At 42.2% G+C, this 72,089-nt stretch overlaps 1 protein-coding gene and 1 long non-coding RNA gene across 2 annotated transcripts; both read right to left on the bottom strand.

Moving 5' to 3' along the window:
- Nucleotides 1-3,096: 3,096 nt before the first annotated feature.
- Nucleotides 3,097-24,614, bottom strand: cdhr5a (cadherin-related family member 5a). The gene is made up of 15 exons (XM_079554907.1): nucleotides 24,473-24,614; nucleotides 22,067-22,245; nucleotides 21,634-21,690; nucleotides 21,461-21,550; nucleotides 21,111-21,197; nucleotides 20,933-21,037; nucleotides 19,523-19,708; nucleotides 16,952-17,042; nucleotides 16,790-16,887; nucleotides 13,656-13,862; nucleotides 12,179-12,292; nucleotides 12,038-12,104; nucleotides 10,843-10,997; nucleotides 9,693-9,922; nucleotides 3,097-3,583 (listed from the first exon to the last, which is right to left on the bottom strand). The coding sequence occupies exons 1-15, from the start codon at nucleotides 24,549-24,551 to the stop codon at nucleotides 3,343-3,345; spliced, it is 1,986 nt and encodes a 661-aa protein (XP_079411033.1). The 5' UTR covers nucleotides 24,552-24,614; the 3' UTR covers nucleotides 3,097-3,342.
- Nucleotides 24,615-64,990: 40,376 nt separating this feature from the next.
- Nucleotides 64,991-66,526, bottom strand: LOC306962596. The gene is made up of 3 exons (XR_013792830.1): nucleotides 66,221-66,526; nucleotides 65,748-65,914; nucleotides 64,991-65,045 (listed from the first exon to the last, which is right to left on the bottom strand). It is a non-coding gene; the product is annotated as an uncharacterized lncRNA (long non-coding RNA).
- Between the last annotated feature and the right edge of the window lie 5,563 nt (nucleotides 66,527-72,089).

Consider the following 72,089-nt stretch of genomic DNA (forward strand, 5'->3'; position numbering starts at 1 on the left):
CACATTTAAACAACAAACATTTCCAAAGTGCTGCACTTAAGATCATGAAAACAATAAACAGATGCAAAACCAATTATCAGAATAAAAATAAAAACAAAACAAAAGAGACTACACTAAAACCTGCGTAAAACAACAAATAGTACGTATAAACCGAATAGAAAAAAAAAAAAAGATAAAACAAAATTCTAAATAAAAAAAGTAGATAAAACAATAAAACTAACTAGATAAAATAAAAGACACAGGGGAGTCCACAACTCACACGAGCTGGAACTGACCCTCAGACATCAGAGCGTGCGCTGGAGAAATGTATTCCTTTTACATTTTTGCCCTGTGACAAAATGGCCCGTTTAGCTACACCCGTCCTTCCCCCCAGGTCTGAATGGGGATCCTGGTCAGACGTCGCTGGAGCATTATTGTAACTGTCTGGTGTTTACGCGTGCCAGTTCAGTCACGTAAACAGAGCGAGAAGCAAAAGCCCCTCCTCCTCCTCTCCTCTATGGGGCCAAACGGGAGTGAAGTTAGAAGCGACCAAGCTCTTCCACGTTTTCCCTATTTAAATACGGTTACATGAGCGTTTACACCATCAAATATAGTTACACAAAGTATTTGTGTAACTATATTGTGAGGCGCAACAACACCATAGGATCATGTAACCGGGAAAACGTGGAAGAGCTTGGTCACTTCTAACTTTACTCCCGTTTGGCCCCATAGAGAGGAGGAGGATGAATGTAACAACATGTTCAGTGTTTTGACTGAGCGCACGTGTAAAGACCAGACAGGTACGCATCAACTCGTCTAAGCTCAGGTAAGAACATATCTCAGTGGGCAAAAACGGTGGCCTGTTCCTTTAAACACGAGACCATCTTGCTGTGAAGTAAAAGAACTCATCCCTTATCACATCGGAAAATCATTTATTGCAGAAACAGTTTTGAAAAAAGGTAATAATGTCATTTATATTTGTAGTTCAAAATCCTTTGAACACTAAGCACATTTGGACAAAAACAAGTTACAAAACACTGAGGACACATTCGTTTGACAATCACAAACAGGGAACAAATCAGACATTCTCACCTAAAGGCCGGTATCACACTAAATCCACCGTTTCTCCATATTCTAAAGTGGTTCCCTCCACACCATCCGACCTGAAATTGTTGAAAATCGTACATTTCTTACACAGCAAACGTCAAACAAACTGAATCTGGTTTGTGAAAAGTCCAGTGACCACTGATCGTCCTCTTTAAAACAAGTAAACAATGGAGAAACCACATAAATTGTCACCACTGGGCGACAGTGGCGCAGATGGTAGAGCGGGACTTCTCATGATCGGAAGGTCGAGGGTTCGAATCCCAGCTCCTGAAAGTGTACACTGTTGTTGTGTCCTTGGGCAAGACACTTCATCACATTGCCCCCAGTGTCTGTGTACATTGGTGTGTGAATGAGAGTATGAATGGGTGAGTGGATCCTTGCTGTAAAGCGCTTTCAGTGCTTAATGTAGGTGGAAAAGCGCTATATAAGTTGAGACCATTTACCATTTACCATAAATGAAACATATAGGGACTGACTTCATTTGTCTGGGCAGAGAATCCAGACCTAAATAATGGACAAGCTTGGCTCAGATATAGGGGTACCAGACGTCCGTATTGACCCGGGATAGTCCCAGTTTTAGCCCTTTGTCCCGTGTCTACATGGATTTGAAACAGCAGCCAAACCCGCTCCCTAACTCGTAATGTTTATCAAGAAACAAGAGCCTATTTTACACGAAACAGCAGGGCCTAAACACACAGACAACTTTTTCACTTGCTGCAAAGCACAAAAGGTTCCGCAGTTTTACTGTGGGCTTGGCGGCTCCATCCCAGGTGTCCAATTTTTTTATCAATGCAATGCTGAGAGAGTTTAAACAGATTAGAGGTCTATTGATATGGGTTTCTCTAACGCCAATGCCGATTTTGGGGGATTTTTATTGGCCGATGCCGATATGCTCTGCCGATATTTCCACATGTCTGGTCTATAATCCTGTGAAAACATAAATGCTGAAAATTGACTTGAAGTGATTATATAAAGGCATTTGCCTCCTCCCATAACGTTAGTGCCAGAGGATAAAGGAGGAGAGAGGAGTTAAATCAAACAGGAGTGTTTCATAAAACACACATTATCTCCGAATCTGTGATTTTGATCCAAACTAGCCCCTGAATAGCTTAGATTTCTCAGGAACCGATGCACGTGGAATTAAACTGTTTTCACCTACGAAGAGCTTAGAGTCTCTTCTTTTAAACGAGCCATATCGTGTGCCCATAGCTGCAACATAGAATATGCTGTGGTGCTACAAATATCATGAAAAACGGTCTGGATTGTTGGCACTCAACATCTAAATCCCAAAAGCAGAGCGGCACTTGTTTATTGTCGAAATAAAAATGTGTTACTCAAAGATTTACTGACAGTGGCATTTGTTACTTTTGTTTTTACTCTAGTAAGAGTACAAACACCTCATTGTAATATTACTCAAATAGCAGTTTTTATGTATTACCTTTTGACATATTGAAGATTGTCCCTCAACCCCTTACGTACGCCAGTGCCGGTAGTTCAGTGTTGTAATGCAAAGAAGCTAACACACAATGCTCGAAGTTGCTCCGGTCTCTCGCCTCTTTATTAAAATTATATATGCACGTATATAACAGAAGTAAAACTGTATGAAAAAACTACTTGCAAAAGTACAATTACTTCAAACAGTTACTCAAGTACACTGTACATGTAGTTGTTCAAAATCGCCCCAAAATGTCACAGTGTCAGCCCAGCTTTAGTCCAGGAGCATGTTCCAAACACTGCACGTTCCAGAGCCACAAATGTCCCGGGTTTTTAATTCAATCGTGAACAGCGAAACATGTTCCTGAACTGCACGAGGACGTCTTTTCAAATGTTACAGAGGACGATCGATTAGGAAATGTTGAAATAAACCTCTATGTGAAACAAAACTCACCCTGGAAACTCCTGGAAACCAAAGGCTGAGAGCGACTTCCACAATCTCATGGTTTCAACAGGAGCCGCCCCAGGAATGAGGTGGACATGAATGTAAAGCTAAAATGAAGAACAATGATGTCTGGCCTCAACACTACAGTCATTTCATAAAGACTTTTCATTTTCCCTGATTCAATACAAAGAAATGTACAGATATTAACTTTTCACACCAACCTCTTTTTACAGTTAGTTACATTTGGAAGTAAAAAGTAATTTCAATCAATAAATAAACCATACAAACAAAACATTATCAAAAATACATTTACAGTAATTATGTAATAAATAACCGTGTTAAAACTCTTTGTATTTTGGAAGGTAAAGTCACTTTCATCATTCCTCCGACTTCTTCTCTGTCTCTGAGTCGTCTCTTTGCGGGGCTTTGGGGTCCCGCACCGGCTCCTCTTCCTGTTTAGGCTCCTCCGCCTCCGGCGTCTCCTCCGGCTCGTCCAGGATGGAGGTGTCCGGGATGATCTCCACCTCGATTTCGGACGAGTCCTCGCTCTCTTTGAACCACACGGACTTCTGGCCCTCCTTCCTCTTGGGGCGGGTCAGGCCGGGGTCAGAGCCGTTCCTACAAACAGCATTTTATCATTTAGGGGGTTATTTTATATCCACATCTGCTTATTAGAGGCACAGGTTAGACTCTAGTTTCACTGGGACATTACTCCTTCCTCTCAGGAGATTTATACACAACCCTCCATCTTTCCCACGCATATTCATTCACAAACACTGTCATGTTTGGTATCCACGTGTAGCACGGAAGGCAGTGACCGAGATATGACTGCTACTTTTTACAAGCTTTGAACCCAGCGGCTTATATAATGGTGAGCCTAAGTTATTCATTTTTATGGTCATATTGAACAATCCAAACATAAAGTTGTGGCGTGGAGACGATGGAGAGCTCATGCGGTATGTAATGTGTCCGACTGAGTGAAGCAGACATCATAACTCCATCATAACTCTATAATAACTCATTCCAAAGCTTCAGTTTTAATTTCTGGATATTTGAGAGCCGAGCCAGAACGGATTGAAGAGGTGCAATTGCTTGACGTTACCTACAAGCCCCGCCTCCCCCGCTCGCTGAATGATAGATTGAAATTCAACCGATGTATCGCGGCCACTGAGATCAGACCCAGACTTACATGATTTTTTTTCCCCAAAGCTTAATAAATGAGGCTGGGAATAAGATATAAAAAAATCCCTTTGAAAAAAGTCCAAGACTGTAAAGCAGGGGTCGATCATCACTCTATCATAACTCTATCAAAACTCTATCAAAACTCTATCATAGCTCGATCATAGCTCAGTCATAACTCTGTCATAGCTCTATCATAACTCTATCATAACTCTGTCATAGCTCTATCATAACTCTATCATAACTCTATCATAACTCTGTCATAGTTCTATCATAACTCTGTCATTGCTCTATCATAACTATCATAACTCTGTCATAGCTCGATCATAGCTCAGTCATAACTCTGTCATAGCTCTATCATAACTCTATCATAACTCCGTCATAACTATCAAAACTCGATCATAGCTCGATCATAGCTCAGTCATAACTCTGTCATAACTCTATCATAACTCTATCATAACTCTATCATAACTCTGTCATAGCTCTATCATAACTCTATCATAACTCTGTCATAGCTCTATCATAGCTCAGTCATAACTCTGTCATAACTCTATCATAACTCTATCATAACTCTATCATAACTCTATCATAACTCTATCATAACTCTGTCATAGCTCTATCATAACTCTATCATAACTCTGTCATAACTATATCATAGCTCGATCATAGCTCTATCATAACTCTATCATAACTCTATCAAAACTCGATCATAGCTCGATCATAGCTCAGTCATAACTCTATCATAACTCTATCATAACTCTGTCATAGTTCTATCATAACTCTGTCATTGCTCTATCATAACTATCATAACTCTGTCATAGCTCTATCAAAACTCTATCATAACTATATCATAGCTCGATCATAGCTCCATCATAACTCTGTCACAACTCCGTTAAAACTCTATCATTACTCTGTCATAGCTCTAACAAAACTCTATCAGAGCTCGATCATAACTGTATCATAATTCTATCATAACTCTATCATAACTCTGTCATAACTCTATCATAACTATCATAACTCTGTCATAACTCTATCACAGCTCTATCACAACTCTATCAAAACTCTATCATAACTCTATCATAGCTCGATCATAACTCTATCATAACTCCGTCATAACTCTATCATAACTCTATCATAGCTCGATCATAACTCTATCATAACTCCGTCATAACTCTATCATAACTCCGTCATAGCTCGATCATAGCTCAGTCATAACTCTGTCATAGCTCTATCATAACTCTGTCATAGCTCTATCATAACTCTATCATAACTCTGTCATAACTCTATCATAACTCCGTCATAGCTCGATCATAGCTCAGTCATAACTCTGTCATAGCTCGATCATAACTCTATCATAACTCTATCATAGCTCTATCATAACTCTATCATAACTCTATCATAACTCCGTCATAACTCTATCATAACTCTATCATAGCTCGATCATAACTCTATCATAACTCCGTCATAACTCTATCATAACTCCGTCATAGCTCGATCATAGCTCAGTCATAACTCTGTCATAGCTCTATCATAACTCTGTCATAGCTCTATCATAACTCTATCATAACTCTGTCATAACTCTATCATAACTCCGTCATAGCTCGATCATAGCTCAGTCATAACTCTGTCATAGCTCGATCATAACTCGATCATAACTCTATCATAGCTCTATCATAACTCTATCATAGCTCTGTCATAACTCTATCATAACTCTGTCATAGCTCTATCATAACTCTATCATAACTCTATCATAACTCCGTCATAACTCTATCATAACTCCGTCATAGCTCGATCATAACTCTATCATAACTCTGTCATAGCTCTATCATAACTCTATCATAGCTCTATCATAACTCCATCATAGCTCTGTCATAACTCTATCATAACTCTATCATAGCTCTATCATAACTCTATCATAGCTCTATCATAACTCTATCATAACTCTATCATAACTCTATCATAGCTCGATCATAGCTCGATCATAGCTCAGTCATAACTCTGTCACAGCTCTATCATAACTCTATCATAACTCTATCATAGCTCTGTCATTGCTCTATCATAACTGTCATAACTCTGTCATAACCCTATCATAGCTCCATCATAGCTCTATCAAAACTCTATCATAACTATATCATAGCTCGATCATAACTCTATCATAACTCTATCATAACTCTGTCATAGCTCCATCATAACTCTATCATAACTCTATCATAACTCTGTCATAGCTCTATCAAAACTCTATCATAGCTCGATCATAGCTCGATCATAACTCTATCAAAACTCTATCATAACTCCATCATAGCTCCATCATAACTCTGTCACAACTCCGTTAAAACTCTATCATAACTCTGTCATAGCTTGATCATAACTCTATCATAACTCTATCATAACTCTGTCATAACTCTATCATAGCTCTGTCATAACTCTATCATAACTATCAAAACTCGATCATAGCTCGATCATAGCTCAGTCATAACTCTGTCATAGCTCGATCATAGCTCGATCATAACTCTGTCATAGCTCCGTCATAGCTCTATCATAACTCTGTCATAACCCTATCATAGCTCTATCATAGCTCGATCATAGCTCAGTCATAACTCTGTCACAGCTCTATCATAACTCTATCATAACTCTATCATAACTCTGTCATAGCTCTATCATCACTCTCATATAACTCTATCATAGCTCTATCATAACTCTATCATAGCTCGATCATAGCTCGATCATAACTCTGTCATAACTCTGTCATAACTCTGTCATAGCTCTATCATAACTCTGTCATAGCTCTATCATAACTCTATCATAGCTCTATCATCACTCTCATATAACTCTATCATAGCTCTATCATAACTCTATCATAGCTCGATCATAGCTCGATCATAGCTCGATCATAGCTCAGTCATAACTGTCACAGCTCTATCATAACTATCATAACTCTATCATAACTCTATCATAGCTCTATCATCACTCTCATATAACTCTATCATAACTCTATCATAACTCTATCATAGCTCGATCATAGCTTGGTCATAACTCTGTCATAACTCTGTCATAACTCTATCATAACTCTATCATAACTCTGTCATAACTCTGTCATAACTCTGTCATAACTCTATCATAACTCTGTCATAACTCTGTCATAACTCTGTCATAACTCTATCATAACTCTGTCATAACTCTGTCATAACTCTATCATAACTCTGTCATAACTCTGTCATAGCTCTATCATAACTCTGTCATAGCTCTATCATAACTCTATCATAACTCTATCATAACTCTATCATAACTCTATCATAACTCTATCATAACTCTGTCATAGCTCTATCATAGCTCTATCATAACTCTATCATAACTCTATCATAACTCTGTCATAACTCTATCATCACTCTATCATAACTCTGTCATAACTCTATCATAACTCTGTCATAACTCTGTCATAGCTCTATCATAACTCTGTCATAGCTCTATCATAACTCTATCATAACTCTATCATAACTCTATCATAACTCTGTCATAACTCTGTCATAGCTCTATCATAACTCTATCATAACTCTATCATAACTCTATCATAACTCTATCATAACTCTGTCATAACTCTATCATAACTCTGTCATAACTCTGTCATAGCTCTATCATAACTCTGTCATAGCTCTATCATAACTCTATCATAACTCTATCATAACTCTGTCATAACTCTATCATAACACTGTCATAACTCTGTCATAACTCTATCATAACTCTATCATAACTCTGTCATAACTCTGTCATAACTCCATCATAACTCTGTCATAACTCTGTCATAGCTCTATCATAACTCTGTCATAGCTCTATCATAACTCTATCATAACTCTGTCATAGCTCTATCATAACTCTGTCATAGCTCTATCATAACTCTATCATAACTCTGTCATAACTCTGTCATAACTCTGTCATAACTCTGTCATGACTCTATCATAACTCTATCATAACTCTGTCATAACTCTGTCATAGCTCGGTCATAACTCTATCATAACTCTATCATAACTCTATCATAACTCTGTCATAACTCTGTCATAACTCTGTCATAACTCTATCATAACACTGTCATAACTCTGTCATCACTCTATCATAACTCTATCATAACTCTGTCATAACTCTATCATAACTCTGTCATAACTCTGTCATAACTCTATCATAACTCCGTCATAACTCTATCATAACCCTATCATAACTCTATCATAACACTATCATAACTCTATCATAGCTCTATCAAAACTCTATCATAGCTCTATCATAGTTGTATCATAACTCTATCATAACCCTGTCATAACTCTATCATAACTCTATCATAGCTCTATCAAAACTCTATCATAACTCTATCATAGCTCGATCATAGCTCGATCATAGCTCGATCATAGCTCCGTCATAACTCTGTCATAACTCCGTTATAACTCTATCATAACTCTATCATAACTCTATCATAGCTCTATCATAACTCTATCATAACTCTATCATAACTCGATCATAGCTCTATCATAACTCGATCATAGCTCGATCATAGCTCGATCATAGCTCCGTCAAAACTCTGGATGGATGGATGGATGGAATTTGCTGTAATTATTTGCAGTATTTTTTATACATTTCCATATTCTCTATTTTTAATTTATCATGTGGTCGCACATGTGTCCTTAATAAAGCTAAAATGATTTAACATGATGTGCTTCTCAGAGCACACAATGTTTCTCCGAGAGAGAGATGGAGAGAAAAGGCTCCTCACTTTACTGTTGTGACGCTTTTAAACACAGTACAAAAAGTGTTCACTTTGCAAAGTCATAAAGGTAAATATGGTAAAAGTGCTTTTTGTCATGCTGCTTCTGTAACTTTTCTTGCACATGTTAATTGAACAACTAAAGTTTCTCCCTCGCGTTCTGACAGTCTCCCACCTGTTTCAGAAGCTCCTCTCTCTCAGTCCGCTGCTTTTAGTCCGTTTCTTTGTGCTATGCTAGTCCTTGGAGTGAAGAGCGGCATTGGCGCTACCGCGCGGTGTCTCATGGGAAATGTAGTTCTAATGTGTTCAATGCAATTTACCGGCGGGCCGCACATAACATAAATAAGAAATCTTCTCGCGGGCCACAAAAAAATACCTCGCGGGCCGCATTTGGCTCCAGGGCCGCATGTCTGAGACGCCTGCTGTAAAGGATAGCATCTGTAAGAGCGACTAAAGTGGAGATGTAGTAAACATTTCTCCTCTCTTTCACAATGGGTGTCGCGCAAAAAATATATATTTCAGCGTCATCTTGAGCACCTTGCGCAGGACACGTGTGTTATTACGAGCGACAAAACGTGAGGTTTGTCTTTTTAAATACTCTGACATGAAAACTAAAATGTCACTCTGCACATCGACCACTGCCAATACACCTGCCGTGTCTTGCCTAAAGTCTCATTTGAAAACACACTTTTACGTGTAAGAGAGTGCTCCTCTTTATCTGATTGTTTCTTTGTTTTCATCATCAGTGTATGTTGTTGTTTTGATTGCCATGGAGACTTGTCCAAAAGAGAGTGGACTGACCTGTGCTCCCGGCAGCGCCGCGACATGGGGCTGGTACGGCTGATGTGGTTACTAAAGGTCCCACAGGTGGAGCAGGGCTTGGGGCTGCGCCTGCCCAGTGGGAGCACCTTGCCCCGGGGGAACACGCCCGCCCAGCGCCCCTTGGAGTCCGCCTCGGTCTGGAAGCCATCGTTGGTGAACTGAAGGGAGTCTCTGTGGGAGTGGGAACGGGGGCCCGAGAAACAGGGGCACTGGACGCACACAGAACAGGGACACGGAAACATAGAGACCGCATCAGCATCAGCATAAACGATTACCAGTCTGGCATCGAAAATAAAGTTTAGGTACTACTGGTTTCAAAATTATTCATTATTAACTATCAAAAGCAAGTACAGAAATAAAAAATCCATTGGTCCAAGGAGATTTGCCCAATGCCCCATCCTCGTTTTTATCGCTATTTTGATGCTTCTTTCAAGAAATTTTAGATTTGGTTAAAGCCGAACAGGAGAAAATGTGCTCGGTTCAGGTGAGGGTTTAAGAAGTTAAATCCAAATCTAAACCTAGACTGAACCAGTGTTAAATGGGGGCGGGAACCTCTGGGTACCTCACGATTCAGTATGCAATACATGGATCACGATAACGATAACCGATAACTGCCAAAATCGTGACATATTTCACAAAAATATATCACAATTTTTGAAGAAACATACTATTTTTAATCTTTTTTTAAACATACTACATATTATTCAGGATTTATGATGAATAATTTGTAAATAAGTGAATGAATTAGCCCTAACTTACTGAAAATGGGTCATTGATCTGTCAACGGCATGTTGTCATTTACATTCAAATAAAAAAGAAACCACGGGCCTGTTTCAAAAGGAATAAATCACCCACAAATTAATCTTATTTCTAATTATAAAAACTATCATTAAAAGTCATGTATATGTGTCACAGTGTTCGGACCAAATGCTTAACTGTAGTGCTGCCCTCTGACTGAATTCTGGATCATTATTGATTATTGTCCTCTATTGACTGAAAACTGTGCAGCACTGCAGCCTCATTAATATGCATCACGTCATCAAAAGTGTCGATATTGGAATAAAAACAATCGCATTGTCCCGCAATATATCGGAAAATCATTATATTGTCACACCGCTCGTGCTCTGACCTGGCAGAACTGCAGCTCTTTGCCCGTCAGGAGTCTGGAGAGGAGGAACCCGATGACAATGAGGCACAGCAGAAGAAGAGCCGCCATCACCAAACCCAGCAGGGCCATGTCCCCGGGACGGTACCCCCCACTGGTCGGAGAGGGGATTGCCACCGCTAAAATGACAACAGGAAGTGTTTCAGTCACTGAAAGAGGAGGAGCAGAGCTTGTCGAGGGCTGTCACTGTGACGGCAGCAGGAGCTGGTTCACAGAATACTGCAATTGTCATTGTCAATGAAAAGTACATTCACAAAGTAGTGCTCATCACGAGCCGTTCACCCACCAATGGGGAACGTGAGCTGAGTTTAGACCGTCGTGAGACTGGTTGGTTTTAGTCTACTGATGATGGTAAAAGTAATAGTAAATGAGTCTTTATTCTTGTCTGGGGCATTGACCACATGGTGACAGAGGAAGTGAGGTGACAAGATAGTTTCCCTTGGAGATCAATCAAATCTGGGGCTGGACTCAGGGCTGCACTTTGTCACCAGTTCTATTCGTTACTTCTAGGCACTGGATTTCCAGGTGCAGTCAGTGGCCAGAGGGGTCAGATTCCGGGACCAAGGGATCTCATCTCGGTTGTTCCCAAATTGTCAGAGTCCTTGCGTAATTGCCTAAAGCCTGGTTCACACGGCAGAATAATGTTTTTGCCCTGATTCTCCCTGTCCGACAATCTTAAGGACACTCTGATTAAGGTAATAGCTATTCAACATGTTGGATTGTTTTGGCTCGATATCCCCTGGTGTGGTGATCCCCGAGGAGAAGCGAGCCCCAGCCTGTTGACTGAGACAATCAGAAAGCGGTGAGGAAGCACAGTTGGGAATCCAAAATGAAAACGGTTGTCATTGTGCACGAGAATGTTTTTTCACGGTAAAAACAAATTACAAACTTTCGCCACTGCCTCTTCTTCAACCACCATGTTTGTTTACTCTGAAGTCATGTTTGATCTCAAAAGGTTTTGTGAGATTTTCCGTCTGACTTGGAATGTTCGTGAGTGAACATTCTCAATTTGACCATAACTGAGGGAGGCAATTATTCTACCAGGGTGACAAAGTGGTCATGACCAAAAGGTGCAAAATCCCAACACAATCCTTCCCATTTTCACATTCAATGAATGGATTTGATCTGCTCTGACTCTGAGATGAGCTTAGCGTTTTACCTGGAATCACCTGCACTGACAGAGCTGCCGTCCCGAACTCCCCAGTGCTGCTGTCCACCGCTCGCAGCTGCAGAACAAGGCAACAGGTTTCCATTAAAGGTAAATCATGCATTATTGTTATTATCTAATGTGGTTCCCAACCTGGAGCGCGAAGGACTCGGTTTTGACCACTCTCTTCAGAATCACAAACCCGTCAGTGGTCACGTTCACATAACTGCTGTACTGCACCTCGTACTTCACGTCTGGGTTTATGCCCTGAAAACCAGAGAATATTCAGCTTTCATTGGAGCGCATGTGTACGAACTGGAGGAACAATTAAACAAGGCTTAAAATGAGAAACATACGTAAGATACGAAGATGAAACGTTTGATGTAGATTACTGCCATAAATATGCAGGTGAAATGGCCAAATTTGCCTACATTTTCAGCGATAATTAATGGATAGAACCAGGTTTGAATGTTTTTTTTGTGCCATATTAGATACAAATATTTGCCCAGAGGAATTTTGAACCTCAGCTTTTCAATAAACTAGTTATTAGTTATTAATCTGCTTAAATGTCCTATATTATAAAAAAAAAAATCAACTTTTTTATTTATACTGTAGTGCCTTTCAAAGACATAGTCAAAAAGTAGCCTCCTACGAAGCCTAATTCTTAAAAGGACAAAAAGGTGGGAGGGCGGGTGGACCGGCTACGAGCCTCCACAGAGCTCCAGAGCAATCACAGATTTTGGCTTCCACTTTTTATTTCTAATGTACAAACACCAGTGGTTAAAATGTGATGCCTAACCCAGGGTTGTCACATGGGTCATAGCATTTTTAAAAAAAAGAAAAGCTTTTTGGAGCCAGGCTTTTTAGCAGTTTGCGTTTTTTTCCTATTAATTGTCCGTGAAAGTAAATACTACGCTGACAGAAAAGACAAAGGGACATTGGGATACTGTACATTCAATTACACAATGGAGATTATTTTTTCCACTCAAAATTGGCTGTAAATACTGTTTAAGTGGTGCGAGCCCGCAGTTAGCTTTGCCCGTCAGCCTGCTAGCTTCCTCTTTGTGATTCCATTAGTGTGCATTGGTGGCTCCGACCCAGAGGCGGGGAAGTTGCAATTGTGGTTTTCTGGCCAGAGATACCAGGGGGAGATTAAAGACCCCCTCAATCATCCCATCAACACTTGTATTATCCCCAGAGGGGCTACGGAAAGGATTTATTGAGGTAAACAAGTCACTTAGGCCTTGGGTCTCTATAGCCTGTCCGTCCATGGGAGTGGATCTCTCCTTCTATGGTTCTTCCCAAGGTATCTCTTTTCTCCCTCTGGGTTTTTGAGGTTTTCCTTGCCATGCTGGAGAGTCTAAGGACGGGGGACTCCCACGCCGCCACCTGCTGCCGACGCTTATTGGACTTTATGTCTGGATACTTAATTCGCCTGAACTTTACATTGTCTTATTTACTGCTCTGTTTTATTGCCTTATTGTTCGGTGCAGCCCTATGAAGCAACTCCTGTTGTGATATTAGGCAATACAAAACCATTGGTTGATTGATTGACTTAGCTCTTCTTTAAGTACCGTCTGAATAAGGTCGAAGACTAACAGGTAGCCTGGTCTAACCCCGTTCTCATTACCGTGCCGAAGTCCTCGTCCCGCGCCCGGACCCTGAACGGCCGGTTGGAGCCGCGGTCCCTCAGCACCAGGCTCTCCGGGACAGAGTTGCTGTAGATGAAGCCTTCAAACCGTTCCCTCTCGAAGCGCGGCGGACTGCGGCTCTTCTTCATCACCTCGAACACCACCTGCGCCACCGCGAACTGGTCCCTGTTCAGCACCTGGGACGCCTGACGAAGACACAAGCCTTTACTGTTGATGATGACTCACAAAAATGAGAAGATGTTGTAGTTTTCTTTCTAATGTTTTCATGTAGAAACTGTCAATATTTGAAGCGACAAAATCTGAGACGTGGACATAGACAGGTGAAATGTGTTTAGTTAAAAATCTGTGTGTGCGTCCACATGAAGCCAGTCATGTGTGTAAAACCGCTGCGGTTCTTCCACCAGGCCTGAGTGAGGCACTGTGACGCTACCACAGCCACAGCAAGACTGTAGATAGCACATGCGCAGTGAATGTTTTGGAAAATAAGCAGTAACACTGCAGAGGTGAATTTACTATGTTCTTCAGACTGCACGGGACTAAAGCAGAAAAACTGTCAGTGACTGGACTTTCACTGTCAGTCCGACAGAATGGAGGCTAACTCTGCTGTGTTTTGTTTTCTCCTTGTGGACTGTGGCTCGCGGTGTAGCAGAGGAGCATGCAGTCAAAATCATAAGGTTCGTAGACTGTGGAAACATACACAACTCTGGTGAGGTGATGTAATGTATTTAGGAAAAGTTACAGAGATGCTGTAACGATGGAGCCACGGAAAGGTTTAGTTTAGAATGACACGCTGGATTGATTAAATTGTAACACTCCCACTCAGTGCAAGTGCAAAATTTGGGGATGTTGTGATTGTTTTACAATGTTATTATTAAAGTTGTGCGTAAACCAGGACTAAATCGGACAAAATAGAAATAAAAATAGGACATAGACAGTATTTTGTGATTGCACAAATCATACACAGCCCTCAAAAATCAGGTACCGCCCCTTTAATGTTCGTCAAGAGTTGATTAATCCGTGGCGTGCACACTTTAAGAGCCTTTTTAGCACCTCCCGGCGTTGGGGTTGGTATCCAACTTGTATCCAAGGTAGGTCCCTCTTTATACTGTCTCTTGGTCCCCAAAAAAGAAAACCCGGTCCTGTTGAGCAGTGTCCAGAAACTCGAAGTCCTTCAGAGTTGGGTCACAGCTTCAAACCTGGGCTTTAGTCCTTGCAGTGAGGCCTGATCCCCTCGATCGTCCGTCTAGTGAGCACCTTTCACTGTGCCGTGTGACTGGGAGCGAGGGCGCGCACACATATGCATGAGGATATACATTTAGCGCGCCTGCCACAGCTGCCGGGGCAATCAGCTGGGCAGGTAAATAAAAACAGAAAATACACACAGGATTAATTTATAATAAAAATAATATCAAACATAAACCTTATGTTGTCTGTGCTACATACACCCCTCTCCAGCTGGAGGCTATAGGAGTCAAAACCCATAATACTTCTTTAGGTAAACAACGTTAATTGTGTCCTGTTGACTAGGTGTATTTACCTACCTCAGTGCATAGTTGAGGGGCCCTAGTTTCCTTACAATCGTTGCTGGCCAGTGCAAGTTCAGCTGGAGTTATCCCTGTGGTCTCCTGTTGTGCCGTATTTATGGCGAACCTGAACTTCAGTTGAATCGCTCGGTGAGGTTTGTTTGTGGATGATAGCTGGTCGTGAGCTTTTGGACCACGCCTCATGTCTTAAAGGAATAGGCCACCGTTTTTACATACTAAGATATGTTCTTAGCTCACTTTAGTCGAGTTAATATATCCCCGTCTGGTCTTTGTCCGTGCGCTCTGTCACGCAAACGGAGCACATACGCAGCCTCTCCCACATGTCACATAGCTCCAAAAAAGCTCACGATAGAAGCTACCAAGCTCTTCCACGTGTTCCCTATTTAAATAAAGTTACGTGAAGTGTTTTCATGCGAAGTATATTTACCCAGAAATGTAGCATGTCGATTTTATAAGCAAATAAAAAGGGGGACTATATTGTGAGGCGTAATGATACGAGGAGCACAGCGTCCGCGTAGTAACTCCTAAAGACTTCCCCCGCTCACTTCCGTCAATAACCTTTAGGAGTTACTGCGCGGACGTTTTACTCCTCGTATCATTACGCCTCACAATATAGTCCCCCTTTTTATTTGCTTATAAAATTGACATGCTACATTTCTGGGTAAATATACTTCGCATGAAAACACTTCACATAACTTTATTTAAATAGGGAACACGTGGAAGAGCTTGGTAGCTTCTATCGTGAGCTTTTTTGGAGCTATAGGACATGTGGGAGAGGCTGCGTATGTGCTCCGTTTGCCTGGCAGAGCGCACGGACAAAGACCAGACGGGTATATATTAACACGTCTAAAGTGAGGTAAGAACATATCTTTGTATGTAAAAACGGTGGCCTATTCCTTTAAACAGCTCCATCAACAACGCGGCAGTGAACTGTGGGCCCCTGTCTGAGACCAGGTACTGAGGTGCTCCCCAACAAGTGAAGACCTCAATATCTTCACGATCTTCTGAGTCTTACTATCTCTCAAGGGAAACAGTTCCACCCACTTGGAGAAATAGTCTACTACTACCGCCAGATAGACATGTCCTGTCTTGCTTTTGGGGAAAGGCCCCATCAGGTCGATTCCCAGGATTTCACCTGGCCCTTGAACCTCGGTGGCCTGCATGAAACCAGATGGTCTGGTGCTGTCAGCCTTGTATTGCTGGCAAACTTTACATCGTTCTGTATGTCCCCATACATCCCTCCGAACATTAGGCCACCATGCCACCTCAAGAATCCACAGCTTCGTTTTGAGCTAAATATTTTTGTGTTTAGTCCTGAGCTCAACTCAGACAATGCAATTTAAGAAAATGGGCTTTGAAGTTACATTTCCCCAAAAAATCTGTGGAGAAATATCAAATCAGTGCAATATTTAAACGCCTTATTTGTGGACATATATATATATATATATATATATATATATATATATATATATATATATATATATATATATATATATATATATATATATATATCTCTTCTAAAATTGAACAGAATCCGGTGGTGTGTTTGTGTTCTAGGATGGACTCACGATGACTGTGAGCGTGATGGGTCCCAGGACGTCAGCTGCTTTAGTCATGGTGATGTTCCCTGTGTCCTCGTCCATCTGGAACAGGTTCCCCTCGTTCCCTGGACAAGAACAGTGTCGGTATGTGCCTGCTCTGACGCTCACAGTGAGACTCCGAACACAGACCTTTGAGGATCCTGTAGCTGATCTGCTCGCTGCGGTTCCTGTCCCCGTCTTTGGCAAACACTGGCCCAGGCTCCAGGACCAGAGGCCCCTCCTGTGGGGTCAACAGACACTTTGTCATCATCACAAAACATTGTCTCTTTTCTTTGAAAGAGAATATGTGACACTGTGGTTAGCGCTCTCCCTAGTGACGGGCAGATGACACTGTGTCAGGGCGAGTTTATTTGTAGAGCACAGTTCATACACAAGGCGATTCAAAGTGCTTCACACTTACCTAGTAGAAGCAGATCAAATCAATCAATAAAACATCATTATACAGTGGGAGGAAAAAGTATGTGAACCCTTTGGAATTTCTTACATTTCTGCCAAAATTGGTCATAAAATGTGATCTGATCTTCTTTAAAATCATAAGAATGAGTGAACAGTTTCTCCTTAAACTAATACCACCCAAACCATTACATTCACTTTTTCCTCCCTGTCCTGACAATTTTTACATGTTATGGCCAATAAAAATATGATAAAATGTAGATGTTTGGCTGGTATTAGTTTAAAGGGGCTAGATGCAAGTTAGCCATTTTATACTCACTACTGTCACCTCAGGTCATACGTGTAAGTGCACCTTTTATATTAAAGGAATAGGCCTATTCCTTTAAGCTCGTGCATGACGGCAATTCGGACCAGAATTAACAACTTTTCGAGTGACAGTGCAGGATTTTAGAGGCAGTTGTGGTGAACAGGTCTGGGCTCATTCAACACCTTAGGACACTGTTGAACATGTAGGGGGAGGAAAATAGGTAATTTTGACCTTTTTAAACTCCGTACTCCCTTTAAGCAGACACTGTTCACTCATTCTTATGATTTTAATAAAGATCAGACCACATTTATGACCAGTTTAGGCAGAAATGTGAGACATTCCAAAAGTTGCACTCACTTTTTCCTACCACTGTAATCATCAATTAATTACAATAAAAGCAAAGTGCAGATAAAGTGCTTTCAGTGTCATATTCACAGCTAAAAAAAGCCTGTCTCACATCTTCCGGAAGATTTTAGCTGCATAAAACTGAATCACCGTGTTTAATCCTGACTCTGGGACCAGCAGGAGGCCCCTCCCTGAGGTTCCCAGAACTGAGACGGTTCAAACGGCTCTAACATGTCAGAGATATACTTTGGTGCTAAACTTTGAAGAGCACTGCAGAGCTATTTTAAATTTTATTCTCTGAGCGACCGGAAGCCAGTGCAGAGACCGGAGCACTGGACTAATATGATCGGCCCCTCCGACCACCACCAACCACTCACTCACTCACTACATTCGCTAGGCTTCCTGATGTTACTAAACGGTCTCCCATCCAAGTACCGACCAGGCCCTTCCCTGCTTAGCTTCCAAGGTCTGACGGGATTGGGCATCGCAAAGGCGGTATGACCACTACATAAACTAACGTGGTGGTATACACCTGTCCGTCAGGTGTCCGTCCCGTTTACGGCTATACGGCAAGAATACGCATCGATTCTATTTTTGACGGACGGCGGAGCGTCATCAATAGCTTTTTTCTACTGTGCAGTAGTTAGTTTATGCTGCATAATGAGCCATGTGCTCGACAAAAGGGCAAAACACCGGATAATGGCCTAGTTTTAACAGTGACGTCAAGGCAGAACTGCTTCTCCATGTTTCGGTGGGACGATAAACAGCGTAACACCACTTCAGAACAGCATAACAACATCTCCTGGAAAAGTTTAGCCCGCGACCCGAGTCTCTTCTGAAGAGACTCAGAAGATAGTTAGCCAAAATAAGCTAAAGCCGTGTCTCTCCACCGTGACTGCGCCGAGACCCACCGCACGGCCCGCCTTTCTTTTTCTCTCACATGGACTCGCTACGTTCTGAAAGTCCGGGGAAACTCCGGGGAAACTCCGGGGGGCCAAGGGCACGTTTGCTTCAGACGTTGGATATGAGGATGGGGATGATCGGAGGACAGAGGACAACAGACAAGCAGACGACCGAGGACGAGAGGAGTACCTGAGCGGATGAGAGGAGGAAGAGGGCACAGACAGACCAACGGCAGCTCCGTCATGTTTCTTGAGACGCAGGTAAACCCGTTAACACTAAGCATTGCCTAAAAAATGAAGTTATAATCTAGGAAATGTATATAAACTCCTATACTGCATGTTAAACTCGGAAAATAAACCTGGCATTACTGATTTACATGTGATTAAAAGGCTGCATTACATGACGGATTAAAGACTGATGGACACGGTGTAAACTAGAATGCTTGATTTGACGTACGTAAAACGGACCGTGGACCAAACATACCCGGTGTAAATGAGGCGTTCATGAGCAGGCCGTGTGTAGATCTCCATGGAAACATGCCCTTAGCTTTAACCTGCTCTGGACCAGGTTTAGTTCCCAGTTTAGATAAGATAAATCAGATTAGAGGATCTACCCAAACTCTGAGGTGCACATACAGAGGGAAGGAATATTATCTTAAGGATTACATGACTTTCTCCGATATGGCAGCAGGAGGTGTTTTTGTCACGCTAACACTGAGGCCATATGTGAGTGGAGTGCCGTGGTGCAGTTACCTCCTTCTCCGTGAGGTTGACGCGGCCCTTGTAGCCGGAGCTCACACACAGTTTGCTGAGGCCCAGCGTGGTGCGGACACACGGCTGGAACCACGGCGGCCGGTTGTCCACGTCGCGGATGTTCACGGTGATGGTCGCCACTGACGTGAAGAACGGCTTGTTGGAGGCCGAGCCGTTAAACGTGTCCTGAAGGGTCACACATGGGAAACACATGGGAAACACATGGGAAACACATGGGAAACACATGGGAAACACATGGGAAACACATGGGAAACACATGGGAAACACATGGGAAACACATGGGAAACACATGGGAAACACATGGGAAACACATGGGAAACACAGGCTTTAGGTTCATTTCAGAAGACACACAGTTTATGAAAACCTCGCCTGGCCTGATTTTCCCAACTGACCTGGGCTCCCCCCTCACCTGGCCTCCGCCCTCACCTGGCTTTCCCCCCTCATCCAAGCCCCTCACAAGCGCTGCTCTGATGATGGATTCTTGTGTGCAATACACATTTATCTATAGAATAAATAAAATATGTAGCAGATTGTAATGCTTATATTAATTTGCTAAGCTGCAGCTAAGCTTTCATAGAAGTCTATGTTTTTGACATAATACTTCCATGTACAATTAAGTTTACAGTGCAGATGTTTTATTTCTTGCAACCCTTGAACGCCTCACACTGTTCCTGGTGCATGTAACAGAAGGAGGTAAAAGACCTGGCAGCTGCTTCTAGATATTGGATTATTTGACAAACAGACATTTGACAAGGATTTCAGCTGCATCAGAGCACGGTGGTCAGATGTTTTGTAAACTTCTGTCATAATGCTAAACTTTGACTGTGTTAGCCGCTAACTGTTGCACTTCTGCCTCTTCAAACATTAGTGATCTCTGCACATGTTTGTGTTTACATGGTGAGGGGGGTGTTGAGCTCGCTATTTCAAAGGTGGTGCATCTAGCAAGGCAATGTGGGAATGCAACCATTCCGGTCAACTGAAATCATAAAAAAGGAAAGAATTCCAGTAGAGGGCACTGACATAATAAGAATAAGAAATCAGGATATAAACCGCACATTACAGCCATGTGGTAAATGTCTGCCCCAGGGCGGCTGTGGCTACAATAGCAGTTTACCACCACAGAGTGTGGAGTGAATGACACTGGCTTGTAAAGTGTAAGCTGTTATTATTATTTATTACAGTCCTGTCGGGCTTTTATTTTAAAATCACAGCTCATTATTATTCATTTATTAGAAAATGTTTTTCCACATTATATTTGGGCCACGACCTGCCGAGGAACCCAAATGAGTTCGACAACCCTGGTCTCGAGTGAGATGAACATTTACACGGTGTCCAAACGTTATACCATGGCCCAGCCCTATGAGCCAAGCCTTGCAGAAGTGGTTTTACCTGCACGTGGAGCACCAGTGAGACCTTCTGGACCGTGTCGTAGTCGATGACACTTTTGACCACGATCTTTGGGCTGGTCATGTTCTCCAGGCGGAAGTATTTGTCCTGAACGCAGCACGGGGGGAGGGAGTTAGTTTTATGGTGTTACGCTGTTTACTGGAGCAGTGTGTTTTTTTACCGTGGCCGGCTCCAGTCGATAGAAGAGCGGCTCAGAGTCCACATCCGTGGCTTCAATCAGACCCACGCTGGAGTTCACCGTGGAGAGCTGAGGAAACACCACGTGAGTCACATCAACTCTTTCAATGGATGAACAGACTCATAGCAAGGTGAGTTATACATTTATGAGCCTCTGCCCCAGAATAATAGTAAAGTAATAAGTTCTCAGTACAAATAATACTCAAGTCAACGCCACAACTACAGGTTAGTGACCACATCTCCACAATGATCAGTAGGAGATGGACGAATGGATATACAGATGTGGTTTTTGGCTGCCATCTTTTCTCCTTGACCTTTTCTTTTGTCACTGACCTCGTTCACGTCCAGGTTGTAGTGCGTCTGGGCGAAGTTCGGAGGGTTGTCATTAATGTTCTCCACCAACACCTCCACCGACTCACTCAGCTGAAAAACATCACACAGACTGAACCAGGACTAAAGACCAAAGTCAGAGAATATTTAAACATGGTCTCTCAAAGTTTACTCACCGTGTAGTTGTCGGTTTTACACTGGACCCACACGGTCAGCGTGGGACTGGACAGAGCCTGTATCAGAACACACACATCTGTAAATGCCCAGGCTTTGAAAACATGATTGTTTGTAGTTGTGGTGTTAAGCACGTTCTAACTTGGCAAGAGCCAGATTGATATTACAGTGCCAATAACATTTACACTGGTATCAATCTGGGCCTGTGCTGGCTTGACTGGTTTAGGAAGAGGACGCACTTTTGGATCAAGGACGCTGAAAGTCCATTCAATATTTAGTTTTGATAAATGTTGTTTGTTTGTGTGATGTAGCAGCAAACCTCATGTTTTTTCGCTGTGTTCTAAATTAGTGTGTATTTGGCCCAAACCAGTCTTGGTAGGATGTTGTGTCATCTAGTCTTGTAATAATGATAAGTTTGTGATATCTTGCGCTCACCTCAAAGTCCAGTCCGCGCTTGGCCATCAGGGCGTTGCCCTGGAGATAGAAGAGGTCATCCGGGTTCACGAGGAGGTCCAGGACCAGGTCCGGACTGGGACTCGTGTCGATCTGCACCACCTCCACATCCGCCGTGTTGTTCTCAGACACCAGGACTGGACCAGGAGGAACTATACAGACTAAGACAGAACAGAGCCAGGACTGAACCAGGACCCTGACAGGTACAGGTACACCTACTCATGTGGCACTACGAGTGGTGGTGGTAATTAAATAAAAAAAAAACAGAGCCAAGACAATGCCACAGTATACTGGTTCAACCAATATGTTTCTTTAACACTGATTTATTTCTACAGTATGTTGAACCCTAACCCCACCACACCCAGAACACAACCCACCGAGCGTGGAGCAATGGAGCCATGGAGTGGTGTGTGTGAAGGCTCTCATCCACTCTTGACTCTAAGATTAAACCTGTGTTAGTGGCTAAACCAATGAGGGAACAAACAAGTGATAACTACCTGGACCTGCGGAACACAACGCACGCCCTAGGCTCAGCCCAACCTTGTTGGAATTAAATGTGAATTCTCTGTGTCTCTGAACTAACACACTGTTCAAATAAAACTTTTTTTTTGCTGATTACAATTTTAATGTTAGTTTATTCACAACTACATAAGCATTTGACATGATTGAATAGTGGTTTATCTTTACACTTGTACGTCTGGACATCTCTGTTGAGACTGCTGCCCCCGCGACCCGGCCCCGGATGAAGCGGAAGAAAATGGATGGATGGATGGTTTACACTTGTTTTGGTTCTCAAGACGATAATCCAATAGTAAGCCCCACTCTTCAAATGATGAAAAGCATCTTCCCAAGTACTGACACTTGGCACACACATCTTCAACACCTCAAGCAGCATCACGTTAGATTTATGTAGTTGAAAATAAAATATACACCGCCTGAAGTCCACCTGGATTTAACTTAGCAAATAGGTACGAGCTTCTTGGATAATTGCTGCTTGGGTGACTCCTTTCAGCTGGAACGCGGTATTAAAAAGCATCTGATGCAGTGAGTGATTGCTAAAAGCTGAAAATTGGAGAGTGAGGAACCATCGTCTTCAAGGAAGACTTGTGGACATTTGAATGTTAAAATGTGTTCAGGTGTTGGGTTAGTCCTGAGCCGCCACTGTGGGCCAACCTGAGCAGCATGTTTTTGGAAGTAGGGGAGACCAGAGTACTGCCTTCAGTGATCCTCTGAAACAGTGGGTTTGTGCCTGTTTCAGAGCGTGGTGTCCTGCACTGGTCAGCTCCTCCACCTTCCTCTTTTTCCTGCACAGCTCCCTCCGCTCCATAACAGTCTTTCACCATCTTCTGGGAAGAGCAGACCCATTTATTATCCATATTATTTTCCAGTGGACATACATTAGTCTGAACAACAGTAGGATTGAAGGCATTGGTGGCCTAGCTGCAAGTCTTTCCCTGATACCTCCTCGTTTGTTTCCTGTCGCGCCTCTTGTGACGCCTCCCCTGTGCTGCAGGTGTGGGGGCTCTTGGTGCCTCTTCAGTGTTTCAGTGTCTCTAGCTGATAAGCTAACGTAAGCTACCTAATTATTACGGACTCTCTGCAGTAATAAAATCCACTGAACCGCCACAAAAACACAGCAAAGGTGTCCAAAAGCATCCAGCAAAACGGTGCAGAACACAGAAACTACAAATGCTGTTCACAGAATGAATGATGGCGATCAGCGACCACCTGGATACTTATGTACATCTTTGCTGTGCTTTTGTGAAGTTCAGTCGATTTGTTTTTTTCTGCAGAGAGTCCGTACTGGCCATGAAGGACCTAGGTTTGTCAAAAGTAAACAGCTAGCTTATGAGCTAAAGACATTTGAGACCTACACATTTCTTCTTCTGAAAGAGGCACCAACAGCCCCCCACACCTGCAGCACAGTGGAGGCGTCACAAGAGGAGCTACAGGAAACAAGGAAGGGACCAACAAGGAGGTATCCGGGCAAGACTCACAGCTGAGCCACACAAAGCAATCTATCCCTACTATTGTCTGACTAATGTTGATTCACTGGAGAATGAGACGGATTTTTCTGCCACGCTCTTCCCAAAAGATGGTGAAAGACTTACATGCCACCCAGTTTAGTCCTGTTTAGGGCTAACTCAGGAATAACCCAGTCTTGGCTGGGTCCACCACATGAAGGCCTGCTTTGCTCCTATAGCTTTGCCCTGTTTTAGTCTTGGTTCGTTCTTAGCATAGTCCGGCTTCAGTCCCGTCCAATGCTAGTTCTGTTCCGGTAGAGTCCCAGTTCTGTCCCGGTTGAGTCCCAGTTCTGTCCCGGTTGAGTCCCAGTTCTGTCCCGGTGGAGTCCGAGTTGTGTCCTGGTTGAGTCCCGCTCTTACTCACCTCTCTGGCCGAGTCCGTGCTGGACCAGGGCGAGGATGAAGAGGCTGAAGACTGAAGCTGCACTTTGTCTGTCGTCCATTTTCACTGTTTAGCCCACGGGACTCGGGACAGTGGCACGAGCTGGTACTGAGCCCACACTCACAGGGCGGGCGTGCACGAGGGGCCAAGGGCGTGCACGAGGGGACAGCGCCGCGCACGTCTACAATCAGGCCTCTGTCCGTGCCATTATGAGGATGTGCATTCACTCCAGAGTCTGTGAGGAAGTGTCGGCAGAAGAGGCTTATCTACAGACTGTGTGGAAGGGTTTGTGACAGGTTTTCATCTTATCATTTCAGATGGAGGGCCAGTGTTTTACTCACACAGATCTTACAAATATTTTCAGAAACTGCAAGGTCTGAGCTTTCAAATGAGGTGTTGCACTGGCCTATAGGCTGTCAACAAAAATGCAACAGAAACTTGACAAAAAAAGCGGCGAAAGAGCCAGGAAAAAGCAATGAAAACAAAAAAGAGACAAACATGAAAAGGCAACAAAAAAGCTATGAATATATGAGAAAAGAAGTTATGAAAAAGCAACGAAAATGCAACAAAAAAAGCATAATAAATGTGACTACTGTTGTTTCATGTGGAAAGTTCCAGTAATAACAGAAATATACGACAAACACCAAGACAAGTGGAAAAAACAATCTGCATTTTCACTGTTTCCGTAGTTACTATCGTGCAATACTTACCTCCGCTATACGGCTGTTCAGTGTGATGTAATAAATAAATACTTCCGTCTCCAAACTGTTGAGAGCTCCATTGACAAACAAAAGCAATAACAGCAACTTTACCTGAATCTCCTGCTGAAATCATAACAGATAGAAGGCCAGGGCCGCTGCCAGCCATTTTGGTGCCCTAAGCAAAAATGTTTAAGAGTGCCCCTCTCCCCACAAAAAAAAAAAAAACTACAAAGGCAGGGTGGGGAGGAGAGGTAGCTCCTTCAAATCAAACTCACTCTCAAAACGACACCAGTATTATTTGTAGAATTAAATGAATTGAGTTACGGGCTGTTTCCCAATTGCCAGGACCCGTCCTCCGTTTGGCCACTTCGTTTTGGTTGGATGTCTAACTCTTTGAACATTTTGGCCTGAATAAAATAATAAGCATCGGCCTAGTTTCTCAATTATTAGGATTTATTAGGCCTTTCATTAAGATGAACTTTATATAAACCTCATTTTTACATCTTTATTTGCTCACAACACTTTTACCAATGATTTTGTCATTATAAAACATTTTTTGCACAATCGTGAAACAAAACTTTGTATAGTGAGTACAAAATTGAGTTTTGGGAGAAAACGGAAGACAACAAAAAAAAAACAATGTTGCAGTGCATCATGGGTAATTTCAGCTCTCCGAGGCAGCGGAGGATCCTCAGGTGTACCCTTCGTAAATGAGCCAAACGGAGGAGTGGCGCTGCGAGGGGGCGAGTGGTCTGGGTGAAATGGAACCACTTGGCGGCGCTGTGATGACGTGAATTACGTCCGAAGTGGTCGAGATGCCGAGGATCCTGGCACTTGGGAAACAGCCAAGATGTTGGTGTGTTAATAAAACAGAGTCATAAATACTGTACAATGCCATTCGATCACAGTAGTCTCGGTGTGGTGCCTCTTGAGCACTTGATCCCCGACACACAGCGTGTTATGAGCGCTGTGAAACAAACGTTTTACTTCTCATTTACAATTATATTGCACCATTACCCTGGCAAAATGACGATATTTTATATAGTGGAAAACTAGCCTTCATTGTGTCTGTTTTTTGATAGTTAGTGCCAGAAAAGTATCACTAAAGAAAATCTATTGTAAATGGAATATTTCCATGTGATCAGAGCCTTGTCGGCTCTCGAGCAGGTTAACCTCTTAACCCCCAACTTTGCCAGAGGGGAATCAGGTTTGCAGCCGCTGCTTTCAAAAATAAAAAACATTTAGAAAAACATGCAACTGTCATTCATAAACGAGAACATACTTGCTCTGTAAATCTGTCTCTAAACATTGGGCTTGTCCACATTTTAGAATGTGATGACTCTCACATGGAGCCGGGGCCCAAACTACAACTCAATGGAAGAAACAGAGGAGCTACAAATGTCAACATTCATCTCCTAAACTAGAACATGATTGTGTTTATTTAGATGTCTTATAAAGCAGTATGTGACTTTAAGTGACATGTGCCAACAGAGGAGATCTTGAACTTTATGTCAGGTTTTGTTTCACGTACATAGGAACAGAGATGACACTGCAGGTGAATAGGGAAAAAATTTAAATTTACAGATATTAATTTGAAACTTCTGCTGTAGATTGCTGGCATAAATGTGAGAAAAAAAATACGTTGCAAGTTTTCTGTCTTTTTATCTTTTCATACAAGAACAAGGTGTTTTATGCCTAAAAATGCCCCAAATTTCCCATCTTTTCGGCGACGAAATCTGAATAATGGATAGAGCTACATTCAAATTTATTGTTTCATTTTATTGATGAATGAGTTGCCAAGACTTTTTCAGAGGGGATTTTTTATATCTTTTTTAGTTTTAAAATAAGCTGTTTTTTAGTGGAAAATATTGTAAAAAATACGTTTTTGCCTTATTTTTTGACATTCAAAACTCAATAAATGGGGCTTAGGGATTAGATAATAAAAAATCCCTCTGAAAAAATCTTCCAATGTTGTTCAGTCCAAGGTTGGAAACTTTGAAGTCTTTAGGTCCGACTGACATGAACATAGTGTCGCCACAATGACAGAAAAATGTGTTTTGAGAAAAAGGCACTTGAAATTGCATTGTCCCATATAAGTCTATGGGCAAATATTGAATCAGCGCGAAGATTAGGTATATTTTTGGTTTCCAGGTGAAAACTGGTATGTTCAGAGACCAATTTGGCCCAAAACCTGAAAACTGAAAAAATTGAGTTTTGCCTGTAGTGTCTCCCCTTAAACCAAGCCAACACGGTTACCATAGCTGCAATATGGGCATGCCTTTTATGTAAATCTGTGTTTGTTTTTTCTGCAGCCACTTCAGGCAGGTAAACACGACTGTCTGCGTGCACTCTTTGCTCATGCATGTGCACGTGACGTCAGGCGCGTGCACGAGGGCCCAGTGGGAGCCGCACAGACACTGCGTTGTGACCTCACTCTCTCCCACGCGCTCCCTCCGCATTTCTCCAGCTGAAGCGGAAAACAACAGGCTCTCACAGTGGAGGGGCCCGGTGCACCATGGGAGACGGGGAGGAGAGGCCCCCCCCCACCCCCGGTGCACCATGGGGAAATGCGTAGACTGTTTGTAAACACTGATAACTGCCCCGCTTTGTTTCGCCAGCAGAGGGGTCCCTAGAGCAGGGGCAAGTCTGAGTCGCGGAGGGCCCATTTCCTTCACCCCCAAAACACCAAGGGCCAAACCTCGCAATTGGTTGTGTTCACGTGATGCTACAACATTAGAAAGAGCCTATGCTGGAGTTTAAAAGGTGTAGAGCAACTGAAAATCCTATGGCAGTAACTATGGTATATCAAAACGTAATACCTGGGCCAATTCACATGAAACAAAAGCTGCCAGTTCAAAGTCCTCTCTTCCAGCACATGTGAACTAATGATCTCATTATGAAGGTGTCCAAAAACATGTGTGTTATGTTGGTCAGTAGAACTTTCAGCCATAAGAATATTGTGGCAGATTTGTGAGACCAATCACTGTCAAATAATAAAAACATTTGAACATTGTAAAGGGATGTTTTTAACAGGAAATGTTTAATATCTGTATCATGCTATTTTAGCCATTCCAAAGTAAAGTAATAGGCATTTATATGATATATTGTACCTCTACCACTATGGAGCACTCATTTTTGTGATAAATATAAGTGTTTTCTGAAGGTAATTTTCAAACCCGGAAGACACAACGCTTCGATTCAGTTAACTCCGCCCCCTCTCTCCGTACATAGGGTTAGGGTAACACACAAGCTAACTCGCGTTTTGATGAACTCACCGTTCTGCTCCATCACTGTTTACATTATGGGACTCGCGTTGGTTATAGAAGTTAATCCACTTTGATTCTGGCGAAGGTTCACCAAACATCCATCAGTGACAGTCACAGAAAAACAGTATTCGCTGAATCCCGGAGAGAAAAAACAACTTCTGACGAGTGGCCTCTTTAGGAAGGTTGAATAGACTCAGTCCTCGTAGACAAACGCGCTTCTTTTTCTCCGTGACATTATCGTTAGGTAAGAAAAAAGAACAGGTGTGTCCAGAATAGTTTAGAAAGAGCTCCTTCTTCACATCCTTCAGCGCAAACATGACGTCTGTTCAGACGCTCAGGGGTGTTTGTTTTGACCCCAGCTGACCTGGAAGCACCTCGGGCACATCCTTTTTTTGCTCTCTTTGTTTCTCTCTTACGACAGAAATAATGAAAAAGCTGTTTTACAAATTAAAATCAGGCCATTAGCATAGAATTAAGACATTACATTACAGACGCTGTTCCGCTGTGACGACACAACTGAACACTCAGTCGTTCACCAGCAGAGGGCGGAGCAGCTGCTCAGAGAGCAGGATTCAGGAGGATTACTGAGAGCTGCGTGAATGAAGCCACAAACCACTCTGGGGTGTTTTTGATAAGGAAATAGTACAACAACATGGCTAAAAGGTCCAAAAAGTCGATTTTGCATGATATAGGACCTTTAAAGATATTGACAGTCTTTTCCACATGTTAAGTTCTTTCGCAGGTATTTAATCCCTTATTTGTGTAATAACATTTCTCTGAATTATATTGGGGGCCTGAGGTTGTAAGCTGGAGAGCCAGATTTGGCCCCCAGGCCTGACGTTGCCTATCCCTGCCCTGGTGTCGAGACCAGTGGTTCCCAAAGAGGGGGGTTGGGGGACTCTGATGTGGGGGTCGCAAGATGATTTTGAGACAACATTTTCTACATTTCGTGCAATTTAGGAAGACTGATCTCCAGGATCCTCTCTGCCGAGCAGACCACTTTCTTGTGAGCCAGGTGGTTCTGCTCAGTGCAGCCTCCATCCACACTGTGATACTGCCGGTCAGGATGCTCTCAGAGGTGCAGCTGTAATCGTTTTTCAGCACCTGGGGTGAGAGTCTAAAGTCTCTCAGTGGTCTGAGATAGTACAGGCGTTGGCGAGCCTTTTTTACTGAAACAGTCCTGGGATATGTGCACCCCCAGATATTTAAAACTGTCCAATCTCTCCACTGGTGTTCCCTCGATGTTGCTAAGATGGCAGTGTTCCTGCTTGCACTTTCAAAAGTCCACTATGAGCTCCTTTGTGTTGATGTTGAGTTCCAGGTTGTTGTGTTGACACTAGTCTAACAGATCGGAGATAGACCAATGATAGCTGTGTCATCTGCGAACTTGACAATAACGGTGGACTCTGAAGTGGACACACAGTCATGAGCAGAAAGTGAATAGAGCAGAGGACTTAAAATACACCCTTGAGGGGAACCAGCGTTGAGGGTCACGGGAGAGGAGATGCAGTGGCCGACCCGCACTACCTTTAGCAGCACAAACACTTTCAATTTCCTGCAGACGTTGCTTAGAAACGAACACGTCGTGAAGCCAAAACATCTTTTCAAACTTGTTTATTCCTTAATAAATCATGCATATGTGGCAACTGAGGGGTTAACAGACTATAAATTACAATTACAATCTTAAAACAGATTTCCAACAACGCCACCCCAGACTTCCTGGGGAAAGAGAGTATTACAGCTTAGAGGCTCGCAAGTAAGTAAATTGAAGCCAAGGCACCGGTTCCATTTAGTTTACAAACTTTATTTTGCATTAGTAGAAAACATTTCATTTAATTTCAGTTTTGTTCAATGTATTTACAATTGTCAATTAATAAAATACCCTTTGTTTAATAGGAGCTCACGTCATGAAAATAGAAAAGGTTCAGGTATTTAAAACCTCCTGCCTGCCTGGCAGACAGAACCCAGGGCATAGGCTGTGGATGCACTTTAGCGGTCTGGAGTGCAGTGCCAATCCCCAGGCACACCAGAGACCGCAGCAGGACGTGTCCGTTTTTAAGACACTAGCGCGTATTGTGCATACGAGCGCAACACGGAATCAAAACAAAGCAAAAAGAGAACAAAACAGAACAAAACAGAACAAAAACAGCGGAGGCAAGTACCACTGCACACCACTGAGGACACCTACAAAAAACTAAATTTGGATTACTAAACTAAGCTAAACCTAACAGGAGCTACAAAAACAACTAAAACATACCGCTGAAGATGCGTGGGTGCGCACGGACCACGGCTGGTTGACGTGGAGAGCAGAGTGCCAAGCCGTCGGCCAGGCCTGCAGTGTGGTTATAACCAAAGCGCTGGTTAGTAGTGACTCTTAAGACTGTTGGAAGTCCACACAGACAAGTGAATAGGCTGAGGTGATGGTTACCTTTACGAAGGCGTCATGCTGCGCGCACAGAAACGGTGCCGAGCAATAGAGCGCAGCGATGCGGAGCTCACGGCCAACAGCGGCACTACAAAGTAGGGCTGAAAGAACTAATCGATTAATCGTCAACTAATCGATTACTAAAATAGTTGTCAACTATTTCAGTAATCGATTAATCGTTTTCTAGTAAACACAGACTAAAATAGAGCAAAAATGAAAATTAGGTATTTTGAATGAAAACCTACTTTGTTTTTAAAGTTAGGGTCTGCAGTGTTTTGTACATTGTACATTTTTATTTATTCATTTTTTTTTTTTTTTATGGTTTATTTGGTAGGGACAGTGCAAGTTAATGAACAAGCCACACCGGATTGTAGCCTTAGGCTAATTTAGGCTATTTTAGGAATTTGGACATAGATTGGAATCTACCTGGAGCTGGAGGACAAGGCGGCCAACACAGAGAACCCGGAAGAGCGTGTGGGGCAAAGAGGAGCGAACGAGAATGGGAGCGCTTATATAGTCCACCAAGCCAGCGCGACAGGTAAGAGCACACCAAACACAGACCTCCAAAGCCCGTCTTACCACACATAATAACGCCATCATTAAAAAAAACATACACATTTTCTAAAGTCTATGCAGCTCCTGATGTGCTCTGCCACACAAAGCGCAAACTTGTTTTTATCTTACAATTTCAGACAATTACGAGACACTGCAGCCAAGAAAAGGTCACCGCGTTCAGAACCGACCGATGGCTCACTCCAAAGTTTGGTGAAAAGTTTACTGGACTGTTCAGTAGGTCATTTACTTCTCATTCCTCTCTTTTTTGTCTCTTTACCTCATATGCCTCATCAGGCGATTCACTGGCTTCACTGCCGTATTCTACTGTGGCTAAGACTGTTTTGTGGTCAGAGATATTGTTTTCTTGCACAGACAGAGTGGACACTTTCACATCTCGGTGAGTCAGGATTAGGTCTAGGGTGTGGCCTTCTCGGTCCGGTCTGTCTGGCTCGCGAGTGATCTCAGACACATGCTGGACCAGGCCCAGTTCATTCAACATACTCTCAAACCTGCGCGTGATACTGTCATCTTTGTGATCAACCCAAATATTGAAATCTCCGACGACTATGGCATTTTTAGTGTGTGAATAAACCAGCTTCAACAATGTGGGCAACTCTTCCAGAAATTTGCTTTTGGATTCTTTTGTTGGGCGGTAGATGTTCACGAAAAAAACAGGCTCTTTTAATCCAGTGCACTTTGCAACTACAAATTCGAAAGTGTAAATGTGTAAAGTGTCAAAGCGGACCTCCTCGCAGTCGAGCTCATCGGAGTAGACTATCGCCACGCCGCCGCCTCGTCGACCGTCGGATCGCGGTTCACTGATATAACTGAAACCCGGAGGCAGGATACTTTTGACTGCGTTCTCGTTCGTGTCCTGTTTTAGCCAGGTCTCTGTGATCAGGAGCACGTTCAAGGACTGACTCTGGATCAGATCAATGAGTTCTGTGCTTTCCGGTTTGATTAGCTTATTGATAGAATGAGCATTGAGCAGCGCCATCTCCAGCTTCACCTTCCCCTCTCCTCTACTCAACACAAAAGAGTGCAGCACGGTCAACAAAAACAATATCAGACAGAGTATGACAAACAGGTAATTTGTGGAGAAACAGTTTCTCTTTTTGTCCTCATCTCCTGGGGGGCCAGGAGCACCAGGGGCGGCAGCACGAGTCCACGTCTCCTTCAACATTTTCCTGCAGCGGAGAACAAGGGCGGTGTTAACACTGCGCAATGGGGTTTATTGTCTCCTCCACCTTTCACCAAATGCGATGATATAACCTCATTAGACAATTCTGATAAATAGAAAAACTTAAATGACCACACATTTTCAAGGTAAAAAAAACAAATAGAGACATTCTTCCAAGTCACAGGCATGATTGTGGTCAGCTGAAAGGACATATGGCCATGAAATGAATATGTCAGAAAATAAGGAAATACATACAGTGGGAGGAAAAAGTGAGTACACGTTTTGGAATTTCTCACGTTTCTGTCTAAATTGGTCATAAAATGTGGTCTGATCGCTATTGAAATCATAAGAATGATTCAACAGTGTCTGCTTAAACTAATACCACCCAAACATTTACATTTTATCAGATTTTTATTGGCCATAAACATTCACAGGACAGGGAGGAATAAGTGGGTGCACCGCCTGAATCTCACTGAACTGCAGCAGTTTTGTAAAAAGGAATCTGCAACTACTGAGAAATTCCAAAACGTGTACTCACTTTTTCCTCCCACTGTATGTATTTCCTTATTTTTTGACATATTCATTTCATGGCCATATGTCCTTTCAGCTGACCACAATCATGCCTGTGACTTGGAAGAATTTCTCTATTTATTTGTTTTAAATTGAAAATATGTGGTCATTTAAGTTTTTCTAATTATCAGACCTGTCTAATGAGGTTATATCACCGCATTTGGTGAAAGGTGTTTTTACTCTCCAGTGAGAATGATTTTAGAAAAAGATCAGACCACATTTTATGACAAATTTTGCAAATGTGAGAAATTTCCCACTGTAAATCTAAATAAAAATGTTCAACAATGAAAACTTACATGATCTCCGAGAGTTTTTTGGACAGATTGGTCTTGGCCTTGTCGATCTTCTTGGCTGTTTCTCTCACGGACTTGCTGGCGTCTGTCTCATGTTTGTTTTCAATTAACTCTTTCCAGTTGCTTATGGACTCATACAGGTTGATGCCCAGTCCCACCACACCTAGAAACTGAGCACAGATTGGAGAGTGACATGACGTCACCAAAGATGACAATGATAATGATGAAAGGTAATAAAGCTATACCCAAAACACTTTGACTGCACTTCATCAACAAAACCACAAACCTTCTGACTAATTTGTGTGTAAAGAACGGTGAATACTGACGGCCGCTGATGCTCCTGTACCAATCACAGCTTTTCCGATCTGCACTCCTCCGGCTGCGGCGATTGCAGGGAGCATGGACCCCCCCAGCTTCAGGGAAAATAAAGACAGGACAGCGATGACCTCTAAACCGAGCAAAGAGTCCGGGCCTCTGGTGAAGGTGTTGCACAGCTTGTCCATTATGTCTTCGACAAACCTATTGGGATCATTCATGTCTGAGCCAACAGTTAGTCTCAGCCGTCGCAACATGGCTTTCAGAAACTCCTTCACAACATATTTGTCCATCTCATCTCGGCTAGTGGATGGACACTTCGCTCTCAGTGTATAATAAAGGGATTGTATTTCACTTGCGATGTTATTACATTTCCTGTCTATCGCCTTCACTCGCTCCAGTTTATCGCTGGACTCAAATGCCTCGATGAGTTTAGTGACCACACTGACACCTGCCCCAAGGCCTCCCGCCACAGCTCCCACAAGCAGAGATGCTCCTCCAGTGAACGGTGCTGCAAGGATGGACAGCACCGTCCCGGCCACGGCTGTAGTGCTGCTGACCGTCTCCACGGCGTTACATTTCTCCCTCAGAGACTCCAGCTCCTGGGCCAGACCCCTCAGGTTAGAGCTGCACTTCTCCGCCTCATCCATCCACTCATACATGAGTTCCAACATGCGGTACGCGGGCCCCGACATGGTCACACAGAACAGAGCTGTAAAACAAATAACACTAGATTTAATTGGAAGAACAAACCATTAAAGGGGATCTAGGCCGCTTCAAAACATTGACTTTGGTTTCCTTTAGCCACTTTGTAACCAGTTTGGCAGTTTGCTTTGGGTCATTGACCCATCTGAGCCCAAGCTTTAACTTCCTGCTAATGTCTTCAGATTTTGCTCCAATATTTCCACACAGTGTTCTTTCTTCATGATGTCATCTATTTTGTGAAGTGCACCAGTCCCTCCCACAGCAAAACGTCCCACAGCATGATGCTGCCCCCCGTATTTCAAAGTTGGGATGATGGGTCCGCACATGACGATGCATTTTATTTTCCGTCAGACCACGGGATATGTTTCCACAAGTGTAAGTCTTTATCTTATTTTTACTTGCAAACTCCAACCTGTTTTTTTTTTGTTTCTCCTGGCAGAGTTTCCTCTCAGCCCATGTCGGTACAGGACTTGTTTCACTCAGGATAATGACAAACTCTTACCAGGTTCAACATCTTTTGCATTTGTTCTTGGGTTGATCTTCACATTTCAGACACAGCACGTTCATCTCAGGGACACGGGACCAGCCTTCAAGTGTTTTGAAATTGCACCAAAGGATGAACCAGACTTCAGTCAATGTCAAGTCATGACATCGTCATCTGGGCTTTCCCAAATTGTTTAAAGGTATATTAATCTTAAAAAAAGAAACAAAGACATTTCTAAAAAAAAGGATATCCCTCATTCTTCTGGAATTTAGCAAATTGAAACATTGTTTAAAATTGTACTTGACCAAAAAAAAAAGCAAAACTTAATTCTGGTGAGACAGTGAGAAAACAATGCAAATGTGTATTTGTACTAGTGGTGGGCCGTTAACGGCGTTAACGTGCTGCGTTAACGCGAGACTCTTATCGCGCATTAAAAAAAATATCGCCGTTAATCTATTCTCAAAGCTGGGTTGGGAGCTGGGTCTATACTCTGCTATGATGACTTTCACCGTGATATTTTATGCAGGGCTTAAAGTTTTCCGGCCTGAGGCCTCTGGCGCAAGCAAAGTGTATCAGACTGCAAATTATTTGTCAGTTTTTTCCGCGCATTTGTAAAAAACTCGCCTTTCCCGCACTTCTTACGGTCCATGAATGCATCTCACGCGCAGCCTCGCTGTTACGTGGTTCCTCTGAAACCAAAACAACTGCCACGCGGATGCTGGAGCTACTTTTGTTATGGATTAAGTTTTGCCAAATGGACGCTATGACCAGACGAGTGAGAATCGGATAAAGAGGTGAAGAGCAGCAGGTTCTACGACTGATCCACAGTGAGTTTATTTACTGTTTCTGTGAGAACAGTCGGGCTAACGGGGTCGGATCACCCGCGCTAAAAATAATAAAATAAGCACTAAAAGCCCCGCACGAGAGCGCGGTGTCGGACCTGCCCCGCTCCGCGCCTCCTTCTGCAGCCGTGCGCGCGGTGAGACAGGTGTGCACGGTGAGACAGATGTGCGCGGTGAGACAGGTGTGCGCGGTGAGACAGGTGTGCGCGGTGAGACAGATGTGCGCGGTGAGACAGGTGTGCGCGGTGAGACAGATGTGCGCGGTGAGACAGATGTGCGCGGTGAGACAGGTGCGCGCGGCGAGACAGGTGCGCGCGGCGAGACAGGTGCGCGCGGTGAGACAGGTGCGCGCGGTGAGACAGGTGCGCGCGGTGAGACAGGTGTGCACGGGAACGTCATGCTGCGTAACCCCCCCGAGCTGCTGCCGCTGACCCGCTGTAAAAAGTGAAACGTAACGCCTTCATATTGAACAGAGCCTCACACTGTCACAAATACCCGATTCCAGTGGAGTCTATGTTCCGCAAACGCGCGCACAGTGGCGTGAACGCGCACACGTGTCAGCTCCAGCCAAATCTAACCAACAGCCTGATTAACAAACATGTATGACACTTAATCCTTTACTTACTAGATTATTTTCAAAAATATTGAACTTTACATTTTGGTCTATACTTGTATTTTACCTCCCATATATTAAGTGTTTGCACAAATTGGAAATACATTAGGTCCAAGTGCAGAGTAAATGTGTAATAAAAAAGTTTAATAAAAAATATTGGCCTAGGCTACATTGCCTATATACAGTAGCCTCTATCTAACGTTTTTCTTTTTTCTTTTAAAGCACCGATAAGAGCACCATTAAAGTCCCGGATCTTTTTTCTGTAGCAGGTCATAGTTGCAGAAGAGGAGATTTAGTTTGTCACCAGAAAATTGATTGGCACAAAGCTACTGACTGTAAACAGTTCATCAGGACCTCTAATGTCGGCCTACAGTTCAAAATTAATGTTTAACTGAATAAACAGTAAACACAAGTGCATCTTCTTGAACATGAATTATTTTCATCCCCAATTATCACAGTAGAACGTTCTGCATTTGCATGTGCATTTTGGAAACAGGAGATGAGGCCCTGGTCTAACGCACCGCCTGACTTGAGAAACTCGTTCTCAAAGACTTACTTTTAGTCATTATTTGGGTAGCACATATATTCTGAATGGCTTCGGCAGAATTCAAGCGAGACATTTTAATCTAGATTAATCTAGATTAATTTCAGAATTAATTTAGATTAATCTAGATTAAAAAAATGAATCTATGCCCACCTCTAATTTGTACACATCTGGTTCTCACTGTATGTCACACACAGTATTGTACCTTTAATGTATTAAAGTTGTTTTCTCTGACTTCATGTCCTCACAGTTGCCACTGGCACTGTGGATCACACTAATGTCATCTCAAACATTGGGTGCAGCTCAAATGGTTTTTCTACTGTATATCACCAGCTGGACCTTGCTCAACAAAATCAGAAGAGTTGTACTCCAAGGCTTCATTCACAGACCAGTACTGTTCTCTCTGTACGTAAAACCCTTATATCGGTATCGGTAAATCTACAGAATCACTTCCAATCACAGGATCCCAGAGAAGAATGAACTAAAATCACGTTATCCTTCCTGGATCAAACTTCTGGAGAATACCTTTTCGAACTCACCAAATCCTGAAAAAAGGATTCCTTACCTAGGGACTGTTGAAGCGTCCCACCTTTTATTTTATTTTATTTTCAATGAGCGCCCTGTCATTTGCATTGGTTTATCGTGCCATTGTAAGATTGTAATGAATCTGCCGGCTGTTCAACGTTCAATTCTCTTGATTTAATGTTACTCCTCTTGAACCTAGTTGATAAGCCTAGCCTCTAAGCAGACGTTACATGAAGAAGGAAGTCATGGACAGTGTGCATTAGACAGAACTTCAGCTGGATGGAAGAATTAAAGGCTGAAACTTAAGTGTTTGTTTCAAAAAAGGGATACAAGTGAAAAGAAAGTCATCACAATGATGCACAATATAAAGATACATAAAAACAATCACATGACATCACATTTAAATCTGATGTAGGGTCAGTGTGTCCCAGTATCCTTGAATAACATTTTCCAAGGATCATCAGGAACTTGTAATTGCAGTTAGCGATCTGCTTTTATCTGGGTGTGAACTCTGCTCTCATGATAACACTCCTCATGTGCTGCCTGTGACAAGATAAGCTTTATTTGCTGTTTTAAATATGAATAAAAAAATCTAAGCACATATTAAACACAACATGTACAATAGGCTAAGTTGGGTGAATGGTGTGTGAGTGAGTGCTTGGTGGTCGGTCTACTCCAGGGCAGCTGTGGCTACTGATGTAAGCTTCCCACCACTGAGTACGGAGTAAATTAACCTACATGGAAACATGAAACATGATCAAGTCTTTCAAGATCACCCAGTCAGATTTTTACTTGGAATTGTGAACTAAACTGTTTACAAGGACTTTAAGATTGTTGGAGAAGTTGAAACTTACTGGTTCGTCGGGCTGTGATTCCTCAGGCTGACGCCGTCTGAGTCTGGATGACTCTGGGACAGACTGAGGACTGACCCAGGTCTGAACTGAGATCGAGCGGAGGCAGGAACTCACTGTCATTGGCTGCACCTAACAATGAAAGTGAAGGTGTTGCACCCAGTGTTTCCATAAAACAGCTGAGAGTCTGCGTATTCACTGATAACAGTTTGGGTGTGTAGTCCTGATTACTGTCCAAAGTTCATTGGCTTTATGTAGGGGGTTAGGTCATAGCAGTGTCTCGAGTTCAAGGGCGTTTGCTGATTGTTTCTTCCAATAACTCATCACCCACTTTCACCCATTATATCTGAAATAAATAAAAATAAAGATTTATTTATTTTATATATATATATATATTATAATATATATAAATATATATATTTATTTTATATATATATATATATATATATATTATATATATATGCTTTATTTTCACGTAGGGCTGAGCAATGAGCAGTTTTCATCTCCAAACTATTGCGATGAGAGGACGCTGCACACTGTTGATGTGATCCGATTTCCCCACACGTTGTTCATTTTTGTGATAGATCCGATACCAATACAGGAAGTCTTTTTTTTATTTACTTTTTTCATGTTGCATCAACAGCTGAACAAAACAGTCTTCTATAATCTGGCCAAAAAGAGCCATTTAACAAGACAGTTGCTTTATAGCAAGTGGAAAAAGTACAATATAAAATATAAAAATATAAAAATATAAAATACAATTTTCTGGGTATGATGTTAGGAAAAAAAGAAGCAACTGACTTTGCTGCTAATCCACTTTTACATGTGTGACTTATTTTGCACTTGAGCAAACACTTGGTAAATGTCTCCCATAATCGGACACTCACCATGGCTGCCTTCACCAGATAAATGGTCTATTTTCACTTGTTGCAAATTACATGCCATGTTTAATCCAGCGGTGTTCCTTACCAGATTGCTATTACAGCAGATGTCTGATTATATGAAAACTTCTGCAGAAAAAATAAATAAATAAATAGGCTAGGCAGACTCCCTACTCATCTGTCAACACAACCAGCTGGACGCTTTACATGCACAAAACATTTGACTGTCTCTTCACCCGTCGCGCTAAAATAGCTCCAGTATTTTTTCTCATTTTTGCCGTGCTTGTTCTGTTTACTGTGGAGAGCAGATACAGAGTGCTGGGGAGAAGGGGGCGGGGCTGACGCCGGTGCTGCTGAAGGGCAGAAGGCAGCAGGAGGAAAAGCTGCTTTGCACACAAAAATATAATATTATATCAGAAAATACCATAAATATAAATTGAAGTGAAATTTATTGATGTTTGAGCTTGAGGATCGATACTTTAAAAAGAGCCGCCTGGATCGAAATATCGATATTTTGGTATCGATCCGCCCATCCCAACTAAGCAGGTTAGCCTTTGATTGACCTGATTCAAGTCTGTTGGAGCTGCAAGATCGTAAGCTGAGGATGTTCTGGACGCTCCAACATATCTCCGCTTGGTGGACCTGGGCCCCATCGTTCACCACTGTGAGATATTGTGCTGTACATACATATTTTTTTTATTTTTTATCTCACCTTCATTCCTCCTTTAGAACCTAGAAACGTGGGTATGTGTATCGATCTTAGATATAGTAGTTAACTTTATACATGCTATATACGTCATGGTTATTTTACAAGTTCCAAACATCAATATGTGTGAACCTACGTCCTTGGGTAGATTGCTGAATCAGTGCAAGCAGCTAAAAATGGTCTAATCTAAGATGCAACAGAATGCTGGAAGGGGCATGTGATTTGTTTAAAATTTTCCTCAAGATCTCCAAATAGGCATTACATAAAAAACAAACAAAACACTGCACCAGGGCCGAGATGTGATCGCAGTGCGGGACAGATTATGTGTACAGTGTACGAGCAGCAACACAGGCAAGTGTCCCTCCTCTTTGCGCTTAATTCTCATCTCTTCCTCGCTTGTTTTTTTTGGCTGAATTACGGAACAACTCCTCCATATGCTATCTCGGGCACGAGATCTAAACGCTACGCCGTTAGCACCTACAAATGTGTAAAGTATCCCCGTCGTTGTATAGGCCGCATGGTTCAGAGCGTGTGAAAAAGTGGCGGCTTATAGTTCGGAAATTACGGTACTTGTTTTTGTAACAGTTTCTTTTCATGTCTGCCATCTCATTAAACTACACTGCGTTCCAAATTATTATGCAAATGACATTTTTCTCTGATTTTCTAAATTGTCAACTCAAATGAGAGTCAGCATAATTTTCTGGTAAAGGATCATTTAAATGTGGTGGATAAAATTTCCTAGTGATAACAGTATTTTTTTCAAAAATAAATATAGTAAAAACCTCAAAATCCACTGTTCCAAATTATTATGCAACTCATCGTTTCAATACATTTTAAAGCTTGTAATTAACTGAAAATGGTCATTTGTTGTATTTGTGGCATTAGGAGGTCATATTTACTGAAATCAAAAGTTATTTCAATCAAAAAAATATTAACAGGTCAAGTTATATCTTACCAAAGGAGCCCTTGTGTGATAGCAGCTTCAAAATTCTTAAATCCATTAAAATTGTGAGTTTTTGAAGTTTCTGCTTGGATTTCTTTGCAGGATGTTAGAATAGCCTCCCAGAGCTGCCGTTTGGATGAAAACCGCCTCCCACCCTCATATAAGTTTTTTTGGTTGAGGCTCCAAAGGTTCTCAATAGGGTTGAGGTCAGGGGAGGAGGGGGTCCACATCATGGGTTTCTCTCCTTTTATGCCCATAGCAGCCAGTGATGCAGAGGTTTTCTTTACAGCAGAACATGGTCGTTGTCAGGCATGAAGAGGATTTTGTTCAGGAAAACACACTTTTTGTAGCATAGAAGACAGTGGTCAGTCAGAAACTCCACATATTTTTCAAAGGTCATTTTCACACCTTCAGGGAGCCTAAAAGGGCCTAATGGGGCCGACCAGCTCTCTCCCCATGACTCTGGCCCAAAACATGACTCCGCTACCTCCTTACTGACGTCACAGCCTTGTTGGGACATGGTGGCCATTCACCAACTATCCACTACTCCATTGATTTGACCATCCAGGGTTACATGGCCTCATCAGTAAACAAGACTGTTTGAAAATGAGTCTTCATGTATATCTGAGCCACTGCAGCCGTTTCTGTTCATCAGCTTCAATTAACCGTTTAGGGGAGGCCCGGATAGAAGGTTTATGCACAACTGCAGCCTCTGGAGGGTCCTACACCTTGATGTTCGGGAAACTCCAGAGGCACCAGCAGCTTCAAATACCTGTATGCTGCTTTGTGGCATCTGTTCTCTTAATCTGATGTGTTTGTCTGGCAGAAACCGTCCATATTGTGCCATTATCTGCACAAAATGGAGTGTGCTCTGAATCATTCACAAATCTCATATCTGTATGATGATTATGCTTAATCGTTCATGAAATATCGAAGGTTTTCATACCTAGACCAAGGCATTCAACTATTTCACGCTTTTCATCAGCAGACAGACCCTTTTTCTTTACCATGTTGCTTGAAAATAATGATCTGCATAATAAAGTGGAACACCCTTTTCAGCAGTTTTTCCCTTAACTGGGCTTAACCTGAAAACTAATCATCCCAGGTCTCTGAGATTAATGTCAGTGATTCATAGAGCCCCGAGACACGATACCATCCATGAGTTTCATTATTATTGTTTTTTTTTTTACCTTTTTGACACAAAAATCCAATTTGCATAATAATTTGGAATGCAGTGTAGTGTAGCTTAGTCTCTCATTTACATAAGTTGAGAGACTTATGTAAATGCGGCATCCACACACTGGATGCCGCTCCGTCTCTGATCAGATAAGTTTTCCGTTTTATCTACGCTACGCTGGCTTTGATTTGGTCTCAAATCCACCACAAACTGTATTGCCACTCCGAAGACCTGGCTCACCTGCACAGAGGCGTCCCCTGTCCCGCGCCCCCTGTCCAGCGCCAGCTCCTGTCCGGTGGCTGTCATACACGGCTCCTGCTTCTGTCCGACGGTATCTGTCCTGCCCAGAGCATCTGTAGTGGTGTCACTGTGTCCACAATCTGGCCACAGCTCAACGGATTGTCCCTCCAGGATCCATCAATCCTGGTGCGCTCAGTCCAACGTTGCACCTGTGCCCCGCTAGGTCGGCACTAGCCCTCCAGTGATCGACCGCTACTCCCCAATGCAGACAGCACATCCTCTGACGGGACCCCTCGCCCACCACCGGACTCCTTGCGCGGCTATGATCTAGGCTACACCTTGCTGACAATTGTGAGCTCCCTCGCTCTCTCTGGATTTATCCATCGGTCTCCTCCCTGCACGATCCTGCTGCTGAATTCCTGGACCTTCTGAACTGTTTCAACTTCACTCAACAAGTCAACTTCCCAACTCACACCCGAGGCCATATCCTAGATCTGGTTTGCTCCACTGGCTTCACAATCAACAACCTGTCCAGCCATAACCTACACATATCAGATCACCTGGCCATCACATTTGACATGAACATTTCCTTTGCTGTCCCCAAAACAAAACCTGAAATAACTTTCCGGAACCTCAAATCCATCGACCCTTCTGCTCTCTCTGCTCTACTCACTACTAAACTGGAAACCTCCCCTCCCCCACCGTCTGACAACCCATCTGAACTGGTCACCCACTACAACGACACTCTTTCCTCCTGTCTTGATGTACTGGCTCCTACAAAAACAAAAACGGTCTCCTTTACTCACACTGTCCCCTGGTACACCCCTGAGCTCCATGAAATTGTAGTAAAGTGGCAAGGTTTTGGGTTCACCTTACAACATAAGTCTCACAAAAATGCAGAGGCAGAAATAGAAAAATAGGACTTTTATTTTGTTTTACAATAGGAGTTGGAATAAATCTTTTTTTTCCATTAAATTTCCTTTGTTTTAATTTTTAAAAATGTTGATAGGACAGAATGGACTGGCAGTAACACAGCTACATAAACAGTAAGGTCGATGCTATTGGTTTCACACCAATCCACTAACTGAGTTCACTCGGTACATGCAAACTACAAACCCAAATTAAAAAGGCAAAAACAAGAGCAAAACAAAAGACAGCAGTGGCTGGCTGCAACACCAAAGCAAACACAAACCATTATTATGAGCTTCCGTTACAGAAAACATTACTGAAAATGTCATCCATACCTTGGCAATAAACATTTCTGTTGCTGTGGGACTCTCTACACTCGGTCACATTTATAGTGAAGCTCCCAGCATATGGCCTCGAGTGGACCAGCAGCACCTTGACGGAGCTCTCTACACTCCTTCCAACCATTCATGTTGGCAGCACGAGTGGACCAGCAGCACCCAATTCAGCCCCAGACAATGCCAAGCCAGCCATGTAGACTCACACCTGCATAGGCTTGCCCTGATTACAGCACCTGTGCAGCATGGTGCATTCAAGGTCCATTGGTAAAATTCATTGTTAAAATACCACTTCATCACAAAATGAAATCCCATAAACGCCAGCTTGAGAGACTGTGCAAGAAGTCTGGTTTAACTGTCCATCTCCAAACCTACACAGACTACATACAGCAATACAAAGATGCCCTAAATTCTGCCCGTTCCAATTACTACTCAAACCTCATCCACTCTGGCTCCAATAACCCCAAATCTCTTTTCTCAACAATCAATTCACTTCTGAAGCCACACGGCAACATCTCCTCATCCTTTACCACAGCCAAATGCAATAGTTTTCAATCTTTCTTCCAGTCCAAAATTGACACCATTTACAGTTCCCTCGATCTTTCCTCTGCTCACTCAGCTCCCCCTGATTCACCTCCCATCGCCAATCAGCAGCTCTCAGATTTTATGCCCATCCCCTCTGTTCAACTGACAAAACTTCTATCAGGCATGCAAATTCCCACTTGCTCCCTGGATCCCATCCCCTCTCCTCTCATCAAAACCTGCCTCCCCACAACTTCTCCTCTGATCACAAATATCATAAATGCCTCACTTACCTCAGGATCTGTTCCACAGTCTCTCAATCTGGCTGCCATCACCCCAATACTAAAAAAACCTAGTCTCGATCACGAAAACCCTGCAAATTTCCGGCCCATATCCAATCTTCCATTTCTGTCCAAAATTTGAAAAAAAAAAACGGTTTTCGCCCAAAACACAGCACCGAAACAGCCCTGCTAAGAGTCATAAATGATCTCCTGTTCTCCTCAGACTCTGGCCACGTCAGCATCCTGATCCTCCTGGACCTCACCGCAGCATTCGACACCATCAGTCACTCCATCCTCCTGTCCCGCCTCAAATCCAACCTCAACATCACTGGCTCTGCTTTGTCCTGGCTTCAGTCCTACCTCTCAAACCGGCAACAGTTCATCTACATCAACCGCTGCTCCTCCTCCATCACCCCCCTATCTCAGGGTGTTCCACAAGGTGTGTTGTTGAGCTGTTAGTGCATTCATAGGTGTATTAATTTATTAAGTTTTGGGTTCCAGCTGATTTGATGTTTAAGTATATGAGAGTCAATTAAATTGTTTTGAAGACACACTTCAGAATTATGAGACTTCAGCAAGGCAAAAGCATGTCAACCAGCAGGGCTGTTTTTATTTTTTATTTTTTTATTTTTATTATTTCTTTAAAGGGGGGGTATTATGCAAAAATGACTTTTTCAAGCTTTACATCATGTTATTAAGTCATTCCCTCATTGAAAACATGCCTGAAGTGTTGCCTTGGCACATTCACGTATTTTCGAGTAATCTGTAGAAACTCTGATGGCAGCCATTTTAGGGATAAAACGCCTGATTCCTTCAGGAAACGCCCTCGACCTCCAGGATACGCCTCCGACCTTTCGTCACCAGCCGAGTAACCAACCACTGCTCCTCAGCAGAACCCCCTCCCCGCAGTGTCTAGCCCTAAGATGTAAACAGAGTCATCATGGAGGATTAGCTTCATGTGTTGTGAACCGGAGCCACAGCAGACTTTTACAAAGACACACATCAGTGTTTCTGTTACCGAAACACCCAGGATTCAAACCGGTGACAAGAACGCTTATTTCAGTGTCTGGTTCTGCGCTGGGAATGTCTTAGGGCCTTGATGATGCACAGAGCCTCCGGAGAAAGCTAATGCTAAGCTAAACCTCGAGTCATCACGTGAAAACGAGAAATATGCACAAATAAAGTCAATAAAACCACCACACACATAAAGAACCGTTTAACAATGATCACACACGGAGCCTGGCTTGTTGATTTGGAAGTTTATTGCTCACATTTCATCTACAATGGGTCATAGACGAGTGGCTTTCTCCCGGAGCTAACAAGCTAGCCGCGACAAGCTAACGGGAAAATTCACTGAATACAAGCAGCATATTATGCATTGAAAACGTCACTAAAACAGGCAACTGCTTGAAGCAGCCTTTATGATGATCACACACGGAGCCTGGCTTGTTGATTGTGTAGTTTACTGCTCACATTTCATCTACAGTGAGTCGTGGCCGAGTGGTTTCTCCCGGAGCTAAGGCACTATTAGCCGCGACAGGCTAACAACCTTCACCTTCACAACATTCATTGAAAACAGGCAGCATATTATGCACAAATAACGTCAATAAAGCAGCAACTACTCGAAGCAGCCTTTACGATGATCACACAATGAGCCTGGCTTTACACATTTATGGTTTATTGCAGACTTTTCATCAACAATGAGCTGTAGTCGATTATAACAAGCTAACGGGTAACCTCGAAAAACCACTGTCCACCTGCACAGATAATGTCCGTCTTTTGAATGGTATGGGCTCCTGCAGATCCTGGTGTCGTCCATGGGGGTATAGTTAGAGATCCATAGGGCATGGCAGATGCAAAGAGAGAGCCTCCAAACAGCAGTTATTTTTCAGGCAAGAGCCCCTTCCAAGCGTCCGGTGTGGAAGGTTCGTCTCCAAATAATATCCGGTGTGGCCATTGTTCACAAAGTGATAAACAGTAGCTCCTTTCCAACAATAAAAATTAAAATGCACCAATCGTAGTTTCAATACTTGAGACAACGAGCGCAGTGTTGTTGTGATGCCACAGACAGCGTGTGGAGGGGGCGTGTCGGAAAGGGTCAGAGGTTCTTAAAGAGACAGAGGCCTATTTCAAGTCATTTGCTACCGCCATTTTGAAAGAGCAATTTTATACAAGGCAGTTATTCTAATTTACTGCATTGACAGACCAACAGAAGGTTTCGTCATCATTGTAGTGTGCTATAGACTGGTGCTATGTGGCTGAAAAAAGCATAATACCCCCTCTTTAAGGTATACATAGAGTGAGTACAACTAAGATAGCCAGAGGGTACAGGGTAACGATATGAAATCATACATAAGGGGAGAAAAGAACAACAACAACAACAACAAAAATGAAGATAAATAAAATAACATAAAGTAAAAAGTAAATTAAAAGTAGCTAACAGCTTTCTGCAGTCAACGTCTGGTCAAAAATAGGCTGGATTTTGCAAAATCGTCTCTTCCAGCTCATATGGACTGTGGTCCAACCATTTCCTCACAAAGGCATCCAAAAGTGGCGACAACATACAAAACCATGAGTGCTATGCCGGTCAGCAGAAAGTACTTTCAGCCATGAAAACAATGTAGGTTCGAGAGTCCAATCACTATTAGATAATCACTGAGATACGTTTGCATCGAATACACCAAATCTCAAATCTCTCACAGAAATCATAAGTTTTAACAGCTTTGTGATTATCCAATGACAAAATGGAGCAACTGTACAGTTGTAAGCTTTTTTGAAAGACAGAAAATATTGGCTTTTTCCCAGAGAACTTGCATTTATGGATACATTTTTTTTCCTGAAGCAACAGCAGGTTCATAATAAAGGTTTTCTCATAGTTTGTGTTTTCAGAGAAGAAGCCAAATATCACATGGTCATAGTGCAGATCATATTTCATCTTAAGTTTAACAAAATCTGGACAGGTCTTTCCACAGTTTTTGTGTGTACTCACAGTGCCAAAAAATGTGGGGCACTGTTTCGGGTCTCAGAGAACATAACGAACAGGATACATCGATATCTTTTTTAAACTTGACAATATACTGCTTCACAGGGTAGATCTTGTGCAAGATTTTAAAAGAAATTTTTCTAACTTTGTTTGTAATAATATATTTAAAAGGCAACAGCCAGACCTTTTCCCAGGGAATTGTGTTACAAAACTGGGCCCAGTAGGCTGTGGTGCCCTGTTTAATTCTATCCTTCTTCAATTTTTCCTTCTTTGGTTGAACTACATTTTTACTCAAGCAGCAGCGTTCTGGCTGCACATGATGTCATACATGTGAATGAAAACAGAGATGAGCATAAATGAAATGTAGATATAGAGCTCATTTAAAGTAAAATTTGCAAAGATTTTCTAGATTAAAGCTACTTTAAGATTAATTTAAGGAATTTAAGTCCTACGTGTCTGGTTGGTTGCCAGGTATAGGAAATATCATCCAAAACCTCAGAAATGTAACAATTACTTCTTTTTCCTCTTAACCTTATTTGTTTTATTGGATAATTTTCTTTTTTTTCGATGTAAGACACTTCTCAGTTGCTTTATTCTATTGCGGTATTTTACAGTGAAAAGTACTGTTTTGTGGTCAGAAAAGCTGTTTGGTTGCACGGACAGAGCGGACACTCTCACATTGGGGCGGCTCATGACCAGGTCTAAGATGCGGCCTTTACCGGCTCGTTTTCGGGATTTCTTTTGTGGCCTGGGCTGGCGGGTGATCTCAGACACATGCTGAACCAGGCCTTTTTCATTCAGCATTTCCTCAAACGCACACGAGATACGATTTTCTTTGCAGTCAACCCAAATATTAAAATCTCCTCCAATTACGACGTTTGTATGTTTTGAATAAACCTCTGTCAAAAGTTTGCGCACCTCTTCCATGAATGTATCACGAGATTTATTAGGTGGGCGGTAGATGTTCAAGACGAGAACAGAACTTTCTGATCCAGGACGACGCACGGTGGCAGCTACGTATTCGAAAGTGGAAATACTTTGATCGAAGCGGATCTGCTCGCAGATGAGCTCACTGGGGTAGACTATCATCACGCCGCCGCCTCTCCGACCATCGAATCGCGGTTCGTTGATGCAACTGAAACCTTCAGGCAGGATACTTTGGACTTTGTCGCTGCTTGTTTCCTGTGTTAGCCAGGTCTCTGTGATCAGGAGCACATCCGGGGACTCGTTCTGAATCAGATCAATGAGTTCTGTGCGATTCGGTTTGATGAATTTATTAACAGAACGAGCATTGATCAACACCATCTTCAGCTTCTCCTCTTCTTCACTGCTGCTCTCATTCATAGATTCACTGCTACTTCCTGATTCATTGCTAGATTCTGATCCACTATAACTGCCATCCTCTCCCGGGGGGTCAGGAGGACCAGGGCCGGCAGCGGTTCCACCACTCTTCCCCTGAGCGCTGGTGCTCGGTTTCGAGCTTGTTGTTTCAGATGTATTTGTCGTCTTTTGTTGCGTTGGGTTGGATGGCTGGTGACGCTTTGCAGCTCCTCCACACATTCTCCTACAGAGGAGAACAAGCACAGAGTGAAATCTGTGTCATGAGAGGTACAATACCTTTCACAACGTCAGTGAAATAACCTCATTAGACTGTTCAGCAAGGATAGGAACTAAAGTGAACACATGTGAGACTGCAGGTGAAGAGGGGTGGTCTCATCGGTGGAAAGTCTCTGGTGTGTTGCCTTCTCTGCTGGCCCCTCTTGTGCTGTTTGTGCAGGTGATCCGAAGGCATGGACCCAGGAAGCTCCAGGACCCAGAGTGCTTCCCACCAGTCAGCCATGCCCCTGCCCCTTGAAGAAGGGGATTACGTGAATGCCTCCACGAAGTCGCCATAGCTTTCCATTGTTTGCCTTAGTTATTTTTAGTCCAACCATACATATTTTTTGATAACTCTAGTAATAAATTGTAAAGACTTTTAAATGTGATTGTCGTTGTTGGTTGCATCACCCCACGGTTCCCATTACATAGTTCAAACTAATTAACTTTCTCATCGGCCATGCCAATTTCAAACTGACAATAGCCCCTCAAACCCTGTGACAATTACACCCAAGGATGAACCAGACTTGTGCTTCCAAGGTCATGACATCGTCATCTGGGCTTTCCCAAGCTGTTTAAAGGTATAGTCATCTTAGTGTAACTTCTGACTTTGTAAAAAGTAAGAAAAAAAGTGCATTCTATCTAAGAAAAATAAAAGTTTCATGTCAGACACTGAGAAAAAAATGCAAATGTGCCTTTTTATGAAGTGTATGTAAACATATGGTTCTCACTGTATGTATGTGTTTTACATCTCATCTTAAAACCCACTTTTTTTCTCTCCGCTTTTAGGTCCACGTGAGTTGTCTGGTCCTCTGTCTTCTATTTTTTCTGTTTTATTTCTATTTCTTCTTTTCATTTGTTTTTAAATCGATATATTTTATACTCATTTAGTGGTGGTGCTAATTTGTATCATTTTAGTTTCATTGTTATCATCTTATGTGGAGCACTTTGTTGTTTCAATGTGCCATACAAATAAAGTGGATTGTCTATATACTGTTGCCGCACAAGCGTTAGTGTTTTAAGGAGGGGAGCGAGGATTTGAGGGAAGATTTTAAGAACCCCTTCACCAGCCTTGATGGTACGTGGGCCTAATCATTTATGTGAGTCATTTTGAGGGCTGAGTACCGTTAAACAATACAAATATGGTGAATAAAGAAGGATCGAGGCGCTTCTACAGTGAGTCACATGACGAACCTGGTCACATGACTAGACAAGGCGCTATACATAAGAGAAATAGAAGAAAACAACAAGAGTTCCACATATGATGCATCATATATAATGATTATGAAACCAATCTGACTCCAAAACCACCACAAGTAATAACAAGCAGCGTGTGAACAGTGTGGCTCACAATCATATTCTTTCTCTGCAATACAAAAATATGGTATCGGAAAGTTGTACTGGTATCAAAAAAGTATGTATCTAATTTTTCTTTTCTTTTTCTTTCATCTTTAGATCCATGTTTTGATGCTGTTGGTCCTGGGACAGCATTAAATGTAGTGACTTGTTTTTTCCAACAACATTTTTTTTTAATTTGTATTCATGTTTTTCCCCTATTTGGATTTCCATTTTTTTACCCAATGTTTTCTCCAGTCCTTCACTTACGTGATCTCCGGGAGGGTCTTCTGATGTAGTGTAGGTTTGGACTGGTGCTGCTTTACCGCTTCCCTCAGTCTGTTTCTGAGAACAAAACGAGCACAGTTAATACAAAGGTTCTCAAACTGGGTGCGAGGGCTCCGTCTGGTGGCACTCGGGAATTTTCATTACAGGTCGACCAGTGGGTTTGGGGATTTGTGGGATTCTGATAGGCCGATGTTATATAAATAAATTTACCATAGCGGTCGCTAATCTTCCTGAGGTTCCATTAAAATATTATTTTGTGTTTCTGTTATGTATTTATCTTTAAAGTTCAATAAAGAGAATTAAAAACAAAAAGTACAAAGAAAGAATGCAAAAATATTAACAAATCATATTGTCATTTACTGCAAAGACTAGACTAGATAGAGTGGAACTGTAAAGTAAACAATCAAATCCCTCCCGTCTTTATCCAGAAAGTTCTTCTTAGTTTGCATTATGAGAAGAACATTAACAGAATTACAATCAATAATATATTTGCCTTTAAATATTGTTTTCATCTTTTTCTATATTACTGTTGCTGTGATCAGGGATGGAGGGACTTTACAGAAAATAAAATATATATCAGGCCTCCAGGATTTTGCGGGCATTTCTTATGATTGTTGCTATCATGCCTGATTTTGCTGGCCATTTTCCCAAAAGTTATGTGTGTAGTGAAAAGTTGTGTTTAAATAGTTGTATTATCTAAAAAACAGAAGCATGTGTGCCCTTCTCTTGTCTCCTCCAGTGGGTGGAGCAAACAGGCACTGGAGGAGACAAGAGAAGGAACTTTTTTTTGTTTTGTTTATTTAGTATCTGTGCATGTAGACAGTTTTATGCCGTGGGGGCAATAACAGCTCCACAAAAAAACAAATGCACTTTGGTACAGGAATAAGGTAAAGACAAGGGTAAAAGAAACCAAAAAAAAGGACTAGACAGAGAACACGTAGCCACAAAGGGACACCAGCAAATTTGTGGAGGACGCCAGAGTAAAAGATATAGATAATAGAAGAATAAGAGACAAAGAGGAAGAAAACAAAACGAAAAAAGAAGGGACAGCCCTTTAACACACTTCTGGTTCATTATGTGATATCATACTTTTGACAGACCATCATTGTTTTCACTGCTTTTTTATGCTCAGAGTTCTTAACTGTACTAATATATTGTTCCATATCCTTTTTAAACACAAGAAACAGAGGTTTCGCAAGAATAATAATGAGATTGATCATAAACACCTCATTGTGAGAGGTTTATCCGCTTGGTAGCCAAGTATAATATATATAACATATTTGTAATAAAGCACAAACGAGGGGTTAACGTGAGTAGTGACGAGCGCATTCACATCCTTCCAGAAAGCCTTGGTGAGGCGGAGGCGATTGCATCGAACATAGCATGTTCTCGTGGGGGAACTGGTATTTTGAACCTTTCCAGAAATTCTGCATACCCATATAAGGCACTATTGCTGTTAAATAGTTGACTAGTTAAAGTAATACCATTTCTGAACCGGTGTTCAAAAAATAGGGATTTGTTTTTAAAGACTGTGCTTATTTTTCCAAATATAACTCGAATGTGGCGAAAAGTTATGTTTGAAGATCAATGCCCTAAGAAAGCAGAGCCTGCTGGTGGAATGTAGACAGTTTAGTTGGAATGTTCTGAATGCTGTCGTCGCAGAGTAAAATACATTTTAGACCCCCCAGTTGAGTGAATACAAAATGAGGAATAAAATTCCAAATGGAGGTAGAATTCTGGAGGTGCTGGTGGATTCAGTTAATTTTAAATGTATTATATAACGATGGTATATCAACTGAGTTTAAGCCGCCTTTTTCGTATGGATTCACTAAAACAGTTTTTCTTATGTAATGGGTTTTATTCTTCCACAGAAAACTGTTCAGCACTTGATCTGCTCTCTTGCACACAGTATCCAGGGCTAATGGGCAGCATAGGTCAGACGGGACACAGCTTCTGCTTTGGAGAGCAGTACTCTGCCTTTGAGGGACAGGTCCCTTTGCAGCCAGCGATTGAAGACAGCTTGGGTTTTCTCAATCAAAGGTTTGAAGTTAGAGTTTCTTAAAGTTAGTCTTTAGTTAAGACAACTCCGAGATATGTGACTGAGCTCTTCACTGGTATAGTACATACTGAAGACTGAGAGCAATTTTTGACTGGTAGCAGTTCACATTTACTGATATTTAATGTAAGACCAGAGGCCTCCGAGAATGTCTGTATCACGCTGAGTGCAAGGGGGACCTGCGAGATGTCTTTAAGAAATAGGGCCGTGTCATCAGCCAGCTGGCTGATCTTTATCTCCTTATGGGCAATGAGCAGGCCATTGAGTAGGCTATTTTTAATCTGGATGTTAAGGAATTCCACAGCTATAAGGAAGAGGTAGGGAGACAAGGGGCATCCTTGGTGGACTCCACGATTCAGTGTGAATCTTGGAGATGTACCATGGCTTAATTTGATGGAGCTGTTACTGCCAGTGTATAATGTTTTAATGGCTTTGAGACAGAGATCCCCGAGCCCGAACTTCTGCATAGCTTGCAACATAAATTCATATTCCAGTGAGCCAAATGCTTTATAGAAGTCCAGAAAGAGGATCAGACTGTCGTCTTGTACCAGCTCACTGTAGTCAAGTATGTCCAAAACAAGTCTTAAGTTGTTAGATATACGTCTATTGCGCATAAACCCCGACTGGCCTCACTCAAACGCCACCACATCATGGGGGAAAGAAGCGATCGATAAAAGCCTTTCGCCAAATAAAGATCCAGGAGCAGTGAAAAGAAACTTGGACAGAGGATGGTGGGAGCACACAGTAAAGTCAGACCCAGGCGAGTGAGAGGAGATGGAGAAGATGCAGCAGACCTCGCTTCAGTCTGAATGACTTAAACCCTGAGGCGCTGGACATGACTTCCTATGTGGAAATATAACGAGTACAATGGATTTAACTGATCAGAAACGTACTTTAGTTGTGCATAAACTGCAGAGTTAATAAACTGGATCTTTGGTCGTCTTTTCTATGGTATCCATTTGTAGCACGAAAGGCGACAGAGATTTCTTTTGTTTGAGACGAGAGAAATATACACAGAGCGCATCTGCAGAAGTTACAAAACTTTAGGGTTGTTTTCTCCACGAGGTTTTCAAACCTCTCTAGCAACAACATCACCACTTTAGTAGCTCCTACAGATTCAACACTCTACAGGCTTGGACAAAACAACACTTTGAAGAGGACTTTTGGTAATGAGAGTAATATATAAAAAGATGAAAACAATGTTTAAAGGCAAATATGTTATTGATTTTAATCTTGTTCTTGTTCCCTAACCATGAAAACTTACTCGACCCCTGAGAGTTTGTTGGACAGATCCGTCTTGGCCTTGTCGATCTTCTTGGCTGTTTCTCTCACGGACTTGCTGGCGTTTGTCTCATGTTTGTTTTCAATTAACTCTTTCCAGTTGATTATGGATTCAGACAGGTTGATGCCCAGTCCCACCACACCTAGAAACTGAGCACAGAGTGACATGACGTCACCAAAGATGACAATGATAATGATGAAAGGTAATAAAGCTATACCCAAACCCTTCGACTGCACTTCATCAACAAAACCACAAACTTTCTGACTAATTTGTGTGTAAAGAACGGTGAATACTGACCGCCGCTGATGCTCCTGTACCAATCACAGCTTTTCCGATCTGCACTCCTCCGGCTGCGGCGATTGCAGGGAGCATGGACCCCCCCAGCTTCAGGGAAAATAAAGACAGGACACCGATGACCTCTAAACCGAGCAAAGAGTCCGGGCCTTTGGTGAAGGTCTTGTACAGCGCGTACATTATGTCTTCGACAAACCTATTGGGATCATTCATGTCTGAGCCAACAGATAGTCTCAGCCGTCGCAACATGGCTTTCAGAAACTCCTTCACAACATATTTGTCAATCTCATCTCGGCTAGTGGATGGACACTTCGCTCTCAGTGTATAATAGCGGGATTGTATATCAGCTGCGATGTTATTACATTTCCTGTCTATCGCCTTCACTCGCTCCAGTTTATCGCTGGACTCAAATGCCTCGATGAGTTTAGTGACCACACTGACACCTGCCCCAAGGCCTCCCGCCACAGCTCCCACAAGCAGAGATGCTCCTCCAGTGAACGGTGCTGCAAGGATGGACAGCACCGTCCCGGCCACGGCTGTAGTGCTGCTGATCGTCTCCACAACGTTATATTTCTCCCTCAGAGACTCCAGCTCCTGGGCCAGACCCCTCAGGTTAGAACTGCACTTCTCCGCCTCATCCATCCACTCATACATGAGTTCCAACAGGCGGTCCGCGGGCCCCGACATGGTCACAGCTGTAAAACAAATAGCACTAGATTTACATGGAAGAACAAACCATTAAAGGGGATCTGGGCCTTGTGCACATTTTTGTCATTCCAACCTGGAACAGTCTGAAAGGCCTCTCAAACACTATTGGACTCCAGGGTGCAGCTCAAATGTTTTTTCTACTGTATATCACCACCTGGACCTTCCTCAACAGCCTCAAAAGAGTTGTACCCCAAGGCTTCATTCACAGACCAGTACTGTTCTCTCTGTACACACCGTCATGCTGCTCCGATAGTACGCAGCAAATTATGGTCTGACACCATGAGTGACAGTGACACTAAATATAACATGATCTTTATTTTCAATAAAAAGGCTGAGGCCTCATTGCACTTCAATCTGTCACAGACCGACAGGTGAAGAAGATTTCGGAATTCAGACTGAAGCATAAGTGTTTAAAAAAAAAGAGGCCATAATCGTGAAAAGAAAGTCGCTACAATGATACAAAAATATAAAGATAAATCAAAAATCACACATCACATTTAAATCTGATGTAGGGTCAGTGTGTCCCAGTATCATTGAATAACATTTTCCAAGGATCATCAGGAACTTGTAACTGCAGTTAGCGATCTGCTTTTATCTGAGTGTGAACTCTGCTCTCATGATAACACTCCTCATGTGCTGCCTGTGACAAGATAAGCTTTATTTGCTGTTTTAAATATACAAAAATCTAAGCACATATTAAACACAACATGTACAATATAGGTTGGGTGAATGGTGTGTGAGTGAGTGCTTGGTGGTCGGTCTACTCCAGGGCAGCTGTGGCTACTGATGTAAGCTTCCCACCACTGAATATGGAACATGCATGAAATTGTAAACATGAAACATGATCAGGTCTCTCTGGTTCATGATCAGTCTGATTCTTACTTGGAATCGTGAACTAAACAGTTTACAAGGACTTCAAGATTGTTGGAGAAGTTGAAACTTACCGGTTCGTCGGGCTGCGGTTCCTCAGGCTGATGCCGTCTGAGTCTGGATGACTCTGGGACAGACTGAGGACTGACCCAGGTCTGAACTGAGACCGAGCGGAGGCAGGAACTCGCTGTCATTGGCTGCACCTAACAATGAAAGTGAAGGTGTTGCATAAAGTCACCCAGTGTTTCCATAAAACAGCTGAGAGTCTGTGTATTCACTGATAACAGTTTGGGTGTGTAGTCCTGATTACTGTCCAAAGTTCATTTATAATCAAATAAAAGCCAATAAACATGAGTGTTGGGAGTTATGTCATAGCACTCCTCAGTGTTGTGAGTTCAAGGCTGTTTGCTGATTGTTTCTCCCAATAATTCTTCACTCTCTTTCACTTTAACCCATAATATGTGAAATAAATATAAAGTAAAGATTCTAAGTCCGCTTTATTTTCATCGGACTGAGCAATGGGCAGTGTTGATGTGATCCGATTTCCCCACACTTTGTTCATTTTTTCTGCAGGTTTTGCTGTAAATGCACCTCCATCTAGTGAGACAGCCAGGACAGCACACGTAAACACTTGGTGAGAATAATCACTAAATTATGCTCGTAACCATGCATTTGGGGGGTTTTCATAGGTGCTGGAGGAGAAGATTAGTCCAGTTTTTCTTTTATCTTCTCTCCGGTGAGTGACATGTTCAGTGCTGTGATTTTCTGCATGCTATGTTGCAATGTGAATTTATATTTGTATTGGGATGATGAAATGAATTAATGAATGTATTTTCGAAGCATTTGTGAACAAACGACATAAAAACCAATAGGGGAAAATTTACATCTCATCATGTACAACTCAGAATTTATTTTCAGAACTGTGATTATAAAAGGACAGTTACACTGTCATGTTTGTCATTTTTAGTGCCACATGTAAAACAGAGCTCAACAGTCTCAGTCATTTCTGGTCACGTGTCTGGAGCCTATTTATTTTTAGCATCAATTTCTTGAGAAATTCTAATATTAAAGGGACAATACAGAGTCTAAAAATTCTGTCACTCAAAAAGGCGTTACTTCGGGTCTGAAGTGCCGTCATGCACAAGCTTAATATAGAAGCTGCAGTTACACGTATGACCTGAGGTGGCAGTAGTGAGTATAAAATGGCAAACTTGCATCTAGCCCCTTTAAGAGATAAAAAGCACAACGCCTGCTCATCAGCTCTGTGATAACTCATAGACATATAACACACAAGGTGTGTTATAAATATCATTTTGTGATATTTTCAAGTATTGAATGTTTTCTTTCTTGTAAAATATCCGCGCAATGGTTGGTAGTTAGCACAGAGCTGATTATCCGCCGCTGTTCTTTTAAACTCTTAATATTTGAATTTTTCAAACAATCGATGCAAAAAATAAGCTGAGGACGGTCTGGACGCTCCAACATATCTCTCCTTGGTGGACCTGGGCCCATCGTCCACCGCTAAGGTGAGATATTGTGCAGTGGTCTATTTTTGTCTCACCCTCATTCCTCCTTTAGAACCTAGATTCCTGAGTACGTGTATCGATCTTAGATATAGTAGTTCACTTTATACTGCTCATACTGTATGTCACGGTTATTTTAAATGTTCCTCCATATTAGTGTCAATATGTATGACCCAGTGAACTATGATTTATACCTGAACAGAATGCAATTTTTAGTGAACCGCTGGGTCTCTAAAGGTTTAAATACGCACAAATGTGTAGAGAGAAATTTTCTTTGCATAAAACATTCCACAATGCTCCTTAAAGGTCCTATATCATGCAAAATCGACTTTTTGGAGCTTTTAGCCATGGTGTTTTGCTATTTCCAGATCAAAAACACCCTCAGAGGGTTTTGTGGCTTCATTCACACAGCTCTCAGCAATCCTCCTGAATCCTGCTCTCTGAGCAGCTGCTCCTCCCTCTGCTGGTGAACAACTGAGTTGTGACACTGATGTTTTTTACGTCATAGTGTCAAACAGGAAGAGCTCAACTTCTGTAATGTAATGCCTTACAGCCTGATTTTAATTTATATTTATAAAAAAAAAAGGAAGCGCTTCCAGGTCAGGGCTGAAAACAAACGTTTAAAAAACCGCACCCTTGAGTGTCTGAACAGATGTCATGTTTGCACTGAAGGATGTGAAGATGGAGCTCTTTCTAACCTACTCTGGACTCACCTGTTCTTTATTCTTACCTAACGATGATGTCACATAGGAAAGCGCGTTTGGCTACGAGAGGTGCAGGACTTTTTCAACCTTCTAAAGAAGAGGCCAATCGGCAGAAGTTGGAATTTCTTTCCGGGATTCAGCGACTATCACCAAAATAGTGTTTTTCTGTGACTGTCTCTGATTGTTTGGTGAATCTTCTCAAAGTGGATTAACTTCAATAACCAACGCGAGTCCCCGATGTGATGGAGAGGCCAGGACAGAGCGGTGGTGAGTCAAAACGCGTGTTAGCTTGTGTGTTAGCGTGTGTGTTAGCTTGTGTGTTACCTTGTGTGTTAGCCATTTATGAAGCTGTGTTGCAGATGTCAACTCCTTATAACTGTATTGTGAAGTAACTTCACTTATTGCTGTGATATCTATATTTATTTTACTGCTAATATTGCATGGGCGGAGTAGCTCGGAGAGAGGGGGTGGAGTTAACTGAATCGATGCGTCTTGTCTTCCGGATTTGCTAAACACCCCCAGAAAATACTTATTTTTCTCACAAAAAATAGTACTCCATAGTGGTAGAGGTACAATATATCATATAAATGCCTATACTGTACTTTGGGATGGCTACAATAGTTTTAATTCTTTTGCCTTCATTTTGTCTTCAGAGTGGAAGCAGAACTGTCTGAATGGAGCACGTGTGCTCAGTGGCTCCTTTATACAAACTTAATGGATATCAGCGACATCCCTGAGCCCAAGTACCGGATCAGATTGGAAAAAAGGGTCATGTGCAGCAGGCACTTCTGACTGAGACGCTCTCTCGGCGCTAAACTGTGGTCGTCCACTGCTCCTGAAGAGGGTCGGCCTGTCACCATGATTACTATATCGTTTATCGTTTACCAAATGACAGATAAGCTACACTCTTGGGCTTAAAGTTTATCGTCAATAAAAAAAAAACAAGTAAGTTGTGTCACACTATACTTCATGTTCATTATGGGATTTATAAACAGAGCTTACTTGTCAGCTTTAAACTTTAGAGTTGGCTTCTGTGGCATTATATCGTTTATCACAATAGTTCCCTGTTTCAATATATCAAGCTTTAGATTTTGCTATCGTGACAGGCTCAGAAGAGGGTAACTACAGACGCATGAAGGATGAGGACTACTTTCCTACAGGGAATATAAAATATAACCACAACCTTCTCAAAAAAGTGAGAACAAAGACAGCCAACTCCACTCTGATAAACAAATTACTATTGTGGTGAAGTCTAGCAGCAAAACTCTTGATGTACTGGTCGATTCCACCCTCACCTATGGTCATGTACTATATTATACTATATAATACTTTTATTATTATTATTGTTATACTAATACTATATTTTGAAAGCAACTAATGCAAAATGTGTGCATATTTTTTGCTTAAGAATTGCGTAAATAAACATTTCATCAAACAGGAATGAAGGAAAATTTGACATTCAAAAGCAAATTGGACACAACAGAACACTTTTGATCATAAACTGGAGTCCGATTTTAGACCAAAATTGTTTGTATTTTTGACTAACTATTTGAATATTGTCACTATTTTTGCACCATTTTTTATTTAATGGCTGTTGGAACCAAATGTAACTATATTAAATCATATTTAAATTAATCTTATCTTTATCTATGTTTATGTGAATATTTAATTTTAGAGTATTTTAGGCCGAAGGACTATCGCTGACTTCAATTAGTAAATAACATATTATTTTTAGAATCACACACACTTTTTAGAGGGATTTATTTCAAACATATACATTTTGACAAAACCAAACAAGAGAAAGAATCATTTACAATATCAACATAAATAGCATCAGAATGAAGTAATATTGATGGTGTTAAGAATACATGCTCGAAAAGGAGTATGATGAAGTGAGACCTTATTTATTTATTATTTATACATTGTTATTGCGATCTAGCAATTCAACCATTGCGACCAAATTTACATACCACAAAACCAAACAGCATTCAATCGAAAAGCAACATACTAGAGTACACCCATAGTATAGAATGTACAGTGGAGAAAAAAAGTATTTGGTCAAAATCCAATAGAAAATCTATGGGAAACGGACCAAATACTTCTACCCCACTGTATATATACAGAACATATATATACAGAATTTAATGCATTTTTAATGAAGGATTTATTTATTTAATTATCTTTTTCTAAATTGGCATGCATTAGAGATCTCTGGGGCTTGCTTTTTTTACGACTGCTATATCTTCCGGGTCCAACACTACACCACCTCCGACTGAAAAACAGCCTCTGACTGTCTGAGCTGACCAAAAAGGTTTCAACTGTGGCTTTAACTGTGAATTTGAATGTTTAGAGGTGAAATATTGGCCAGATTTTTCCCCACTTTCCCGCAATATGACCTCGGAGCGTTCCAGCTGGATAGAGTCGTATGTATTCACCAGTACAATTCAAAACATGCCGAATAATAAGTTCCTTTTGAAGGCTGCACTTCTCCACCGGGGTTCGCCACTGCTGTCTTCATGTCATATCTGAACTCTGACCCCTCTGATCATCTCCAAGTTGTTGCTACAATTTTGAGCAATTTTTGTAGTTTTAGCAATTTTTTTTATTACCTGTTGCCTTGGAACACAGTATAAGATGGCGCTTATGTGGTGGACAATTTTTGTCACCCCTCAATAGTTTTTAGTTCAAGTTTTGTTTTTTGTAAATACACTGTTTGACCAAAAGAAAAAGTCGCCACAAAAAAAGGTCACTTGCCTAATAATTTGGTTGTTGCGCCTTTAGTTTTGATTACCATTCGCTGTGCTGTTGTTTCAATAAACTTCTGCAACGTCCAAAGATCCATAGATGCATCAACCTTTTCACCAAGATCTTGTATTGATGATGGGTGAGTGTGACCAACGTGCAAAGCCTTCTCCAGCGCATACCAAAGATAGGGTTAAGATCTGGACTCTGTGGTGGCTGATCCATCTCCTGCTCCCTGATCCACTCTTTCACAATGTGAGCCCGAGGAACCCTGGCATTGTCATCTTGGAATCTCTTCTCAACTTGCGGAGAAAGTAGAGACGCTGATTACTTTTCTTGACCATTGATGTAGTGTGCATGGTCCAGGAGAGCTTCTCTGTGATGTGCACACCCAGGAACTTAGTGCTGGTCACTCTCTCCACTGCAGCACCGTTGATTGTTAGAGGAGCATGCTGGACCCGCGCTCTTCGAAAGTCCACAACAATCTCTTTTGTCTTCTCCACATTTAGAGAGAGATTGTTCTGTGTGCACCACATGGCCAGACTGCTCACCTCACTCCTGTAGTTTGACTCGTCTCTGTTGCTGATGAAGCCCACCACTGTTGTGTCGTCTGCAAACTTGATGAAGAGGTTTGAGTCGTACTTTGGAGTGCAGTCATGGGTCAGCAGAGTGAACAGGAGGGGGCTCAGCACACAGTTTTGGGGGGCCCCCGTGTTGTGTGATGGTTCTGGAGGACTTGCCGCCAACACGTACAGCCTGTGGTCTCCCTGAGAGGAGAGGAGAGGAGGGTTTCACATGTTTCTGATCACAGCAGACTGGTATCCAATCACCTGAGCGTGAGCCGCGGACAGGTGGGCGTTTTCCCATCATGCACAGGGCCGTGGAGCCGCTGCAGTTGCCTTTAGAGTGATGCAGCGGCTGATCAAGTTGGCTGATCTCGTTGGGGTCTCACAATCTTTCCGTGCCCCACGTGCCCGTGACATCAGAGCCCGTCTGGAGCAAGTGGGACAGAAACCTAACCGGCACCGTGCATCTGCAGTCGGCTGTCAAAACTGCATCCGTCTGGCTCATCTCAAACACACCTAACGACAGCAGAGGCCGGGGGGATCTTTACTGACATGTTACAGCTGCTTCTCAGAAAGTTTTTGCAGAGTGCAGTGTCTCATCAATAAAACGCTTAGAAATACACATAAAGCTGAACATAAAGAAGAGCCTTATACGCTGATTGTGATATTTGCCAGTGCCATTCACGGAGCTCAAACATCCTGAAGCTCAGAATAAGCTTTTAATCGTTCAGATATTGTTTCTTGAGCTCGCTGTACGTGCAATCGGGGTTTGGGGACGAGGCAGTGGTTCGCTTTGGGCGTGAATGAGGAGCAGAGTCCGGGTGGTGAGAGAGGGAGGGAGGTCATGGAGCTGCAGCGTCTCTGATGGACTTGTGCCTTGGACCAGCCCTCAGCGCGGTCTCTGCAGGCGTTCAGACTATGGTTAAAATGGTTTTGTTCGGATCCTTCCTGCTTCCCGCTCTGAGGAGGCGGCAGCACGCTCTGGTGTCCGTGCATGAGCGTACATGAGCGTGCACGTCTTTGACAAAAATTTTGCCGTAATCTGTAACGCTCAAAGTATAAGAAGAAAATATTTAAACGCTTTACTCAAAGCCTATGGTTTAGTTCTTATATTTTATAATTTTTAATACCAATCATTTCTGATGAATGAGGTGATGATTAAATAAAGAAGAAAGCTCAGCAGTTTAACATGTGCACAAAACTTCATTTCCTCAATGTGACCTCCCCTCGCTACTTTCCCTTGCCTCTCCTCGCGTCTGTGCAGCGTTTCTGAAAAGTGCGGACCGCGTACGACAGGTACAAGTGTGGCGGTGCGTAATGTTTCACGTTCAGTTTGATTTCTATAAATACCACCTTTGGCGCAGAACAGTTCGTATGGAAGGTTTTGGCCTCATTTTGTCCGTACGTGAGCTTTATAAATGAGACCCCATTTCATTCAGGATGTTGAGGTAGTCCGCTCATCTCATTCTTTGGGCTCATCGTGTTGCTGAACCAAGACCTGACCATGTCATGATTCGTCTTTTGTTCACCTGTTCTTGTATGTTTTCCTGTGTTTGGTCTAGTCCTGTGTTTTATTTTGACATGTGTTCTGTTCTTGTGATTTTGCTTTACTTCCCTTGTTTCCTGCCTGCCCCGCCCTGATGTGTTTCACCTGTGCCCCGTTTCCTCTTGTATTTATACCTCTGCGTTTCCCTTGTCCTTTGACGCGTCATTGTCTATGTCAGCCCCGGTTTGAGTTTTTGGTTATGTCTGGATTTTGTTATTTCGGTTTTCATTTTTTTTCATTAAACATCACCAGTCTTGTTGCAGTTCTGCATTTAGGGTTTTTCTTTTCTTCACACCACCTCCAACCATGACAGACCAACTGTAGCAGCCCCAGATCAGAACAGTTGGCTACATTCAGGTAAAGGACACATTTCTTTTGTGGTCAGGCGGTGTATTTACTCAATCTTTCAGAAGTGTTTTCTTTTGCTTTTCTCTTGTTTTCTCTTGTTTTTCTTCATCCTTAGCTTGGCTCTGAAGATGACAGTGCTGTGGTCTGAAAATGTGTTGTTTTTAACCGAAACATCACTGACTCTCACATTGGACTTAGCAAAAACCAAATCCAAGGTGTGCCCTCTGCTGTGTGTGGGCAGCGGAACGCATTGAACCAAGTCATTCTCACGCGTAATCTCCTCAAATACTCGCGCTTTCCTGTCCGGACTATCAACCCAGAGGTTGAAATCCCCTCCGATGACTACTTTTTGGAATCTGGCATAAACGTCGCACATAAGCAGATGAAACTCGATGAGAAAATCCCTTGAAAACTCTTTGGTGCTGCCCCCTGGTGGACGATAGATGTTCAGAACGAGAAGAGGCTCACTAGAACCAGGTGTCGATACAGCGGTAGCAACATATTCAAATGTTACTGTAGGTTCAAAGTGGATTTGCTCACACTCGAGGTCTCTTCGGTGGACTATAGCCACACCGCCGCCTCGACCAAAAGCTCGAGGAACGTTGAAGATGTTGTAATTCGGGGGAAGGATGCTTCTCACTGTGTCATTGGTCAGACTCTCCATCTTTAACCAGGTCTCTGTGATGAGGAGCACATCCAGATGGTTCTCCTGAATCAGCTCAATGAGCGCTCTGTCTTTGCGAACAACAAACTTGTTAACAGAGCGGGCATTGACCAGCGCCATCTTCAGCTCCACTTCTACTTCGCTGCCGCTCTCCGATTCACTGCTACTTTCCGAATCACTACAACTTTCCGAATCACTGCTACTTTCTGATTCGCTACAACTTTCTGAGCTGCTCTCTTTGTCTTGATCTCGTGGGGTGTAACGACTATTCCTTCCCGAGCTAGACGAAAATTTTGACCAGGGAATTTGGAGCGAGTTGTTGCTAGATTTTGAGCCGTTGGATTTGTTTGTGGGGGTTGTTTTTGGCCTGACAGATTGATTGTTGATTTGAGAAGCTAAATCATACCGAGATGTAACGATGTTTGGTGGAGTTATAGGTCCCCATGTGCATCGATTTCTTGGAACAGATGGCATTGTGTCCAATTTCGCGCTACTCTGTGGATAACTAGGCAGCTGATACGAAGGGAGATCTTTAAATGGGTTTTCATTCAAAGATCTAATGGTGTTTCGTGAAACGCTTAACATTCGCCGTGGTTCGTCGTTGAACTTAGCAAATCCACTTTGAGGATAACTAGGCAGCGGAAATGAGGGTACAAATTCTTCTTCAGAGCTATCTTCAAACTGAAAGAAATTTAAAGAGCTCATTGTGTTTCGCGAAGAAGTCTGAAACACAGTATGTTTTTTGTCAATACATTTTTTGCTCCTCTGTGAATAATTATGGAGCTGATGCAAGCAGCGATCTCTTACCTGAACTGTCTTGGGTGGGTCAGATTTGTGCAAATGCAAGTTACTGAAGGTTTTGGAAAGCAAGGTTTCAGGACAGTGAATTTCTATGGCTTTTCTCGACTTGTTCCTGGAGAGGAGAACAATGAGTTGACAGACTGTAATGGTTAACTGTATCCCACCTATGGAGTGTTGCAATATTTTTGGACCAGTACAAGCAGGTAAAGTTACTGTACCAGGTCTGTGAGCGTGTCAGTGCTTCATCGCTACTTGTTTCACTGCCGCTCTCTGTTTCACTGCTGCTTTCCGTTTCACAGCTGCTTATCTCTTCATTGTCACTTGGAGGATCTGGTGGTGGCCGACGCTTGGTACTGTGTTTTTTTAATGCTTCCCTCAGCATTTTCCTGAGAACAAGGAACAAAGCACATATGGTAGGTGTTCTGACACTTGGATATGTGGGCTTCTTCTGGTGATAGTCAGGAATTTATTGAATTGTTTGGAACCCTTTTCTTCCCAAAATTGTTGATTTCAACTTTTTTAGTGTAGTATTGATTTAGATGTTTGTATTTGTCTGTTTTAGATTATATAATCAGGCAGAGTATACTTTTTACCACTTAGACTTGACATGATTGTTGTACAGTGGTCCCTCGCTAACCTTTTGTGTTTCGTTTGTTTGTTTATTTGGACAGCTGCTGCCGGGTACACTGCACGATTTCGGCCGTATGCGATGAACGATCACTCATTGTGGGGAAAATCTTAGGTTGTGGCTCAAAATCGCAAGTCGTAGGTCGTACGACCCGCTAGCTAAAAAAACACGCCTGAAGCTGCTACGACAAAATGTTGGTCATAGTGGAGACGTGTGCAGCTCATGATTTTACAAAAAAGGCACAGTTTTACCTTGTGATTTAGTGAGAAATTTGAGAAAATGTTAAGGCCTGTCTGAGAAAAGTGTATAAAGAGTGTGGTGAGGGGCTTTACAAATTGTAAAAAATAAAGCTGATTACTTTTGCCTTTTGCAGGTTATTTTTAGAGCGTAACCCCCGTGGGACCACTGTATAACCTAAAATAATATACCAAAATGTACCATCCCAACCACATGAACTTACTTGATCTTTAAGAATTTGTTTGACAGATCCGTCTTGGCCTTGTCAATCTTCTCGGCTGTGTTTCTCAGGGACTTGCTGGCGTCTGTCTCATGTTTGTTTTTGATTAGCTCTCTCCAGTTGCTTATGGATTCATATAGGTTGATGCCCAGTCCCACCAGACCTAGAAACTGAACACAGAGTGAGAGAGGAACATGATTTGATTTCATTTATTGGAGCAATGACTTACATTATTTAAATTTACATAGTCAAATGAAAACAAACATAATAACTCAAAAGGAGTAGGCCGAAACAAGAAAGCTTATAAGTGCCTACCCTATACTCAAGATACTTTCATGCGTTTCAGGATAATTTGCAAGAGAATACAAACATAGTAGAAAAGCTTTTCAATTGAATGATGACTAAAGGTCGTACAAAGCTTTAACCAAAACCACAAATTAACAAGTTAGTTTGCGTAAAGAACAGCAAATACTGACCACCGCTGATGCTCCTGCACCAATCACAGCTTTTCCGATCTGTATTCCTCCTGCTGCGGCGATAGTAGGGAGCACAGACCCCCCCAGCTTCAGGGAGAACAAGGTCAACACACCAATGACCTCTATGACGAGCAAATTCAATGCACTTTCTGTGAAGCTCTTGGACAATAATTCTTCCATTACATCTCTGACAAACCTATCGAGATTGTTTATGTCCAAGCCGTCCGTTAATCTCATCTTTCGCAACATGGCTTTCAGAAACTCCTTCACGACGTGTTTGTCCCTCTCATCTTTGCTGCTAGATGGACTCTCCATTCTCAGTTTTTGGAAATGGTGTTTTATTTTGACTGTGATCTTGTTACATTTCCTGTCTATCTCCTTCACTCGCTCCAGTTTATCGCTGGACTCAAACTTCTCGATGAGTTTAGTGACCACACTGACTCCTGCCCCAAGGCCTCCCGCCACAGCTCCCACAAGCAGAGATGCTCCTCCGGTGAACGGCGCCGCGAGGATGGACAGCACCGTCCCAGCCACGGCTGTAGTGCTGCTGACCGTCTCCACGGCGTTACATTTCTCCCTCAGAGACTCCAGCTCCTGGGCCAGACCCCTCAGGTTAGAGCTGCACTTCTCCGCCTCATCCATCCACTCATACATGAGTTCCAACAGGCGGTCCGCGGGCCCCGACATGGTCAATTAAAACAGAACCTTAAAACAAGAAACACATCATTTGGAAGAAGGGAATGCTGTGGGGAAAGTATTTGATCCACCACTAATTTTGCATGTTCTCCCACTTAGAAAGAACAGAGAGGTCTATAATATTCTATTCTATAATATTCATCGTAGCATATCAACAAAGACAGAATTCAACCTTCAATTATTTGTGTTTTCTTGCACCAAGTATTTGGTACAGAAGGAGTACTCCCCAGTGCGGGGCAGATGTCCTGATGTTTCTACTCCCATGCTTCATAGCGGGGATGGTGTTCTTCCTCCAAACATGGTGAATGGAGTTTATACCAAAAGGCTCTATTTTAGTCTCATCTGACCACATGAGGATGATCCAGAGGAGGCATGGGAGAAGGTCAAGAGGTCAGATGAGACCAAATTAAAACTTTCTGTTGGAAGAAGCTTTGTTTATAAATCACAGACTTGTCAACTAACACCGTTTTCACACTGGCTCTTATGTCAACCTCAAGAAGCTCTCAACCCAAGAGCGGCACATTTGGGTCAGGGTGAATCCAAATGTTATCCAGCACTTTACGCCGGTCTGAACAGCCGCTCCGAGTCCGGCTGAAACAGCGGCTTGTCGAAAAGTCAAAACTACAATTTAAAATTCAATTCGAAATTTGATGGGGACACAGTGCAGAGTATAAAATGGGAGTGATGTGTGACCGTCTGCTAGATCCTGTTAAAAGCCTCGCTTTTTGCATTTTGAACCATTTGAATGATTCAAAGTAGATTTGTTGAAAGACATAAAAAGGGAGTTACAATAATCTAAATGAGAGAAGATAAAAGCATGAGTCACCAATTCAAGATCAGAGTTGGATAAAATTGGCCTTTACTTGGCAATGTTTCTCAAGTGGTAAAAACAGTTTTTGACCAAATGTCTTGGATTGGTCAAACCAAATGCCAAGATTTCTGATGCTGGACTAAATTGAGGAGAGGATGGGGCCAGAATTTGGGTAAAAAACTCCTGTACCAAATTGGGTGGTAAGGTAGGTGGTTCGTGCTTGTGCCCCACAGCTAAAAGGTCCTGGGTACCATTCCCACCCAGACGGGGCCTTTCTGTGTGGAGTTTGCATGTTCTCCCCGTGCCTGCGTTGGTTTCCTCCGGGTAGTCCGGTTTCCCCTACCACTAAAAACATCTACAATAGGTGAATCCTCCAGCCAGGTGTTTCTGACAACCAGCCTGGCTCCACAAAATGGAGATGAGTGCCCGGGCGCAGCACTGCCACTGCCCACTGCTCCCTACGGGTCGTCCAGTGGCGTCTGTTAGAGAAATAACAATGGTGTTCGAGAGGATAGATGAATGACAGGTCCTACCATTCAAGTCTGTCTATGCTTCCACAGAAGAGGGATAAATACCCTCTCAGAGCGTCATACTGATACGCAAGCATTCAGTGGCAGAGAGTGGGCGCCTGAGCACCACAGTCAAGGCTATGACTGAGATAGTACGACTGTACAGCCTGACCCAGTATGATAAATAGCGATTTAATGTTATCCTCTAACACTGTCGAGGGATGGGCTAAATGCAGGCTGACAAATGTTGTTGTACAGTTCACGTATAGCAAACAAACAAATATTCAGTTATATTTTCCCATTGTATCAAATACTTATGTTCTGCTCAAAAACACAAATAATTGTTTAAAAAGCCCGCAAAGTTCACCTTCAACGAAGCCACAGGGAATGGTAGAACATGTATTTTTGGCTATTGTATCGCTAATTAGAAAAACAGATTTCCATACTGAGTCAAATCCAAAGAATCAAGCATTGACCCGGTTCCATCAACATATTAAAAAACAGATTAGATGGTCCACATTGGATTCACTGTTACGTGGGGTTCCGCAAGGGTCAGTCCTAAGCCCTTTGCTGTTTTCCCTGTTTTTGTTTTCTTTAGCTCCATCTAAGGAAGTAAGGAGCTGCTTTTTGAACTACCTTTGAAGGAGGCTGTCAAACCCTTCCTGGACAGCACTGGTGATTTAAAGGCGTTGATGTTGCAGAATCTCTAATATTTGATTAAACTCACGACACTGAGGCCTCGACAGTGTCCTGCACAAATGTGGGAGTTTGTTTTCATTCAAGCTCTAACAATCAGTATTTAGTGGCAGAATTGTGGCCACTCCCTGTCGTCCCTTTAGCAAACACAGACTAAGACTGAACGTCTGATCTGCCCTGAACTCTGATTCCTGTACTGCTGACAACCGCACTGTAAAATATACTGCCACACCTAAAAAAAAAAATCCTCATCTGTGCTGCAAGAGAGCTATAAAGATAAGATAAGCTGTACTTGTCCGTGACTGGGGAAGTAGGAAACATATAGAGCGCAAATATAGAAAATAAAGTGTGATAATAATAACTAGCATTGGGAGCATGTCCAATGCTGGCATTTTTGCAACATAGTTTTACTACATTTTGTTTTCGTGAAATAGTAATGTTCAAACAGGAGCTTTAACCAATACTTTACAGAAATACCCAATACCCTAACCATAATTTGAATCCTAATACAACATGCGGACCTCACTGTAATGTTGACAAAATGTGGCATCGTCGGGCGGTGGGAGCCAAGACTTATATTAAGTTTAAACCTTACCTGTTGAGCAGTTTCTCTGGCTGATTCTGTCTGCGTCTGCGAGACAGACTGAGCTGATCCAAGTCCTGAGGTTATGGGTGAGAGAAGGGAGGAACTCATTGCCACTGGCTCCACTCAAAGCAAAAGTGACTGCGTTTCAGTCCAGAGTCCCATAAACTGCAGAGTCATGTCCTTCATAGATAATTTCACAGAATTTCACCAAACTTTGCTTATTATTACAAAAAATGTACAGCATTTTATCTATCTTAGATATCGTGAGTTCTCTGGCTGGCGTTCTTAAAATTTATATCAAAAAGAGTATTTTTAATGTAAATCCAGTCTTTTGAATGGCTCTTTGAAATGTATACCAAAGACTCTGCTCCAAGAAAAGCGCCATAAATCCCATCACTACTAAGAATCTGTGTGATCTTATTTACTGTTTCATTCAAATTTGTCATAACATAATACAATACTCTCCAGTTGTTTGGAATGAAGCCGTTTTGTCTCAAGAATGTAATAAATCCTCAGAAAATACTTCTGATTCCACAATAGCAGTATTTTTCTTGAAGCTTACAGTTAACATTAGGCCTATTATGGAACAAACTAAGAATACACCAATGGATCAGATAAAAAAATATAAGCTGAGTTTTTTTATTATCTCTCTTTCAAGAATTGGATTCAATACTTTATTGCCAAATGACAAGGTGCTAGTGTGTTATACAGTTAATTCAATACAACATACATCATAATCAACTCATACATTCACAACAAAAATCATGCGTAAGTTCAGTCTTTACTGTAGAGAGACAGTTTTGAGGTGTTTGAGGCGCACAGCTCTGGGGTAAGTGCTGATGTGGAGCCTGGATGTTCTTGTTTTAATGCTCTTGAGCTTTTTACTCAAAGCAGAAAAAAAAAACATTCCACAGGACGAGACGGGTCATGTAAAATCTTGAGACATTTCCTTTTTAGTCGGTCCCCATAGATTACAGACAGATTCTGGATGTTAAACGTGTAATTGTGTTCAGCATCATTTTCCCACTCCAGTCAGACTCCCACCAGACACTTAAGATAACAGCCAGCGAGTTCCATGTGTACAGGTAACAAGAAAGTAAATACACTTCTTAGTACACACTTAAGTGCAAGGTGTAACATAAGTATACATAACAAGGTATTACACATTGGTACTCTATTCTTTTCCACGTTGTTTCTTGTAGTTAGAGGCCATTGCGCCTTGCTTTAGATTACAGGCCACACTCACTTATTAGCAGATGAAGAAGTAGTAGAAGTTGAAGTAGAAGCAAAAGAAGTTGAGTTTGATGAACTAGAAGTTGAAGAAGTTTGTCACTGTACAATTGTACCAGATCAAATGTTGCGTTCAGTGCACATCAGTTACACAGTCATTTCCTGTTATTTCCCCCATTACTCTTCATTTATCTGTTGTTTGTTTCAAATTGCATGTCTGCACCATGTGTTGAGGGTTTGTTAACCTCTTAATTCCAGTTTCTTGCTTTTCTAACTGAATAAGTTGTATTTAATCCATGGTTAAGTCTGTATTAACTTGTGTTTTAGTTTATTTTGTAATAAATGTGATGATTTGATTTTAAAATATTGCTATTAATACACAATTTACGAAGCTAGCATGCCACTTGTGACCTGAGGTGCTGAACACAGAGATAAGTTTGTAAAAAATAGGCACAGACAGTGTTTTAAAATATGTAATTAAAAGTTTAAGACCAGGAGCAAGCATGAAAGGTTCAAAAGATTTATTTCTAGGATTCAAATTTAAGTTAGAATGGCCAAAATATTAAAAGTACAAATTCAATTAAACCCTTGCAGCCTCTGGGCCAGAACCAAACAGAATCTGAAAAACAGATACATATCAGAACAGAACCAAACAAGGATGGCTTGATGGCTTACCCCAAACAAAAAGGAAAGTACTACCCACCGACACACACTGAATAACAACAATCCCGTGAGCGATACAGAAAAACAGGCCAACTCCCCCTCCCAAGCACAGACATGGGAAACTAAAGCTAAAGACTAAAAGACCCAGAGACTGCCATACATTATTGATGCAGAGCTAAAAGGGTTTCTCCAAGATACGCCTTATATCTTTGGGAAGGGAGTCCCCTACTGTCTGCTACACCTTTATAAAGCTCGCACATCTTTGTGACGGCCGAAAAACCCTGTACTCCATTAATAAACCTTGCACTATAATGTTTAATTACCTGTACTTACATGTGTGATTACTTTCTTCCACATACTGTATAGATTGACTGCATCAGATTAGTTCCTATTTAGTTATTTGTTAATTAATTTCAAGGGCAGAGTATATTAATGGACATTTCTGTATATATGCCAGAGATAGCCACAACTTTACTTTTCATCTGTAGTCCAAGTACAGATGTTATGGTTTGAAATTATTGTCGATGTTTCTTTTTCCCGTCATGCTTGTTCAATTCATGCTCAGATTATTCATGGCGCGGATCATGTCTTTAAACTTGGCCCTGAAGGTGTAGTGGTCTGAAATTCATTGCGTTGAATTGAGACGTTGGTGATTCTCACATTGGGCTTTGAAAGGAC

Source organism: Gobius niger (genome assembly GCF_951799975.1).
Source record: "Gobius niger genome assembly, chromosome: 4".
Lineage (NCBI taxonomy): Eukaryota > Metazoa > Chordata > Actinopteri > Gobiiformes > Gobiidae > Gobius > Gobius niger.

Bases quoted from the DNA above. Each gene is read 5' to 3' on its own strand.
- cdhr5a (XM_079554907.1), bottom strand. From the start codon at position 24,551: ATGGACGACAGACAAAGTGCAGCTTCAGTCTTCAGCCTCTTCATCCTC. The intron at 19,709-20,932 runs GTAAAACCACTT...GTGACCCTTCAG, and splicing joins CACTGGTGCTCCACGTGCAG to GACACGTTTAACGGCTCGGC. The intron at 10,998-12,037 runs GTAAAACGCTAA...TTGTCATTTTAG, and splicing joins GTCAGTGCAGGTGATTCCAG to CGGTGGCAATCCCCTCTCCG.